General features: G+C 38.2%; 1 protein-coding gene and 2 pseudogenes across 1 annotated transcript; 2 read left to right on the top strand and 1 right to left on the bottom strand.

Moving 5' to 3' along the window:
- Nucleotides 1–21,357: 21,357 nt before the first annotated feature.
- Nucleotides 21,358–21,913, top strand: LOC107525455 (cofilin-1 pseudogene; annotated as a pseudogene).
- Nucleotides 21,914–27,688: 5,775 nt separating this feature from the next.
- LOC107525456 (small ribosomal subunit protein uS15 pseudogene) lies at nucleotides 27,689–28,358 on the bottom strand (annotated as a pseudogene).
- A 478-nt stretch (nucleotides 28,359–28,836) lies between these two features.
- On the top strand, nucleotides 28,837–69,482 carry ATF7IP2 (activating transcription factor 7 interacting protein 2). Its single transcript, XM_016197587.2, has 10 exons — nucleotides 28,837–29,677; nucleotides 30,865–30,989; nucleotides 35,779–35,913; nucleotides 37,027–37,125; nucleotides 43,694–43,854; nucleotides 56,244–56,314; nucleotides 57,622–57,683; nucleotides 58,035–58,104; nucleotides 68,099–68,184; nucleotides 68,803–69,482. Exons 1-10 carry the CDS (start codon nucleotides 28,837–28,839, stop codon nucleotides 69,214–69,216), a joined length of 2,064 nt encoding a protein of 687 aa, XP_016053073.2. The 3' UTR covers nucleotides 69,217–69,482.
- Nucleotides 69,483–72,089: the final 2,607 nt, after the last annotated feature.

The raw sequence follows: 72,089 nt of genomic DNA, 5'->3' as shown, positions 1-72,089 counted from the left end.
ATCATGAAAGTAGAAACCACTCCAGATATTTCGAGCATTAATGGTATTTAGTACAGAGAATTAGGTGCTTAAAAGTCTTTGGCAGGACTGGAGGAGCCACTGTCACATTAGTTCTCATTTGTGCCACTGCTCCTGTGCTCCAGAGAATAGGGAAGTTGCTGTTGCTGCTGCTACTACTGCCACTCAGAGGCCAGAAAAGTTCAGAAAGCCACTGTCGATGGTCTTCTATCACAGCTGCCTTCTATCAGAGAGGCAGGGACTAGCAGGGAAGAGAACCAAAGCCCAATCCAAAAAAACCACACAGGACAATAATTTGTGTCATTCTTCCACTTTCCAAATCTCAGGAAGTGCATCCCACTCAACAAAATATAAACAAATCCAGAGCAGGGGCCATAAGGGCCCCCGAGGAATGTAGTCCCCTGGATTCCACCACTGCCTTAGGGAGAGCTGAGAAGGGTATGAGAACTAACATTAGTGTTAGTTTTCTGTTGTTGCTGTAACCAATTAACAACAAAGTGGCTTAAAACAACACCCACTTATTATCTCACAGTTCTATCAACCAGAAGCCCAGCGGACTCAGCTGTGGACTTTGTTTAGGGTCTCACAAGCTGGGGAAGAATCGGCTTCCAGGCTTGCTCTGTAGGCAGAATTCATTTCTTTACACATCGTTTGCGGGTAGTTTTTATCGAGCGCTCTACTACCAGTCAACGTAAAACGTATAAATACGTTTCCCGCATACAATGTGTTTAGTGTGGTTTATATGCGGGTACTTTTATTCTCAAGCCAGCACGCACAGGTGGATTCCTTCTCATGCTTCAGATCTCTAGGAAATTCCTTTCTGCTGCATCTCTATGGGTTACTATTTTGCCTTTAGTGAGTGGTTCATGTGATTACATTGGGCTCACCTGGAAAATCCAGACTAATTCCTCTGTCTTGAAGTCAGCTAATGAGTGACCTTCGTCACATCTACAAAGCCCCTTTTGCCATGTAATGCAATATGACCCTAAGACTAATGCCAGGGAACAAAGTTCACGGGAGTCAAAATTCTGCCTAGCACAGTCCTCACTGGAAGGAAACAACCAACAGGAAGCATTCCAACGGGAAAGGCTAGGGGATTTGCTCAAGACCGCTCATGTTACTTGGCTTTATCAATTTTACTAATAATACCAAGTGTCTAAGTCTCTGTTACCCATGTATTTCTTAAAAAAAAAAAAAAAAAAAATCAAATAGCAAATTGAGAGACTTCATAGTACTTCATGTGGTGTGTTATGGAATTCATTTAAATAAACTGGACAAGTGCTTAGTTCAGCGCCAAGAACTCAATAAATCACATATTGTTGTTACTCCCATTTCAAAGGTAAGTCATTGTGGTTCTGAAAGGTGACCTAATTTGCCCAGGTCATGGCTAAGTGACCTAGCATGGCTTCCGGTGGCGATTGCCCAACTTCAAATGTGGACATACATTTAACACACTGCATGCAGTGAGCTTGGTTTACATACTTCCCAGTCAATTCTAATTATTCCTGTTATTTAAACGCCACACAAGATATCCTGTTACCCTAAAGAGACACGAGGTTTCAAGAGGCTGCTTACTATTGACTGAATAAAGTCCAAAGTCCTTATCTGGCTCCAGTTCACTCACAGCTGACCCTTGAACAACTTGGGTTTGAACTGCTGGGTCAACTGGACTCTGGTCAATTGAAAAAAACAAAACAAAAAACCTGCACGTCAGTGGACCCAGGCCCTTCAGACCCGTGGCTCAGGGGTCCAAGGCAGCCGTCCTCCGCTCGCTCTCAACAACCCCCTGTAGGCTTTTCAATTATATCCGACATTATTTTCCGAAAGAAAAAATTGTGCGAAGACTGACACTGTTTGACATTTTTGCCAGTTTCCTTAGCGTTTGACAGACGACACCTAGATTCTCACATTCTGGAAAATTTCTATGGAACCCTCCTGAGACTAGGAGAATGAAAAAGGCAAATATCTTCCTGCAACTAGGGAGGGAGCACTGACCTTGCAGAGCCCCCCGACAGTATTTTGGCACCCCGCCGAGCCACAGTGTGTTAACTCGGTTAACGACCTAGACTCCTCCATTGCGGGGCCTTGTCTCCTTCATCTCCCAGCCGGTAGAGGCCGCGGTGCCCTCCGCCATGAGGGCTTTATCGCAGTAGCTGCCGGTTATAATTCCTGCCCGTAGCACAGAGAGAACTCCGCTACTCCTTAGGGCCCCGGAATCACCAACAGGACGACGGCCTGGCGGCAGGGCGGGTCTCAAGAACTCTGAGGAGCCCTAGGGTGGCAGGGCCCTGGGGCGCCTGAGGAAACTCACGGAAACACAACCGGGCCTGCGCCGCTCCCCTCAGTCGCAAAGTTTAAGGAGCTATCGAAAACTCTGTCATCAATCTAAGTGATATATAAATGCAATACTTAAAATATCTGAATTGGTACGCTGCGGCCTGCCGGCGGTTACTTTTGTAAATAAAGTTTATCAGGGATTTTCGGAAGACGTCCCAACCCTCGCTCGAATCCCTCGAAAGACTTAATTCCCGCGCTCGGTCGCTCCACTTGACCGTTAGGCCCGAAGGGCTGACGGGAAAAAGCGCTCAGGTACCAGAACTCTCCGCGCCCCTCAGACAACTTCCATCTCCACACCGCCCTTCGCCCCACCCACTCCACCCGGTCGTCTCTGATTGGCTGGGCTGTCCGCACGGTCGTGCTGCCATTGGCCCAGACTCCATAGGGGTGGACCCAGGAAGGCTTAACCTCTGCCCAGCCCCCTCGGGAGCGTTACTGTGCGCGGCGGTGGCGGTTGGACGCGGTTGTGAGGAGAGAAACGGTAGGGGCGGCGTGGCGCCGCTGTAGGTACGTTGGGGCCGGACGCGAGCCCCGGGTGAGCGGCGGTTGGCCGCGGTGCCTGTTTTCCGGGGACCGCGAGCATCTCTGAGGGCCCGCCGAGGAGTCCTCGGCGCGCCGCGCGAGCAGAGGGCGGTTGCGGCTGGGCTAGCTGAGAGGCGCCCCCGGACGCGCTGGGGCTCCGAGCTGGCCGGGAAGACGCCGCGGAGGGCGAAAGGATGCGTCTTCACCCGGTTTCCGAGCCGGCCGCGGGTTAAGTGGGAGTTGTGTGTGGCTCCAGGTGTAGCGGTCCGGCGTGGGAGTCGGAACCGCGGAGGGACATCGCCCCGGGGTTTTCTACTTGTCCAGTAAGTAAAGCTTTGGGCTGTACCTGACTACTTTTAGGCGCTAGTGGATGAAATGTAGTCCCCAGCCCGAGTTTTTGTAATTGGTTACCCAGTTTCCTTGAGTTTTAATAATAGTTGAAGGATCTGGTGCCAGGACAGTTAGCTGGATTTCACCAGTCGGCGAGGAAGCGTTGCTTCATACATGTAGTTAGGGACTAGGCAATAGAACATCGGGAATAATATAAAATTCTGAGCAATATGCAAGATGCCTTTGTTAATGAAGGAACCTGGAGCACAACCGTGTAATGTGCACCTGTTGAGCTGCCCAGGCTAGGGATGCTATAATTTAACGTTGAAAGCTGGGTACAAAGATGATCTTTAACAGAGAAGTTCATATTTGTAAATTGGGGGCGTGGGGAGGGAGGATAAAAAAGACCGTTTCCTTATCATCCCTTCCCCATCTCCTTTCCCCAGTTTCCACAAGTTCAAGAATGTGCCCAGTACAGAGGAAGCCATTCTTTTGCTTTGTCTCTCGAAAACCTTGCTATACTTGAAAACTGACTTCTACTTTTCCATGTTGCTCTGTTGAGGATGACGTTTCTAACATAAGCCGGCACAGGTTGCTTGTTTTATGACAAACCAGGTGTTTGCTTGCTTGCTTGCTTGTTTTTGGCTTATACCCAGCAGAGGTTTATTTCTCACCGTTCTGGAGGCTCGAAGTACCAAGATCAAGGCGCCAGCAGATTTGGTGTCTGGTGAGAGCCTGCTTTCTAATACATGACCAGCTAGTTTTCATTGCTCTGAAATCTTAGGAGTGGTTAAGATCTAGAAGAATTACATCATACCCACTTAAACAGACTGATTTTCTAGACTGGGACTTAATACTCTTTTCATTATGAATATATTGTCATATATGCACTTGGAAATGACCTGCAACATAACTATTTGCAGAACAACTGGGGAAGAACATTCAAGATAGATAATTTATATCTCAGGAAAGCTATTTAAAATGTAAAAATTAAGCATATGAATGAAGGACTAATTACACTGAATTAAGCTTTTGTGATTTATGCAGCCTTAGTTTACCCTTCAATTGATTTTTTACAAATGTTGAATCTGACCCTACTCAAATTAGTCTACTTCACTCTCAGTCTTAATCTGCAGATTTATACAGACCACATCCTAAGATTGACTTCTGCCTCAACAGAAATGCATGAACAGTGTCCTTTTGGAAATGCTTTGAGTCTTTTAAAAACTGGTGTACTTAGATACACCAGTATTGACCCTTGTATTTTACCTCATCAATTTCACTGTACTTCCTGCTACTTAATATCTTTAATTCTGGCATGAAAATATTGCACCATCCCTTCATCTTTGCCTGTGCATATCATGTATATCATGTAGTTCTCTTTTAGTGTGTGTATAGATGTATTTCATTTGATGTAATCAAATTTTAAGTAACATTGGGTAGTTGTTAAAAATGAAAATAAACTTTATAACGTTAAATGCACAAGCGTATTAGTTCTCATTAAATTGAGTGAGATTATATTAAATATAAAATACAAAGAGCCATATTCTTCTAATTCTGTCTCATATTCTTACATTATTTAAATACTCTGTTCTCTGAGGCTTTATTAAACTTCAGCCCCTACTTTTAAAGTGCATTACTTACCTCTCTTCAGCTTAACCAGTAAGTAGGACAGAAAGATTGTAGTCAGGCAATAATGAGGAGAAATCACCACCATTCTCTGGGTAGGGCAGATATAATTTGAATTTTTGAACTCCTACTTAAATTGCAGAAGATTAAGGGATCTATATATGAAGGTCTTTCTAAACTTAATCATTAATTATATTGAGATGTTAGAGGTGGTCTCTGTGCCCTGGGCTCTTGTCTTGCTTGTAGGAAAGAGTTCAAACAAGAGATAACAAATAGCGAAAGCAGGCAAGAGTTTTATTTGCAGAAAAGAGTTTTATTTGCAGAAAAGGAGTACACTCAGATGGCCTGAGCGGGCATCTCAGTTGGACAAAACTGAACCAAGTGCCCTGCTCACTTGGGAGTTCAGAGAATTTATACCCCTTAGGTTGATACCCCTAAGCAAGAAATACTAGGCAAAAAATATGTATCTACTTAAGCTTCAAGACTGCCTTACCTGGATACTGTGCTGTGCTATCAGACCACATCCTAGAGGAGGTTTTAAATCTGCCCCTCTGTCGTTCTTGGGTCTGCTGTTTTTGTGGTGGTGGTTTGGGTGGGGGGTTGGTTAGTTCTGGTTTGTCAGGTCTCTCACTATCCCCTCCAGGCCCTAACTACCTCTTCTAGCCCATGTCTATCTGGCTGCCTACTCTAACAGAGACACTGTATGTATCTACTAAATGTGGTACTTTTGAGGCTCTACAGTGTGTAGTGCTGCCGATATGAAATAGCTTATGGGATGGCTATGGCAAAAGTTGGTGATGCTTTTTGTTAAGGAAAGAATAACCTTGGGTGGCTTTGCAGGGGTTTCTTTTTAAGTTGAGTATTCATTTAAGCAGCACTTAATGTGAAATTCAGATAAGTAGTTTTCTTGGAGGAAGGCTTTCTTGAAGAGGCCATCTTTAAACCTGACTTTGAAGGATTGGAGAAAAAGGGAAAAATGTTGATACATGGCAGTTTGATGAACTTGAAAAGTGAAGGCTAGGTTTATAGGAAATTAGATAAAATTTGATGGCTTCAGAAGAAACAAAATATAAGAAAAATAATACAATCATGATAATCCTTCTGGTTATATAGAGAATATTTGCCTATAACAAAAGTATTGATTTAACTACAGATGTGATGGAAAAGGAGTATAAGGTGCAGAAAAGAGCTAAATCCTTGATAATGACTGATTTGTAATTCAAGAAATATGGCTGTGAACATTAGTTTAAAATATTGAGATTTAGCCCTGGCCAGTGGCTTAATTAGTTGGAGTGTTGTCCGTACACCAAAGGTCACTTTGTTGACCATTATATATCCCTTAAGGTAAACCCTGTCTCTTAATACCTTATCAGATTTGTACTTGTATTAATATATTTCTTTGAGTCTTAAGATCATGAGTTCAAATACTGGCTCTGATCTGTTTCCTTGAATAAGTTAATATAACCTACCTTAGATCAAGTTTTCTTTTTTAATCCTCATCTGAGAATATTTTTTCCATTGCTTTTCAGAGAGAGTGGAAGACAGAGAGAAACATAGATGTGAGAGAGAGACATTGATTGGTTGCCTCTCGAATGCCCTCCTGACTGGGGTCAGGGATCAAGCCTGCAACCAAGGTACATGCCCTTGGCTAGAATCAAACCTGGGACCCTTCAGTCCACAGACTGATGCCCTAACCACTGAGCAAAACCGGCTAGGGCTCAAGTTTTCTTAAGTTTTTACTTTTTAGAAAAAGTAACCATAAAAAATTTGGTTCAGTGGATTTTAGAAAAATATAACAAGAATTGCCCTTTATTTCATGTTTATAATGTATTAAATACTATCTGAGCAGGAAGCATTATTAGAGATGGAGATATTTCATTAATGAGGAAAACCCATCCACCACCAGGAATAGAATAGACTCAATCAAACCCAGTGATTGAATCAAAAGAACTAGACATATCTATGGTCATAGTGGGCCAGCCATAACATTGCTGTTTAATAGCTGGAAGACTGTGAACAGCACAGCTAAGAAATTTGAACTTGTCATTGACATACACTGTATCCATATTAGAATACATGTTCTGTTCAAGTATATAGAGCTTTTGGAAAAACTGACCATGAAGCTAGCCTCAAATATTACAGGATTGAAATCATTCAGAGGATATTCTGATTACAGTGGAATTAAGCTAATTTTCAACAACAAAAATATAGGAAATCTACAGTTACTTAGAAATTAATATATTTCTAAATAATCTACAGATGAAAGAAGAAATCACAATGGAAATTAGAAAATATTGGTAATTACAATAGAGTTTATCAAAATATGTGGGGTTCAACTACAGAGGAAAATTTATAGCTTTAAGTGCAAAATTAGAAAAAGGACTGAAAATTAGACATGAGTTTTCATCTCAAGCCCAATGAAAATGGAATTATTATGGAATGATGAAAGGGAACACTACATACAGTATAAAGTAAGCAAAGCCAAAAGTCAGTGCTTTGAAAGTATTTGATTAAATGGGTAAATTTATAGTAGTAATAATCAAGAAAAAGAAAAGCTCATCAAGAATAAAAAAGCATTATGGATCTTGCATATATTACAATAATATTTGAAAATCTTTATAAAGAATATTTGAAAACCTTTATAAATTTGAAATCCTGTTGGAAAATTTGCTATTGTGCTGAAATGTAAAAACAACTAAAATTAACAGAAGAAAACAATATGGAAAATACAAATGGTCCTGTATCTATTTTTTAAAATTTAATCATAATTTGAAGACCTTTATCACTAAGTTAACTCCAAACCCAGATGGCATTATGGTGAATTATTTCTAACACTTAAGGAAGAATTATACCATTTGCAAACACATACTCTTTAGATGATAGAAAAAAGACTTCCCAGTTTGTTTTATGAGGCCAGCATAGCCTTGATACCAAAACTTCGTAAAGGAATTTTACAGACTCGTCTTTCTCGTAACATCAATACAAAAGCCCTAAGCAAAATGTTAGAAAATTGAATGCAGGAACATGGAAAATAAGAAAAGGATTATCATGACTAAGTGATGTTTATTCCAGGAATATGGTAGATTTCATATTTTAAAATAAGAGAAAATATTCCTAGAGATAAAGAGGTACATTTTATAATAAAAGTGTCAAGTTATAACAATTAAATACATATGTACACCTAATAACATCACCAAGATATATGAAGCAAATAGTATTGGCAAGAATTGAAGGGAGAAATAAACATTTTAATAATAGTTGGAGACTTCAATACAGGTTCACTCATTTTCATAATAAATTGGGAACTAGGTAGAAGATCAGTAAGAAAATACTTGAATAACACTATGAACCAATTAGACCACGGAGACATCTTCTGAACACTCAACCAAACGGCGGAATACATTCTTCTCAAATGTATAGAACAATCTGTAATATAGGCCATATGTGAGGTCATAAAAGAAACCAACAAATTTAAAAGGATTTAAATATAACAAAATGCATTCTCTGACCACAGTGGAATGAAATTAGAGTTCAATACCAGCATAAATTGTAAGAAATTTACAACTATGTGGAAATTAAACACAAATAATGAATTATTCAAAGAAGAAACCACAAGGGAAGTTACAAAATACTTCGAGATGAATGAATGAAAATGAAGGCATAGCAAAATTTTGGGATGCAGTTAAAAGTTTTTAGAAGGAAATTTGTAGTTATAAGTCCTATATATTAAAAAAGATCTGCCCTGGCCGGTGTGGCTCAGTTGGGTGGCATCCCATGCACTGAAAGGTTGCCAGTTGGATTGCCAGTCAGGGCACATGCCCAGGTTGTGTGCTCAATCCCTGTAGGAGGCGTGCAGGGCGCAGCCGATTGATGTTTCGCTCACACATTGATGTTTCTTCCTGTTCCTCTCTTCCTCTCTCTCTAAAAGTCAATTAAAAAAACCTTTTTAAAAAGAGATCTCAAATCAATAACCAAACTTTTAACCTAATACAAAGAAGAGCAAACTAAGCCTAACTCAGCAGAATGAGAGAAATAGTAAAGATTAGAGTGGAAATTAATAAAATCAAGAAAGAAAAAAATAACAAAAATCAAGGGAACCAAAATGTTTTTCAAAATGATCAACAAAATTGAGAAACCTTTACTTAGGCTGACCATTAAAAAGACTTATATTAGTGAAATCAGGAATGAAAGAGGGAGCATTATTACTGACTTTCCAAAAGCTAAAAGGATTATAAGAGAATACTATAGAACAATTCACTTGTATATCAATAAATTAAATAGATGATATAGAGATAAAAGAGAAAATCTAAACAGTCCCATAACAAGTAAACAGATTGAATTAGAAAACAAAAGCCCAGTATCAGATGGCTTTATTGTCGAATTCTCCCATACATTTAAAAGCATGAATCCTTTACAGATTCTTTCAGGAAGTTGAAGAAAAGGAAGGAACACTTCTCTAATCATTCTGTGAGGTCAGTATTATCTTGATAAAGTCAGTGACATCACAAGAAAAGGAAACTACAGTATAATATCTCATTCGTATAGATACAAAAAAAAAAAATCAACAAAATATTAGCAAATCCAGTCCAGCAACAGAAAGGATTATACATCATGGCCTAGTGGGATTTATCTGAGGAATGCAAGGTTGGTTTTACATCCAGAAATACGTTATTGTAATGTACCATATCAATAGAATAGAGAGCAAAGAAAGACATATGGTCATGTTACTAGATGCCGAAAAAGCATTTTCTGTTAAAATTCAATATTCCTCCATGAAAAAAACCATTCAACAAAGCAGATATCACTTGGAAATTACTTAAGATGATAAAGGTCATCAGTAAAAATTTCATAGCTAACATCATACATAATAGTTAAAGACTGAAGGTTTTCCCCCTAAATCAAGAACTAGACAAAGTTTGCCCACTCTTCCCACTTATATTCTACATTGAATAGGACAGTTATACAAACATGAAATAGAAGGCACTAACATTGGAAAGGAAGAAATAAGATTTGACAGATGAAATTATTTCATGTCTAGAAAATCATGAATCTACAAAAACTATTTAGAGATTAAAAATAAGGTCAGCAATGTTGCATGACAAAAGATCAATATTCAGAATGCTACTGTATTTTCATATCGTTGTAATGAACAATCCAAAAATGAAATGAAGTTTGATTCACAATAGTATCAAATAGAAGTGCAAAGCTTAAATTCTAAAAACTACAAAATATTATTGAAAGAAATTAAAGATCTAAATAAATGGAAAGACATCCCATGTTCATGGATCAGAATACTTGATTGAATTAAGGTAGCAGTGCTCCCTAAATTGATCTATAGATTCAACACAATCCCTTCAAACTCCCACCTGGCTTCTTTGCAGAAATTGTTAATCTAATCCTAAAATTTAAATAGATGTTCAAGAAAATCAAAATTGCCAGAACAATCTTCAAGATGAAGAACTAGAGGACTCAAACATCCTGAATTCAAAACTTAGCAGAAAGCTACAATAATCAAGAATGTGGTACTGGCATAAGGCTAGACCTTATACATCAGTGGGATGAAATTGAGAATCCAGAAATGAACCTTCACATTTTTAGTCAATTGGCTTTTTACAAGATTTCCAAAACAATTCAGTGGGAGAGGGAATGGCCTTTTCAATTGGTGCTGGAACAATTATATATCTGTGCAAAAGAATACCATCAAGAAATTGAGGCCCTGAAAAAGTAAACAAGTGGAATTACATCAAACTAAAAAGCTGCTGTAGAGCAAAAGAAATCATCCTCAAAATACAATGGGACTCCACGATATGGGAGAACATATTTGCCAAGAATATACATGTTATGTGGGGTTAATTTCCAAAATATACAAAGAACTCATACAACTCAACAAGAGGAAGACAATGCAATTAAAAAATGGGCAAAGGACCTTAGACACTTCTCCAAAGGGGACATACAGAAGGCCAAGAGACATATGAAAAAATGCTCAATGTCACTAATCAGAGAGGCAAATTAAAACCACAATGAGGTATCACTTCACACCTATCAGAATGGCTACCATCAACAAATGACAAGTGCTGGCAAGGGTGTGGAGAAAGGGGAACCCTAATACACTGCTGGTGGGAATGCAGACTGGTGCAGCCACTATGGAAAACTGTGGAGTGTCCTCAAAAATTTAAAAATGAAACTGCCATTTGACCCAGTGATCCCACTTCAAGGAATATATACTAAGAATCCCGAAACACCAATCAGAAAGAATATATGCATCCCTATGTTCATAGCAGCATTATTTACATTAGCTAAGATCTGGAAACAGCCCAAATGTCCATCAGTAGATGAGTGGATAAAAAAGCTGTGGGACATTTACACCATGGAATACTATGTGGCTGTAAAGAAGGATCTCTTACTCTTTGGGACAGCATGGAAGGCCTGAAGATTGTTATGCTAACCGAAATAAGCCAGGCAGAGAAAGACAAGTATCACATGACCTCACTTATATGTGGAATCTAAAGAACAAAATAAATGGATGAACAAGATAGGGCCACATACATGGAAGCATTAAACAGACTGACAGATCTCAGAGGGAAGGCAGGAGGGCAGAAAGAAATTAACCAAAGAATTTATAAGCATGTATGAAATGCCCACGGACAGAGACGATAGGTGAAGGCCTGGGGTGAGGTGGGAGATGGGTGGAGGGGGCCAAAGGGGGGGAAAATGGGAGATAAGTGTAATACAATAAAGTAAATTTAAAACAAGGAAATTGAAACCATGGCCGGGTAGCTCAGTTGGTTAAAGCATCATCCTGATAAGCCAAAGTTGCAGGTTCAATCTCCAGTCATGGTACATACAAGAAGCAACCAATGAATGCATAAGTGGAACAACAAATCAGTGTTTCTCTTTCCCTCTCTCTATCCCTCCTTCCCCTCCCTTCTCCATCTCCCTTCCTCTCTAAAACTGAATTTTTAAAATATAAATTGAAAAGACACCCACCGAATGTGATTAAAAGTGTGCAAATCATATCAGATAAGGGTCTTAAATCTAGAATATGAAAAGATATATAACCTAATTTTAAAGTGGGCAAATGATTTGTATAGATATTTCTCCAAAGAAGATATACAAGTGGCCAATAAGCATAGATACTCAACATCATTAGCCAAGAGGGACCTGCAAATCAAAATGACAATGAGGTGCCATAGCACTCATACCAAGGTGGTTGTACTGAAAAAGATAATGAGTATTGATGAAGAGGTATTAAAATTGGATTCCTTATATACTTCTGATGTGAATATAAATTGGTCTAGACCCTTTAGAAAACAATCTGACTGTTCCTCAAAAGGTTAAATATAGGGTTATTGTATGACTCAGCAATTCGATCCTTAGGAATATACCCAAGGGAAATTAAAGCATATGTTTGCTCAAAAATATGTATGTCAATGTTTATAGCGGCATTATTCATAATAGCTATATTTGTTTTTATAGCAGAATGTTAATCCCAAAGTTATTCTTGAATGTATATATAATGTAAAAGTAAGCTAAAATCTGGGATATAAAATTCTAAATTCAATGAAAAAAGACACAAAAAGGGGTAACAAGAGGAAGGAAAAAATTTTTAGGTATAAAGTATACTCAAATAATATTGTTTCACTCTTGACCTCAATGGTTAATGAAATGTTGGCTGAAGAATACTTTTAGAAAAATCTTTAAATATACTAGAGTCCATGGAATTGTAAAGCATATGTAGACCTTAAAAAATAAAAAGGACATTTTCATATTAAAGTAATATTGAGGCCTGGCCAGTGTTGCTCAGTGGTTGAACATCGACCTATGATACAGAAGATTGCTGGTTCAATTCCTGGTCAGGGCACATGCCCAGGTTGTAGGCTCAATCCCCAGTAGGGGGTGTGCAGGAGGCAGCTGATCAATGACTCTGTTATCATTGATGTTTCTATCTCTTTCCCCCTTCCTTTCTCTGAAGCCAATAAAGACATTTTTAAAAATTTTAAATAATATTGAGCTAACATAAAAAATAAAACAGCAACAAAGTGTAAAAGTCAAAAGGCATAAAAACAAATGTCACACTAGCTGGTTTTGCCCAGTGGATAGAGCTTCAGCCTGTGGCCTAAAGGGTCACGGGTTCAATTCTGGTCAAGGGAACTTTGGTTGCAGGCTCCGATCCCTGCCCTGGTCAGGGCTTGTGCAAGAGGCAGCCAATTGATGTGTCTCTCTGTCCTCCTCCTTTCCACTCTCTGAAAAATCAATGGAAAAAATATCCTCAGGTGAGGATTAATGAAAAAAAAAAGTCAATTAAAGCTTTAATATGCAATTTACAATAAATGTAATTGGATTAAATTTTATTAAAAGATTCATTAGGTTATTTTCCAAAAGTTTTAAGAGAGACATCTAAAACAAATTGCTGGGATGGGCAATACTATATTCAACAGCAGTTATATCATTAAGTAAAATACAATGAAAGTGATAGGTTAGATTTTAGTTTTAAAGTTTAATATTAACAGAATATTATACATCTGAAGGAAAAATGAAACTTGATGCCTTTCCCTATATGTTAAAATCAACTCTAGATGGATTAAGCACTTAAATTATAAAAGACAAATCTTTAAAATTTGAGAAAATATAGATGACTTATCTTACCAGCCTTCTGCTACAGGACAGTACTATGATTCATATGATTTCTGTGAAATGTGTCTTATTTGACAGCAAAGGATTTAAGCTGGTTGAGAAGAGTAGTTCTGGTGATGCCAGGGATCCCCCAATTAGACTAAGTTGTTGCTTTTTTTTTTCCCTCTTAGTATTTAATTAACTTTCAATCTCTCTACAACATGTAGACTGTTCCTTTACCTTTTAGGCAGTTTCTTAACTTCCCAGAGCCTTTTACTGGTAGTTTTACTTTCACTAAATATTTTAATACAGAGGTTTTCCAGGTAAAGTACCTCTACTCAGGCTGCAAACTGTTAGGACCAATTATTTCATGTTGTTTATAAATTTTAAGAGTAATTCACTCTGAGCAGGCATTGCTGTTACAGGCATACCTCGTTTTGTTTTGCTTTGCTTTGCTTTATTGTGAAGGTTTGTGGAAACTCTGCATCAAGGAACTCTGTCAAAATGATTTCCCATCAGCATTTGCACTTTGCATCTCTGTCACATTTTAGTAATTCTCATGATATTTCGAACTTTTTCATTATTGTATATGTTATAGTGATTTGTGATCTTTGATGTTTCTATTGTAATTGTTTTGGGGGCACCATGAACTGCACCCATGTAAGATGGAAAACTTAATCGATAAACGTGCATTCTGGTTGCTCCATTGACCAGCTTTTCTGTCTCTCTCTTATTGGTCCTCCCTATTTTCTGAGACACAGCGATATTGGAATTAGGCCAGTTAACACTGCAGTGGCCTTGAAGTGTTCAAGTGAAAGGAAAAGTTACATGCCTCTCACTTTAAATCAAAACCAAGAAATGATTAAGCTTACTGAAGAAAGCATATCAAAAGCCAAGACAGGCTGAAAGCTAGGCCTCCTGTGCCAAATAGTTACCCAAGTTGTGAATGCAAAGGAAAAAATCTTGAAGGAAATTAAAAGTCCAATTCTAGTGAACACATGAGTGATAAGAAAGCAGTGCAGCATTATTGCTGGTATGGACAAAGTTTTAGTGATCTGGATAGAAGATCAAACCAGCCACAACATTCCCTTAAGATAAAGAGTAATTCAGAGCATTGCCCTAACTCTCTTCAATTCTGTGAAGGCTGAGAAAGGCAAGGAGGCTGCAGAAGAAAAGTTTGAAGCTAGCAGAGGTTGGTTCATGAGATATAAGGAAAGAAGCCAGGTCCATAACATAAAAGTGCAAGGTGAAGCAGCAAGTACTGATGTCAAAGCTGCAGCAATTCATCCAGAAGATATAGCTATGAGAATTAATAAAGGTTACTACACTAAACAACAAATATTCCATGTATATGTAGCAGTCTTATATTGGAAGAAGATGCCATCTAGGACTTTTATAGCTAGAGAGAAGTCAATGCCTGATTTCAAGGCTTCAAAGGACAGGCTTATTCTCTTGTCAGGGGCTAATGCAGCTGGTGGCTTGAAATTGAAGCCAGTGCTTATTTACCATTTTGGAAATGCTACTGACCTTAAGAATTATGCTAAATCTACTCTGCATGTGCTCTATAAGTGGAACAATAACGCCTGGATGACAACACATCTCCTTATGACATAGTTTACTGAATATTTTAAGCCCACTGTTGAGGATTGCTCAAAAAAAGAATTCCTTTCAAAAATATTACTACTAATTGACAATGCACCTGCTTGGTCACCCAAGACCTCTGATGGACATGTACAATGAGATTAATGTTATTTTCATGCCTGCGAATACGGCATCTATTCTTTAGTCCAGGGATTAAGGAGTAATTTCTACTTTCAGGTCTTATTATGTAAGAAATACATTTCATAAGGCTATAGCTGCAATAGATAGACTCCTCTAATGGATCTGGACTTCAATTGAAAATTTTCTGGAAAGGGTTCACCATTTAAAATGCCATTAAGAATATTTATGATTCATGGGAAGAGATCAAAATATAAACATTAACCCTGGCCGGTGTGGCTCAGTTGGAGCATTGTCTCGTGCACCAAAGGGTCATGGGTTTGATTCCCAGTCAGGACAGATACCCAGGTTGTGGGTTCAAACCCTGGTCCGGGTGTTTACGGGAGGCAACCAATTGATGTTTTCTTTCTCACATTGATGTTTCTTACTTTCTCCCTCTCTAAAATCAAAACATTATCAGGTGAGGATTAAAATATATATATATTTTTAATATATTTTATTAACAGAAATTTGGAATAGTTGATTCCAACCCTCATGGATAACTTTCAGGGGTTCAAGACTTCAGTTGAGGGAATAGCAAGGGAACTAGGATTAAAAATGGAACGTGAAGATGTGGCTGGATTGCTTCAATCTCATGATAAAACTTTAATGGATGAGTTGTTTCTTTTGGATTAGCAAAGAAAGTGGTTTCTTGAGATGGAATCTACTCCTGCTGAGTATGCTGTAAAGATGTTGAAATGACAACAAAGGATTTAGAATAGTACATAAAATTAGTTGGTGCTGGGTTTCAGAGGATTTACTCCAATTTTGAAAGAAGTTCTATGGGTAAAATGGTATGAAACAGCATCACATGCTACAGAGAAATCATTGATAAAAGGATAAGTCAATCAATGCAGCAAACCTAATTGTTGTTCTATTTTAAGAAATTGCCACAGTCACATCATCCTTCAGCAGTCACCACCCTGATAAGTCAGCAGCTGTCAATTTTGGGGCAAGACCCTACACCAGCAAAAGGTTTACAACCCACTGAAGGCTCAAGTAATGGTTAGCAATTTTTTGCAACAAGGTATTTCTTAGATATGTACACTTTTTTAACATAATGCTATCATATGCATGCTTACTACACTACATTATAGAGTAAACAGAACTTTTATATGCACTGGGAAAACAAAAAATTCATGTGACTAATTATTGTGATATTTGTTTTATTGTGGTTGTCTGGAACCAAACTTTAAATATGTTCATGATAAGTCTGTATGTATATTCCCTCTGAGATTTTCATTCCTATTATATATTTTTATTATTGTACTGCTGTGGTACAGCTCTAGGCCCTCAGATAGCCTGGACCAGAAGAAGGTTTCTCTACCACCAGTAGACCTCACTATTTCACACTTTACCATGGGGTTGGGAAGGATTTCTCAAAGAAGAGAGATTAAGCTTTAGCCATAAAAGGAAAAAAAAAAATAGGTAAATTTGTTTATATTAAAGTTAGGAGGAACAAGGTCAAGCCACATAACAAAGGAGATACCTGTAACTCAGTATAACAAAGGATTGACTAAGGATTGTTAGATATAATCTAGTAAGTTCTATAAAAAAATTAAATGAGAGAAGACCACCCAATAGAAAAAAATGAGCAACCCATAACCAGGAATTTTTCAGACGAGGAAACATGTATCACCAATAAATATTAAAAGATGGTAGTAATATCCTACCTGATAACTGGCTCAAGAATGTAAGCACAGGACTTATCAGAGGAGAAATAAAAATAGTACTAAAACATGAAAAAGAAACAAAGATGATAGTAATTAGGGGAATGCAAATTATAACAGTGAGATAAACATCTATATCCAAGTACATTGGTAAAAGTTAACTCTGGCAATACCAACGACTCAAGAGGATGTAAATAGGATAGTGGTAACTCTTACACATTGTCCATAGGATTGTAAATTGGTACAACTGTTTTGGAAAATAATTGGCTATCCCCAAAATTTGAATATTTGTATACCTTATTGCTACCCAACAAATCCAATCAAGAAATGCTTACAATCAGGAGCAAGACTGGGATGCCTACTATTGGTACTGTTATTCACAGTAGTATGGACATCCTAGTCAGAGCAATCAGGCAAAAAAGGAAATGAGAGGCATCCATATTGTAAATGAAGTAAAACTATTTGCAGGTGATATGACTATATGTAGAAAACTCAAAAGACTCCACCAAAAGACTTAGAAACAATAAAAAGATACATTAAAGTTTCATGGTACAAAACCAATATACAAAAATCCATCCATTATGTTCCTAACACTAACAATGAGATATCAGAAGTGAAATGAAGAAAACAACCCCATTTACAATTGCAACAAAATGGATAAAATACCTAGAAATAAACTTAAAGTAGGTGAAGGACCTGTACACTGAAAACTATAAGACATGATTGAAAGCAATTGAAGAAGACACAAAGAAATGCAAAGATATTTTATGCTCATGGATTGGAAGAAATCACATTGTGAAGTGGCCATATTACCTAAAATAATATACAGATTTAATGCAGCCTCCATCAAAATCCCAATGACATTTTTATAGAAATAGAACAAAAAAATCCTCAAGTTTGCAGGGAATGACAAGGAATCCAAATAGTCAAAGCAATCCTGACCAAAAAAAGAACAAAGTCAGAAGTATCACATCCCTGACTTCAAACTATGTTACAAAGCTACAATGAAACAGTATGGTATTGGTAGAAAATACACCAATAGAACAGAACTAGAGCCCCCAAATAAATGGGCAGCTATTTTTTGACACAGGAGCCCAAAAAAATGGAGAAAGGAAAGTCTCTTCAATAAATGGCATTGGGAAATCTAGAAAGCCACATGCAAAAGAATGAAACTAGACTGCTATCTGACACCATACAAAAGTATTAACTCAAAATGGATTAAAGACTTGGGTGTAAGACCTGAAACAATAAAATACAGTCAAACCTTGGTTCTCAAATGTCTTCCATCTCAAACAGTTTGGTTCTCAACCAAGTTGTTCATGGAAAAAAATGTCTCAGTTAGTGAACAAAACTTCAGTTCTTGACCTGACAACCCTTTCATGCTGATACCTGTATGATCAGTTACACATCTCTCAGGTGACAAAGGAGCAAATGCAGGAGTATGTGTCAGTTTACTGCTAAACCTCGCATTGTTAACATTTCAGGAAATTGCTGTGAATATTTTCATGTTTTTTAGCTTTTGTTGCTGTTTATTATTAAATACATATACTAAGTCACCGTGGGTCCTAAGAAGGTTGTTGCTAGCAACAAAATGAAAAGTTATGAAAACAACAATAGAGCTTAAAAAAAGAAGTAATTGCAAAGTGTGATAGAGGTGTTCACGTGTCTGATCTGGCCGTGGAGTATGGCTTGGTGAAATTGATGATTAGCATAATTTTAAAATATAAAGAGACCATCAAGAGTGTTGATGTTGCTAAGGGTGTGAAATTGCTCTGGAAATAATGATCACAGGCAACTAAAGAGGTAGAAAAATTGTTGATTTAGATAAACGAAAAACAGCCAGTGATAGCACTTCGGAGACAATGTGTGAAAAAGGAAAGATGCTTCATGCTGACCTACTGAAAGACACCCCTGGAACAGGTGCTGAAAGTGATTCATTAAAGGCAAGTAGGAGTGGTTTGATAAATTTAAGGAAAGAAGTAGCATTCATAGTGTAGTGAGGCATGGGGAGGCTGACAGTTCTAATAGAGTAGGTGCTGATAATTTTGTGACAGAGTTTCAAGAATACTAGGTGCCGGAGATTTTGTTTCCCAACAGGTGTTTAATTGTGATGAGACAGGTCTCTTCTGGAAGAAAATGCCAGAGGACCTACATCACACAGGAGGAGAAGTCATTGCCAGAACACAAGCCAGTGTCAGGCTGACCTTATTGTTGCGTGGTAATGTGAGTGGGGACTTTAAATTGAAGCCTCTACTCATCTACCATTGTGAAAACCTGTGAGTTTTCAAGAAAAATAGTCATGAAAAACAAGTTGAATGTGATGTGGAGGGCTAATAGCAAAATTTGGGTAGCCAGGCAATTTTTAATTGAGTGGATTCATGAAGTGTTTGCCTCAAGTATAAAGAAATACCTCCGGGAAATAGAACTGCCACTCAGAGCACTTCTTGTAATGGACAGTGCTCCTGTTTGGTGACCAAGTGGGTGCAGGAATACAGCTTCATCACTGTTAGGTTCTTGCCACCTAACACAACTCTTCTCATCCAGCCCATGGACCAGCAGGTCATTTCTGATTTTAAGAAACTACGCAGATTTACTATTTCAGAGGTATTTTGAGGTGACCTCAAACTAATTTAATCCTCAGGGAGTTCTGGAAGGAACAGTTTAAGATTTTCACCTGCTTGAGGCTCATAGACAAAGCATGGGGGGCAGTGTCTTCCAAGACCATGCAATCAGCCTGGAAGAAATTGTGACCTGAGTGTTGCTGAAGGAGACTTTGAGGGCTGTGAGAATGAGCCTGTCTCTGCTATGGAGGATATTGCATCTCTGGGCAAGTCCATGGGCTTGGAGGTGGATGATGATGACCTGGGGGAGTTGGGGGAGGACTGCAGCACTGAGCTGACCACCAAGGAGCTCCAGGACCTTGAGAGGGAGCAGCAACAGACGACAGCTGAGGAGCTCTGTTCAGAGGAGTGAGGAGGGAAGGAAGGAGGATATTCCTACTTCACTAATCTAGGAAATGCTTGGGAAATCAGGAGAAATGCAAAGGTTTATTGAGAACTATCACCCTGACAAAAGAAGTAGCAAACCATGTGATATACTTGTTCATGACAGTGCAGTGTTTCATTTCACAGGCAAAAACAAACGCATTTAGATAGGTTTTTAGTGAGACAGAGGCCGAGTGAGCCTGAAGCAAGTTCCAGTGGAGCAAAGAGACAAAGAAAGAATCCAAGAGAAGAGCTACCTGACGTTTTATGGAAGGGGCTCCCAAACAATAAAATCTCCCCATCCTTCCTCTCCATAGTCAGTCATGAATAGCTCTCTACATTAAAGATAAGTTCTAGTAGATGCATAAATTTTCATTGTTTACTATACATTTCATTTCCTTTGTGTTAAATTTTCACATATTTCATGTCCTTTTTGTTTTTTAAGTATTTATAAATTAAACAGTACATTAGACAGGTACTGTACATAAGAAAGGTTAAGTCAGGGAATTATTTGGGGGTACAGAATGAATTACTTCAATCTACATTACTTGTAACGGAGAAAAATGATTCTGTTTTTGAGGAAATGGCTTCTCCAACAGCCTTCCAGAATGAATTAAGTTTGAGAACCGAGGTTCCACTGTACATAGAAGAAAACCTAGGCACTAAACTTACAGACTTTGGTTTCACAGTGACTTTTGTGAACTTGACCCCAAAGGCAAGTGAACTAAAAGAAAAAGTAAATAAATGGGACTGCATCAAAACTAAAAAGCTTCTGCACAGGAAAAGAAACCACCAACAAAACAAAAAGACAACCAACCTAATTGGAGAAGATGTTTTCAAGTGATACCTCTGACAAGGGGTTAATATTTCAAAATATATAAAGAACTCTTACAACTCAACCAAAATACAGAGTCTGATTTAAAAATAGAGGCTCCGAATAGACGCTTTTCCAAAGAAGACATACAGATAGCCAACAGAGATATTAAAGGATGTTTAACATCACTAGTTGTAAGGGAAATGTGCATCAAAACCACAGTGAGATACCTCCTCACATCTGATAGAATGGCTGTTATCAGTAAGACAGGAAATAAGCATTAGAGACTATGTGGAGAAGAGGGAACCCTTGCACACTGCTGGTGAAAATGTGAATTGGGGCAGCCACCATGGAAAATAGTTTGGAGGTTCTTAAAAAAATTAGCACTAGAGCTACCGTATGACCCAGTTATCCCTTTTCTGGGTGTCTACTCGAAAAATTTGAAAACACTTATTCATAAAGATATAAGTAGCCCTATGTTCATTGCAGCATTATTCACAATAGCCAAGATATGGAAAGAAAGAACCTGGATGTCCCTTTATGGATGATTGGATAAATAAGATGTGGTACATACGTACAATGAAATATTACTCAGCCACAGAGAGGATGAACTGTTGCCACTGGCAACGACACAGGCAGGCAGATCCCAGCAGCAGCTGCAGCGGCTCTCATCTTCTCGGGCTCTACTTGTCTCCTTTTTGCATCCAGAAACATGGCCTCTGGTGTGGCTGTCTCTGATGGAGTCATCAAAGTATTCAGTGACATGAAGATGTGTAAGTCCTCCACACCCAAGGAGCTGAAGAAGTACAGGAAGGTGGTGCTCTTCTGCCTGAGTGACGACAAGAAGAACACCATTCTGGAAGAGGGCAAGGAGATCTTGGTAGGTGATGTGGGCCAGACTGTAGGCAGCCCCTATGCCACCTTTGTCAAGATGCTGCTGGACAGACTGCCCCTACACCCTGTATGATGCAATTTATGAGACCAAGGAGAGCAAGGAGGAGGACCTGGTGGTTATCTTCTGCGCCCCTGAGTCTGCATCCCTTAAAAGCAAAATGATCTATGCCAGGTTTAAGGATGCCATCAAGAAGAAGCTGATGGGGATCAAGCGACAAACGAACAAACCATTAAAACCCATAGATACAGACAGCAGAATGGTGGTTACCAGAGGGGAAGAGGGTAAAGGGGGCCCAGTACATGGTGACAAGGAGATGAGGTTTTGGGTGGTGAGCACGCAATAGACTAGATGTGTTATTAGGTTGTACACCTGAAATGTATATAGTATTTGCCGATGTTATCCCAGTAAATTTAATTTAAAAATAGTTATGTGAAATAAAAATGTTCACAGCAGTGATGTTAGTAAGAAAAACAAAAGAGAAGTTGAAAACTGGAAATGACCCAAATATATTTCATAGATAACTGGATAAACAGATTTTGTTATATTGACTCATTGGATTATTATGCCATGAAAATGTATAAATTATTGCTGTATAGTATTATAAAACTGTATACTTTGCTCAAAAACAAGTAAAGTTAAGCTGTGTATAGTTTACATGTGGCATTTATAATTAAACTAGAATTTACAAACAGCAATAGAAATATAAATTCAAAATTTTAAAATACAGATAACCTCAGGATGGGGAGGAAGGGGATGGGGGCATGGAATGGAGAAACACATAAATGGAAATTACTGGTAGTATTTGGTTGAATGGTAGGTGGTTCAAAGACACTGGTATTTTTATTAAGTTATTATACTTTATGATTAATGGATTTTGCCTATTTTTTGTATGCATCAAATGTAAAGGCGTATTTTCTCTAGTGTTTTAGGGATTTTCACTAGTTTGGGTTTTTTCCCAAAGGCTCTGAGAAGAACCAGAGCAGTGTGTTCACATGGTTAGATATTTCTGTAAAATTTATAAAAGTAAGATATTTTAACTGTAGTCATTTAAGATTGCCGTCTCTCTTCATCTTGATTTCTCCTTACTTTATTGTCACCTGGCAGCACAATGACTTCAGGCATTTTGTGATTGGAGATACACTTAATGTAGGTTTAATAGGATGCATTGGTGGCTCAGTCACAGGTGATTATTGTCTATCAACCGGATTGTGATAGGAGTGTAGTTTACAGTGCCCGACACCAGAAATACGTGAGTAGTGAAGAAGGATTGAGGTTTATGAAGCCAGAAAATAAGGGGGGAAATCCAATTATCTGATACTTAAAATTGTAAGTAGAGGATTTAGTTCTCATAGATTACAGTGAAAAGAGAACTTTTGTTAGAAACATACTCGATAACAGCATATTCAATTAAAATTTCACCATGTGTTTTTCTTTTTGTTAGGAACTCTGCCTTCAAACTAAAATAATTTTTATGTTTATAGGGCACAAGGCTGTAGCAGTACCAACAAGAAGTATGTCTTTAGGTGAAACTAATTTTTTAATACATCCAGATTATTAATTTTAAAAAATCATCTAGATCTGGTTGTGGTTCGCAGGCACAGCAGGAATGGGGCGCTTTCCCGCCCTCAGTAGGGATGTGTGACGTCCAGACTGGAAACAGTCTCAGAACTTCTAGTCCACTTGTTTCGAACTCTAGAGATAAGGAAACAGCTTCCCAGAGGGGCAGTGCTTTACCCTAGGTCTCAGGTTATGGAGCTGGGCAGTGAGAGAAGTGCTGTAACTCCCAAGACGGTGCTCTTCCCTCCTCCACCTGGTTAACTTGTCAAACAAAAGCCTGTTCCAGTGCAAATATTTGCACCTTAGAAAGGGAACAAATGGAGAAGATACCACTCTAGAAAGATTTAAAAGGTACTCCAACTGAAAAGAGATTGTGCAAAGTGTTACATCCAGAATCTTGTTGGTCTGATTGGATCTTTTTATCTTCCTAATGTAAAACCCTAACAAGATCCCTAATAGCTAGGCAGTAGTTACTTGAGTGACAGACAACCCGTGACATACTCCGTGACGTTGCCAAGAGCAAGTCAAAGACCATTCTGGTGAGAATGTAAGCCAAGCTGGGACAGGTTTCTCCTTCAACACTTAAAGAAGCCGACTATGGGAGAAACTGACTTTACTGCATTATGACCCAGTTGGTAAGATTCAGAAGAGTTACTCCACGTTAAATTTCAAATGCTTTCAAGGCCTGTTGCTCTTTCCAGACTGATTGATATAGAACATTTGGCACTGTTTTGGCCCTTTTGACACTAGCATTTAATCATCAAGTATGTATTGAATGTTTACTCTGGTGCCAGTCACTATCCCAGGTGCTGGGATATAGTAGGACACATGACAGGCTCAGTTCCTGTACTCTTGTCACTTAACAGTCTGATTTGGAAGGGAGAGAAAGAAAAAAATGTGAATTATTCTAAGTGCTGTGAGAGAAAAGCAGGATGCTGAGATATAGGACGAAGTTGGGGGGAGGTGGATCTCAACTTTAGATCGGCTAGATCAGGGACAGTCTCTCCTGTAGGAGATGGTTGACCAAAGATCTGAGGTGAGAAACCAGCCATGTAAAGAGAATAGGTTCTGTTGTTCTGGAAACAGAAAGAGATGAGTGTCTTGAGAAGGAGAGGGAATGTTCTGGGATCTTGTCTAACAGTGGCAAGTAATTAGGTCCAGATTTGAGTTTAAGAAGTATGGTTTATATTAGTTCGGGAGGGTAGGAAATTTCATTTCTATTTTATACCATCTGCTAAAATATCATAGTGGTAACTTTAAATGGTCTCATTATTTAGAAGTATTTGTTCAAAAGGGACAAGTGTTCCCAAGGCCAGATTGCCTGCTCACAAACACAAGTCAGCACCTGACTGATGTTGGTGGAAGCCTATACCGTTTTGGGGTTTCATAAGCAGATTTATGCAAAATAAACTAGACAAATTACTTATTTGAAAACTTGGGGCTATTCATTTTTCTGGCTTGCTTTTAAATAGCCCCCTTATGATTGCTTCCTAATACGGTCTGTACAGGAGCTTCTGGGTTGGCAAACATGGAGATATTTGGGAGAGTGACAAGCTCCGAGAAGCTATGGAAGCTCTGTGCCCCTTCCCCATACCTTACCCATGCGTCACTTCCACCTGGCTATTCCTGAGTTACTGTCTCCAGGTAGATAGTGTCAGAATTGAGTGGAATTGTAAGACATCCAGTTGGTGATCAGAATTTGAATTGGTATCAGAATCTTATTTCCCAAAATTAATCCATTATATAACGAAAGACAGGCCCTTTACTTCATAATCGACTTTTTCATTAAGAAGAACTCATAGACTCTGGCTTCTGGTCAAGATGGAGTTACAGGAAACGAATTTACCTTCCCACCTGAAACAACTAAAAAGGGACAACATAGGCGACCCAAGACAGTGATCTCTGCGAGAAAGGAAACGGACTAGCGCTTGTGAATACCCAAAGTGGAAAGTTGTGTGTTCTGTGCTTACCCATACAAGTCCTCATGTTTTCAGATGCTATGAATCCATCATAACACAAGCACTGTACTCTCCAGGCAATCCAAATCCCATCTGTAGATAAGGAATCTAATGCCAAGGATCCTATCAAGGACACACAGCTAAACATGACAAAGCAAAGATTTGAACTCAGGACTGTCTGACTTCAAAGGGCGGGCCCTGAACCACTTTATGTAGGGACCTCTTATTGAGAGATTTTACAGGAAGCTAAAGCCTGCTTATCACTGCATGACCTCTGGTCGGACCTTAGTGTGAATGCTGGCTGACAGCTACATTCATAGCTGCCTTCAGTTTGTTAAGAAGGTCTTACAACCACTGTTCATTGTGCTGTATTTGTCAACATATAAGAAAAAGAAAAATAAACTCCTTTAAAAAAAAAAAATCATCTATGCTAGAGGAAAGACTTGGCTTATTCATTGTCTCTGGTAAATATTACAAAAATTGTATTCATGAAGAGGCCATCAAATGTGCAGTGATATAGGAAAAATAGAATTGGATATTGTATCAAGATCTTAATGAAAGTATGCTATTTTTCTGGATTTTGTGATGTTTATGCATACATGAAAGATTTTTAAAATTTGAGTTTGTTGTGATTTCTTGTTCTAAATAAATATTCACCTCAATCTTCAGGTCTCCTGAAACTGTTCCTGATCAAATGATATATTAAATAGAATATAGTAGAAGCTTCAAGTAAGAAAATAGGTAATAATAAATGAAAAAATTAATTAGTTTTGATATTGTTATTTGTGTTTTAAAAGATCCTAGATTCTGCCTTTGACTTTGAGTTAATAAGTGCTGTGTACTTTGTTAAATAACTGATCTCTCATGTTATAATTCTTTTTGTTTTGTTTATATTATTCCTTTGAATGCCTTTTAATTTGGCAGTACTCCTTTGTTTTCTTAAATTTTTTTTTTCAATTACAGTTGACATACACTATGTTTATTTCAGGTACACAACATAGGTATTAGACAGTTATATAACTTACGAAGTGATCACTCCGATAAATCCCAGTACCCATCTGATTTCATACACTGTTAATTACAATATTTTTTTTAAGATTTTTTTTTTCTTTTTTAATATATCTTCATTGATTTCAGAGAGAGGAAAGGAGAGGGAGAGAGAGACAGACAGAAACATGAATGATGAGAGAGTCACTGGGGATCGAGCCCGCAACCCGGGCATGTGCCCTAACCGGGAATTGAATCTCAATCTCCTGGATCCTAAGTCAGTGCTCAACCGCTGAGCCATGCCCGGCCAGGCACAATATTATTGACTATATCCCCTATGCTGTACAGTACATCCTCTTGACTGTTTTTTAACTGGCAATTTGTACTTTTTTATACCTTCATCTTTTTCACCTATCCTCCCAACACCATTTGGCAACCGTCAATTTGTTCTTTGTATCAATGAGTTTGTTTGTTTTGTTTGTTCATGTATTTTGTTTTACAGATTCCACATATAAGTGAAATCATACAGTGTTTGTCGTTGCCTATCTGACTTATTTCACTTAGCATAATACCTTTTAAGTCCATTCACTTTGTCAAAAATGGCAAGACTTCCTTCTTTTTTATGGCTGAGTAATATTCCATTGTATATATGTACCACATCTTCTTTATCCATTTGTCTATTGATGGACGCTTAGGTTACTTCCATATCTTGGTTGTTGTAAACAGTGCTTCAGTGAACATACGGGTGCATATGTCTTTTAGAATTAGTGTTCTTGAATTAAGGAAGTTGAGCATTTTTCATATGTCTATTGACTGTCTATATGTCCTCTTTGGAGAAACCTCTCTTTAGGTGCTTGGCCATTTTTAATTGCAGTGTTTGGTTTTCTTAGTGCTAAGTTATATGAGTTCCTTATATATTTTGGATATCAGCCCCTTATTGAATATATCTTCTATTTAGTAGGTTGTCTTTTAGTTTTGTTGATAGTTTCATTCACTATGCAAAACCTTTTCGGTTTGATGGAGTCCCATTGGTTAATTTTTTCCTTTGTTTCCCTTGCCTTCGGAGACATAGCCAAAAAATATTACTAAGAGCAATGTCAAAGACTTTACTGCCTATGTTTTCTTTCTAGGAGTTTTATGGTTTTGGATCTTACATTTAAGTCTAGTGAGTTCATGCGGTGGGGGCAGGATCACTCAAGAGGAACTCCTGGGACTCGTTATGGGCACTGCTCTTCCCATCACTTTTGCCCTGGGCTGGTGAGCCAGGTGTGGGGCTGGCACCCCTCACTCCTCAGGAGGAACCCCACAGCTGAGATATCCCTCTGATTCTTAATACCTACACCATGAGTGTGGGACCTGCCCATACCACATCCCTGCCCCTTCTGCCAGTCTCATTGTGGCTTCTTTATATTTTTACTTCTAGGACTTCTGTTCAGCTAGCCTTCAGGTGGTCCTCAATGGTTGTTGAATAAGTTAGTTGTAATTTTGATGTGGTAATGGGAGTAGGCAAATACAGCATTTAGCTATTTCGCCATCTTAAGTAGAAGTATTGCAGTATTCATTTTTTTTTTTTCCTAATCAAACAATGATTTTATTGCTTGAGTACATAGACAGATTTATGCAAGTAGGACAGAGTTTGTGGATGTTTCATATGTCCAGTTGCAAGGGAGGCGTTTGGTCTCATAATATCGAGCCAACCAGTGAATATAGGTCTTGATCAAAATTAGATGAAATTTAGCATCCTTTTTCATCTTCCTCTCATGATGCTTTTGAACAGCATTAGCTTTCTTAATTAAATAGTGGAGATACTCAGGAAGATCAGGAGCAAATTCTTTTGACTTAAGAATTCTCAAGATTGTATTGCCTGTTATTTGTACAACACTATTTGAGTCTCTCAGGATTATACTGATTTGTGATGGAGTCAGCCCCTTTTTTGCCAGTTTGTAGATCTGCTATTTCACATTGTCACTGGTCAACTTCAGCCAGGTGGGGATGCTGCAGCGGCAGGGCAAAGCTGACTAGGACAGGCCCTTTCTTGGGAGCTTGCATGGGACCCATGATAGTAGTAGACAAGCAGCAAAAAAAGAGCAATATTCCTTTCTTTTAAACCTACCCACGGTTCAGATCAAAGTTGATGTGGATATACTAAAATATTTCTCTGCTGTGTAGTAGATTTTTCTTAAATTATGAGAAAAAAATCAAGAATTAAGTATTATAAAACCTAAATTGGTTTTCTTATTTTAATTGGCATCATGTTGTGTATCTTAGTGCCCATTTTATATTCATGACTATTGGGAATTATTCCTGTAGTACCATTTATTTTGAAAATTTGAATGTTAGGAAAGCTTTTAAAAAGTGCCACTATGTGTAAAAATGGAGTGTTCTATATAAACCATTGTCTTTTGTTTTTATGCACAAATGCATCTAATCTTAGATTATCTGAAGTATAACCTGCTTAGATTATTTAAACCAGAAATTAATGGTTATAGCAGTAAAGTGGCATCATAAAAAGTGTCCAGATAAATTATCAGGTTTAGTAACAAGTAGAGGCTTACTGGCAATATAAATTTTGAATTTATACAGTTCAGATTTTTAGAAAGAAATTTAAATTATTTGTTCATTTTAGTAACGTGGGTTTTCAATAAAAATAATTATCCAAATGAAGAGAGTCTCAAAATTGCTTTAATATTGTAAATAAATGTTAGCTTTTGTCTGCTGGAGAAATGCATTTAAATATGGTATCTTAAATTCTAGGATATGAAAGATGGCAAGTCCAGACAGAAGTAAACGGAAGATATTAAAAGCCAAAAAAACAATGCCTGCCAGTTGCCGGAAACAAATAGAGATCCTCAGTAAGTCAAAGAATGTTGAAGCACTGAAAACAACAGCAATTGGGAATAACGTGTCAAGTAACAATCAGAATTCAAGTGTTGGTGTCATAAATAACAAATGTAGACAATCTGACTATGATGTTTCCTCATTGGACTCTAACAAAAATTCAGCGTGCTCACAAAAAAGTAAAGTGTTTTCTCAGAATTTAATGAAACCACTAGAAATTGGTTTGGAAACAAGACTGCAGTACACTGAAGAACAAGTTGTATGCCCTTACCAAAAGCCAAGTAAAGGAGTAGAACTTCCCAGGAAACTGTCGACACAAGAGGCGAAAGATTCACAAAACACTTCTGAAAACCGTAACAAGGCAAATGTAACAAGATCCTTTTTTGAACAGCACAAAGAGGATTGTAACCGGAAATCCATTAGTAATCCACGCAGTGTATTGAGTGGTATAGTTCAAATGTCAAATTCTACAGTAATCAATACCTTGGATGATAAGAGAATTGACAAGATGGTTTCCCATTTAGAAACAAACTCCAATTCTGCATCACATGATAAAAGGCAAAATGACATTTTGATTTTAAGTTCAGACACCTATTTCGTTCCTGTTGATAAAATATCTACAGCAGTGAATTCAGTCATTTCTAGTAACTATACTGCTGACAGTTTGAAAGATGAAGAATCCTGTAGAACCTGTCTTTCCAGCATTTCAAATGGTGAAAGTACAGGCTCAACATGGCTGTCATCACTTGACACAGATAGTAATAACAGTAAGTGTATACTTGTACACCTTTTGGGGAAATCAAAATAATCTCTTTTGGGTTTTATAGTCTCAGGTATAGAAACAGTAGAGTACATACAGGGTGGGGCAAAAGTAGGTTTACAGTTAGGGAAACTAATATAGTAATAAATAAATAATTATACAGGAATAAACTGTTTCGTGTACTCACAACTATAAACTTTTGCCCCACCCTGTATAGACAGGAAAAAATGACAATAATTATTTCAGAGTATCTTGTTTCTGAACCATTCTTGGTGGGGAGGGAAATGGTATCCTCTATATCCAAAAGGTAGTAAATTCTGTCAAGAAATCAGTCACTTTTTTTTGAAAGTACAAAACATCAAAAGGTGGTTTATAACATTTGTTTGGTTTATTTCATCTACATGTTTTCTTCTGAAGTTTTATTAGATTAATAGGAGGCTAGTTGAAAGAGAGAGTGGATTTTTAAATTGTTGGTGAACCCTTTTTTTTGTTTTTCATTGACCTGTAAGTCATTTGCTAAGTATGAGCTGATAGATAATAAGAATATATGCACATATACATACATACATGTGTTGAGTGTGTATGTGTGTATGTGTGGAGTGACACAGAAATGCATCAAATAATTAACCAATGAAATTCTAGGGTTATAAAATCATTAAAATAGCTAAAGTATATTTCATTGGAAGTAGGATGTTTTTGTAGATTAATGAAATATAAGAAAAAACTGATTTTATAGAATAAATTTTGTGTTCTTGTCTAGGCTACAGAGGGATCATTTTTAACAAGATGAATTTAAAATTGCTTAAAAATAGGATAATCTATTAAAAATATGTAGGACTGTCTAAGTAACTCGTTATAAAAATATTGTGACCACTTAAGTAACTGTAAATAGAGAATTAAATGCTATAGTTTATTTAAGAAATTTCCCCCCCCCCAGTATTAAGTATATATTAAATGTGTATTAAATAGGGCTGAAGGGCAAGTATATCTGAGACCAGAAACCTACCTAGGATATTCTTTTTATTTTTAATTAGGTTGTTGCAGTTTTTTATAGAATTGCATTTTCTAAAAAATGCTGCCAGTGGTCACATTTTAGTTTTTCCATTTGCTTAGAGGGTCCCTAAATTAGAGAATTGCCCTGTTTCCTTCATTAGAAGGAATATTTTTTATCTCTGATCTTTCCATCTCCCCAAGGCCATAATCAAAAGAAGAGGATGTTTTCAGAAAACAAAGAAAATGTTAAGCGCATGAAAACTTCAGAGCAAATTAATGAAAATATTTGTGTAGCTCTGGAAAAGCAAACAGAATTGCTGGAACAGGTAAAATATTGGGACTTAAATATTTGCTTCAGAAACTTTTACTTCTGATTAGTAAAAAGTAGTGAAAGTTGCCTTGGCCAGTGTGGTTCAGTTGGGTGAGCGTCATCCTGTGCATCAAAAGGTCACTGGTTTGATTGCCGTTCTGGGCACATGCACAGGTTTCAGGTTTGATCCCTAGTAGGGATGCGTACCGGAGGCAGCCAATGTCTCCATCTCTCTCCCCCTCTCCCTCTTTCCCTCCCTTTCTCTCTCTCTCAAATCAATCAAAACATTTTAAAAAAAAAAAGTAAAAGTTGCCCTGGCTTGTGTTGCTCAATGGTTAGAGCATCGGCCCACACACTGAAGGGTTGCAGGTTCGATTCCCTGTCAAGGGCATGTACGTGGGTTGTGGGTTTGATCCTCAACCCCAGTTGCGTTGAGTGCAGGAGGTAACCAATCGATGTGTCTCTCACATCAGTGTTTCTCTGTCTACCCCCTCCCTCCCTCCTTTCCACTCTCACTAAAAAAATCAATGGAAAAAATATCCTCGGTTGAGAATTAACCAAAAAAATGGTAAAATTTCATTGATCTTCACAATGACTTAGTACAGGTGACTTTCATTTGATGCAAAGCTGGTATATGAAAACTGAATTAGCCAATGGAGGTATTAGGAAAAGATAATTATTTACATTACCAAAATATATCTAGTTTTTTGAGAATGATCCTGTGCAGAGTAGAGTGCTCTGGTAGAAAGAGAATGGGCTTTTCAGTTAATACTACATTCAAATCTCTTTGTGAGTTGGATACTGCATGGCCTTGAGCTTTGCTGAAAAATCTATTTTGTACTGGCCATGAGGTTCTTTGGTCTGCATTTATAGCTCTTTGTAGACATCACAATTGATCACTATTTCATAGACTTAGACAACCCAGAAGTTCATTGCAAAGTCCTGTTAACATTCAGGTTTACTTGCTCTAATTTCCAAGTTTACACAAATATGCTGTATTATCTGATATTTTGCTTTATAGTATCATTAAATGCATGTTTTGCTTTCATTTTGCCCCATTTCAACATTGTATTACAGTTTCCATACATGTCTGATCAGCTCTGAGTTTAAGTGTAACGAGCTTCAATTTTAGTAGGTCCTGTTTTGAGCACCATGTTTTGTTATTTTATTGTATTTACCACTAGAATACCACAACTGAAAGTCATTAAGCAGTAAATTAATGCCTGTTAGCTGTAATGAAACAAAAATGTCCCAATTCAAACTATCCTGCTAACTATATCAGAAACAAAATCACTACTGGTTTTTTAAACAGACCATTACAATTATATAGTTACATATTATAAGAATGTGTAGTCACATAATACTTAAAAGTCTTTTTGAAAGATGGATGCAGAACCAGCTTAACAGATGAGTCAACAGCTTTTCCCTTTCTACTTCTAGTTTTGTTCCAGGAAGACCAAGAGAGACACTAATAAAAAATATGTAAATGTTCTATTGTTTGCAGGGAAGGGGTAGCAGAATTATGATAAGCATAGATTTAGTTTTAGTTTTTTAATATATCTGTATTGATTTCAGAGAGAGGAGGGGAGAGGGAGAGAGATGGCAACATCAATGATGAGAGTCATTTATTGGCTGCAGCCCGCAACCCGGGCATGTGCCCTGACCAGGAATCAAACCCCGATCGCCTGGATCCTAGGTCGATGCTCAACCGCTGAGCCACGCCCGGCTGGGCTGGATTTAGTTTTTAAAAAATGGTGGAGATCATAGCTGTTCCTTATTCCCAGTGATTAGTAGCCGAATTCAGAAATAAGGTCTGATAGGGGCATATAAACACAAAGTCTAATCTTTCAAAGTTTTAATTTCACTGGCATGAAAAAATCAGAGTTTTCATTCACTGTTATCTGCCTCATAAAATAGTTGATCTAAGTTGACACAGAAAATAGTCCTTGCCAGGGATGTTTAGGGAATGCAGTTTATTTTCCCACCCACCCTCTCCCTGGAAACTTCTTGCACATTCTCCAGAGACAACTTGGGTTTTAGCTGATTCCTATCTTTTTACCTACTTCTAAATAAGTAGGCTAGCTTAGTCTCACTTTATGTTTTGGTTCCTGTCCAAACAGTAAACTTTCTAAACCACATCTGTTTGTTTTTCCTGTTTGAATCCCAGTGGAATAGGGCCTCCCATTCTGACATTGTTCTTTCCTACTGAGAGAGTCCTGGAGCAGTTGACTCTCCTTTTGCGGTTTCATAAGGATTTTGGCCTAATCGGTTCCAATTGAATTACTGAAATAGAGGGTTTTTTCTTCTAAAGTCCAAGTTAGTCACTCCACCCACCATCTTAGATAATTGAGGTACATTAGGGATATATAACTGCATCTTTCTCCAATCTTTAGACCACTTTGCCACCTGCAGATTGTATCTAGGACTTCCATCTGATTTTGTAATTTGAACACATTACCATTGGCAGATGACATTCATGAGGTATTTGTTGGAGATTATTGTGTCTTCTGAGGAACACCACCACTAAATGAGAACAAATGTCCAGTCTGACCAAGAGGAATCTACCCTTGGTGGGCATTTAGTCCAAAATAACCAAGTTAACAGTCTGTTTCCATCTGAATCACCAGTAGTACTTGTTTAAATTGTGGTTTCTTTAGCTCACTGGTAGTTGAAGTCTGTTGTTTTATTGTTTTATTTTTTCATATATCTTTATTGATTTCAGACACAGGCAAAGAGAGGGAGGGAGGGAGAGAGAGAAACATCAATGACAAAACAGTCATTGATAAGAGCCCGCAACCCAGGCATGTGCCCTGACGGGAATCGAACCCCAATCACCTGGATCCCAGGTTGATGCTCAGCCGCTGAGCCACACCTGACCAGGCAAAGACTGTTATTTTAGGCTACTCTTTTCTCAAACTTAACTGATAAAAATCATTAGTGATGCCTATTAATTATACAACTTTCCAGCCCCCACCCCCCCCATCCAGGAAATTCTATTTGGTGAATCCAGGGGAGGGCCTAGGAATTTGTGATTTATTTTTTTTTAATCCTCGCCCAAGGATATGTTTCTCGTTAATTTTGAGAGAGAGAGAGAAACGTGGACATAAGAGAGAAACATCGATCGATTGCCTCCCATAAGTGCCCCAACCGGGAATCGAACCAGAAACCTTTTTTTGGTGTGCAGGACAGTGCTCCAACCAACTGAGCCAGCCACCTGGCTAGGGCAGGAAGTCGTGACTTTTAATAAGTATCCCATGTAATTCTTCCTCACCAGGGAAGTTTGACAAATAGTGTGTGGCCTTTGCTTGTTAGCAAAACGGTATTCCCATATACAAAACACATAGATATTTCTCTAAGGTTCACCTGGGTATGAACTTCATATACTGACCCCAGCCAGTGAATTTGCAGGTATGCAGTAATCCACACATGGGAGACAGGTAATAGCTGTCAGTAAAAATAGTATGTGTTTCTGAGCATTTTACATAACACATATTTTAAGCACTTATTAATTTAATCAGATATTTAAAAGTTGTGAAAGTAATAATCACAGTCATGTCTAATGTTGAAAAACTATTAAAGAAATGTTAATGAAGCATTACAGAAGAAATCACGTAGAAAGTAGTGTTGAAGAACAAGAACAATTAAAAAGGAAAAGGAAAAACGTTAGGAATAATCATAAAATTACTGAATATGACTAATCATCCAGGTGCTATCAGTATAAAAGAATTTAACATACAAACTTTATGTTCCAATTTTGAGCACCAAGAAGCAAGATATTAGGGTAAAGTTGTAAATATCACTATTGAATACCTAAATGTATTATGACAGGTTTTGTTATTAAGAGAGACTGACTAATTCTTATCAAAGTTGCTTACAAACCATACACATTGAACAAATAACTAAAGTGGGTATTTCTGAATGTATGGCTAATTAAAGCTGTTTATATCAGTGGGCACTGAGATTAATTATGCTTCTTGAAAATAGGCCAGTTTGTTTTCTTTAAAAAAAGTCAGATAATCAAATGCATCAGTGTATTATGCTATAGCTACTATGATCTGTTAGAGTAGCATGCATTATGCCAGATAACATTAGTTACCACATAATTGCCCCTGGCTTTTTTTGATTTTAATAATAAGAAAGTCACCCCCTTAAAAACTATGCAAATAAGGGAGATTGCCTTGTGTATTTATTTCCTTCATATCATTCAGTGTTTTCTATCTTATGGAGCTCTTTCACGTGTTGTCTTTTTATGTTCTTATTAAAATCTTGTGAGAACCACTCATTCAGTATTGTATCATCTACCCATTTGTGGACAAAGAAAATGAAGCTCAGATGTTGTGACTTCCCAAAGGTCATATAGCTGTTAATGGCAGGATCAATGGTCAAACTTTCATAACTTGCTCCATCTCTACTACAGACCAACCAACCATTTTCACTGGGCACTGATTTTCAGATAAGTGGAGTTCCTTTTTATAGAATAGATTTAAGTTACGGTCATTAAAAAATATAAATGGGATGTAGGCTTTTATTGTTCCTTTAATACGTATTATGGAATTCTGCTGAACTATAGGAAACTAAAATTAGCAATAGGAGAATAAATGTATAAGGTGTGTTCTGAATTTGATATTCAACTTTTATAAAACTTACTGGTGTATTAACATAAATATAAACATAAAAATATAAAGTATATTTTATTGGTTACAGAAAATCCAGGAAAGAGCAAAGCTATTTTTAAGAAGTAAAAAAATAAAATTACTTTTTAATTTGAAATATGGAGTGTTTGGGTTTTTATTTTAAAATTCTAGGTCAAACATTTGATTCGACAGGAGATCTGTAGTATAAATTACAAACTATTTGATAACAAACTGAAAGAATTGACCGAACGCATTGGGAAGACACAGTGCAGGAAAAAACATGAAGCAATAGCTGATGAACTCTTCGTAAGTTTCTAATTTCATTTGATTTTGTTTGAATCCTTTTAAAAAGTAGAATTTGGTGATATTTTATATGTTAGGAAAGGCAAACAATAAAGTCAGACCAAAATATGATCCCTGGCCCCAACCCTGATGTACTAGATTTCTGTAGGTAGAGAATTCATTATATCTGGCCCTTCACAAATACTTTTAGAAATATCAGCTATTCTGATATTGACAGGCTTAATACATAGGCAATTTCTGTTCATTCAAAATACAGGTGTCCCAAAAAGATGTGTACACACTATAAAATCAGTGTTTATTAAAATATATTTTATTTTCAAAATGTAATAGAATCTATAGCTTTCAACTGTTAAAATATGTATACATTTTGTTGGGATACCCTATATATTCTGTATTAGAGCTTGTACAACCAGTTTCAACGTTTGGGGGAGACGTGTTTACTCTTCTAGGGTTACTTGCTGATTGGTGTTTCTACCAACATTAATTTTATTGTGGACCAATTAGAAGTTTGGTGTTTTTATCTTCCATTATAGAATGTCATACTAGCATCAAACATGATTTTTTTAATTGAGTTAACATTGGTTTATAACATTATATAAGTTTCAGGTATACAACATTATAATCCAGTATCTGTGTACATTGTAGCTCACCACCAAAAGTTTAGTTTCCATCCATCATTATACATTTGACCCCCTTTACCCATTTCACTCTCTCTAACTCCCCTTCCCCTCTGATAACCCAATCTGTTGTTCATATTTATGAGTTTGTTTTTGTTTTATTTGTTTGAGTGAAATTAATACAATTTTGCCCTTTTCTGTCTGACTTCACTTAGCATAACACCCTGAGTGTTCATCCATGTTGTCACAAATGGCAATATTTCTTCTTTTTTAATGGCTGAGTAGTATTCCATTGTATATATACCACATCTTTATCCATTCATTAGTCAGAGGGTGCGTCAGATGTAATTTAAATCTTTGGCTTATATAAGAATTTCTCACTTATTTGGGTAGATAATTAAGTCTCACAAAAGTACTTTGGCAAATAGTCTTCCCTCCATCTCTATGATATATTATTTAGCACTCTGGTTTCATACTTGTTTTTCTCATTTTCTTCCAGGCAAAAATAGCACAACTTCAAAGACGTATTAAAAAAGTATTATTATCTCAAAGAAATTGTTTGGAACCAAACATGTTATCCAGTAATACAGCCTGTAAGGTTGGTATAAACATATAGGAATTTTAATAACTTATTGATCCACATTATAGTAGTTGGATTATAAGAAAGAAAGAAATTTCCAAACTAAGACAAAAGGATTAAAAGACAATAAATTGATACTTAGAATGTTTCTGTGAGTTTATCTCTGGGGAAGACACCCTTAGGTAGCCAAAAGTAAGTGCTACTTGTATTACTTTCATAAAAGTGAGTAGAGAGGTGATTTGTGATTGCCTGAATTATCCCCCTCCTCACCATTCTATCATGATGAAATATATACAGCAAAGTTGAGATAATTTTACAGTGAACCCATGTATACTCAACACCTAAATTCTACCTTTACTATTTTAATATATTTATTTTTCTTATCTGTCAATCTATTATCCCCTGAACTATCTTTATATTTGGTACATTCATTAGTACAAATGTATTTTGTATGAAAATACACTTTGCCACGTACACAAAATATATATGTATGTGTGTGTGTATATATATGTGTGTGTATATATATAATATAAAATTGATTTTAGAGAGAAACATCAATGTGAGAGACAAACATTGGCTGGTTGCCTCCCGCACTCATCCTGACTGGGAACAGAACCTGCAAGCCTTTGGTGCATGGGACCACACTCCAACCAAGTGAGCCCCACCAGCCAGGGCCACATAAAATATTTAAGTAAGGTTTAGTATCTGTTTATATTTTTATATAAAATTCAAATATAATCTTTAGTATACATTCACTGGATTTTTTTTCTTGTATCTCTATTTACTTTGTTATCATTTTTATGCTAGCCTCAATGAATGAATTGGGAAGTATTTCCTCCCCTGTTTTATGAAAGTGTGTGTAAGATTTTTATTACTTCCTTAAATGTTTGATAGTATCCACCTCTGAAAACTTATCTGGGCAAGGAGCTTTCTTTGTAGGAAGACTTTTTCTTGAAAATTCAGTTAATAGGTATAGGGCAATTCAGATTTTTTTTCTTTCATCTTTTATCAACTTTGTAAGCTGTTCTTTGCAAGGAATTTGTCCATTTTATCTAAGTTGTTGAATTTGTTAACATAAAATTATTGATAAAATTAAATTCCTTTTTTAAATATTTGTAGAGCTGTAATGATATACTCTATTTCATTTCTGATACTGGTAAACTATGTTTTTACCTTAATCAGTCTTGCTAGAGTTTTAAAAACCTTATTAATTCTCTATCACTTGTATCTTTTCTGTTTTTTATTATTCTCTTCCACTTCCTTACTTTGGATATAATTTGTTCTTCTTTTTTCCAGCTTCTTAGGAGAGAAAGAGCATTTATTTTTAACCTTCTTTTCTACTGGAAAATATTTAAAGCTATATATTTCCTTCTAAGCACTGCTTTTCCTTAGCACCTTCTAAGCATCTCAGTGCAGACATTATAATATCATATTTGATATATTGTATTTTTGTTTTCTATCAGTTCAAAAATAATTTCTAATTTCCCTTTTGACTCATAGGTTATTTAGAAGTGTGTGTTTAGTTTCCAAATATTTGGTACATTTCTAGGTATGTTATTTTTACTGATATCTAATTTCACTTGGATCAGAGAACATACTTTGTAAAATTTCAATCTTGACAGTTAATTGACACTTATTTTGTAGCCCAACATATAGTTTCCCTTGGTGCATGTTCCATGTATACTTGAAAAGCATGTTGGGTGTAATGTTCTATGTCACTTTTGTGTTACTTGTGCAGAGGTGATTGATAGTGATAAATAATGGCCCCCAAAAGATGTCCAGGACCTAATCCTCAGAACCTATGAATATCTTACTTTACTTGGTAAAAGGATCTTAGAGATGGAGAGATTATCCTGGGAGTTCAGTAGTCCTAGGGTCCTTATAAAAACGAGTCAAGAAGGTCACATCAGAAAAGAAGATGGAAGCAGAGGTTAGAATGAATGCACTGAAAATGGAGGAAGGGGGTATGAGCCAAGGAATCCTGGCAGCTCCTAGAACCTGGGAAAATGAAAACAGATTCTCTCCTAAAGTCTCCAGAAGGGATGCAGCCCTGCAAACAACTTGATCTTGGCTTAGTGAAACTTCAAATTTCTGGCCTGCAGGACAAATTTCTGTTGATTTAAACTACCCAGTGTGGTAATTTGGTATAGTAGCCTCAGTAAATTAATACAGAATGTGCTACCAGGGTGTGTGGGATGATGCTCTAACAAATAACTAAAAATATGGAAGTGGATTTGGAATGGGATAATGGGTAAAAGCTGGAAGAATATTGAGGAACATGATTTTTTAAAATCCTGGGTTGCTTGAACAGACTCTTTGTTAAAGACTGCAAGTGAGGGCTCAGAAAGGAAATGAGGAACACCTTAGAGGAAACCTGTATGTAGTCTTAGAGAATATTTAAATCTTCATAAAAAGACTTGGTAGAAATATGGACATTTAAAAAGCACAGTTGGCCCCCGGCCAGCGTGCCTCAGCTGTTGAGCATCAACCTGTGATCCATCTAGGAGATCTAGGTTCAATTCCCGGTCAGGGCACATGCCCAGGTTGTGGGCTTGAACCCAAGTAGGGGGCATGCAGGAGGCAACCAGTCAATGACTTGCTCATCATTGATGTTTCTGTCTCTCTCTCCTGCTCCTTTCCTCTCTCTGAAATCAATAAAGATATATTTTTTAAAAAAATGATAGCCACAGTTGGTGAGAACTCAAAAGGAAATGAGGAAAGGGATTCTTGCTACGTAGTAGCAGGAAGCTTAGCTGAATTGTATCCTACAGTGATAAGGAAAACAGAACTTGTAAGTGATGAACTTGGATTTTTATTAGGCTAGCAAGATTTTTTAGCAAAGTGTGGCAAGTTTGGCTTGATTTTTTACTTTTTATAGTAAAATGTGAAAGGGAAGAGACAAATTGAAGGTGGAACTGTTTAGCAAAACAAAACTAGGAGGACTTGATTTGAAAAATTCTGAGCCTATCCACATTGCAAAAGACTCTAAAATTAGGAGATTCTCTGTCAGAAAAGCATGGTCTGGAGAGAAAGCCAATGGTGTGTCAGGACAAGCTTTTGCAAGTGCTTTGGAAAGATCAAAAAGGTCAGACAGAGTATTTAGTCACGCAGAGAGTTCTTTGAAGAGATTAGGCATTTGACTCTCAGCAGGCAGGTGCCCTGTTTAGATTTAGTGTTTAGGTCCTGGACTCTGTGTGAGCTATAGTTCAATGACAATTTACTTTTCTTTTTTTTAAATTTATCTTTATTGTTGAAAGTATTACAAATGTCCCCTTTTTTCACCCATTGATCCTCTCCACTCTGCACCCCTCCTCCCAGGCCTTTACCACACTATTGTCTATATCCATGGGTTATGCATATATGCATGTAAGTTCTTAGGTTAATCTCTCCCCACCCACCTCTGCCTTCCCTCTGAGATTCATCAGTCTGTTCCATGCTTTTATGTCTCTGGCTCTGTTTTGTTCAGTTTATTTTGTTCATTAGATTCCACATATGAGTAAGATCATGTGACACTTGTCTTTCTCTGACTAGCTTATTTCACTTAGCATAATGCTCTCCAGATCCCACCATGCTGTCTCATAGGGTAAGGGATCCTTCTTTTTTGTAGCTGCACAGTATTCCATGGTGTAAATGTCCGAGGAGATACTTGATGTGATTTCAGTCTCCTTCAACTTGTAGACATTTGTTTTGTGTCCTAACATGTGGTCTGTCTTTGAGAATGTCCCATGTGCACTTGAGAATGCATAGTCTGCAGCTTTGGTGTTAAATGTTCTGTAAATGTCAATTAAATCCATCTGACCTAGTGTGTCATTTAGAATCACCGTTTCCTTGTTGATTTTTTTGTCTGGAAGATCTATCCAGTAAAGTCAGTGGAGTGTTAAATTCCCCTACTATGACTGTATTGCTATCGATCTCTCCTTTAAAGTCCTCCAGAAGTGTGTGTTTTTTTCAGCCTATGTGTGTCTTTTGTTCTGAGGTGGGTTTCTTGTAGAGAGCATATGTTTGGGTCTTGTTTTCTTGTCCATTCAGATACCCTGTGTCCTGAAATTGGAGCATTTAATCCATTGATATTTAAGGTTATTATTGATAGGTACTTATCTATTGCCATTTTCTTTCTATTTCAACTTATTACATCAGTCCCTTTAACATTTCTTGCAATGTTGGTTTGGTGGTGATAAATCCTTTAGCCTTTTTTTGTCTGGAGAGCTCTTTATTTCACTATCTATTTTAAATGATAGCCTTGCTGGATAGAGTAGTCTTGGTTTCAGATCCTTGTTTTGCATTACCTTGAATACTTCATGCCATTCCCTTCTTGCCTGTAGAGTTTCTGATGAGAAATCAGCTGACAGCCTTATGGGAGCTCCTTTGTAGGTAACAGATTGATTTTCTTTTGCTTCCTTTAATATTCTCTCTTTGTCTTGAATTTTTGGCATTTTAATTATGATGTGCCTGGGCATGGGCTTCTTTGGGTTCTTCTTGCTTGGGACTCTCTCTTCCTCCTGAACTTGTGTGACTTATTCCTTGACCAGGTTAGGGAAGTTTTCTGCCATTATTTCTTCAAACAGTTTCTCTAACCTTTGCTTACTTTCTAGATCTTCTGGCAGTCCTATGATGTGAATATGGTTACATTTCATGTTGTCCCACAGCTCTCTTAAACTGTCCTCTTTTTCAATTGTTTTTTTCTTTTTGGATCTCTGATTGAGTGATCTTTTCTATCCTGTCTTTTAATTTGCTGATCTGATCCTCAGCTTCCTCTAATCTGTGGTTTATTCCTTCCAATGTTTTTTATTTCTGCTATGTCAGTCTTAATTCCTTCATAGTTTCCATTTCTTTTCTCATGCTGCTGAGCATCCTTATGATCAGTATTCTGAACTCTATATCTAATAGATTGCTTATCTCCATTTCATTTAGCTTATCTTCTGGAGAATTCTTTTGTTCTTTCTTTTGGGGCTTGTTTTTTGTCTCCCCATTTTGGCTGCTTGTATGGATTTGTGTCTATGTATTAGTTAGATCTGTTAGGACTCTCAGTCTTTCTGGATGGTCTCTAGTGCAGGCCAATGTCAGACGCTGTTTGTGACTGGCCTTGAGTTCCCTGTTTGAAATTTTCTGCACTCCACAGCTTATGGTTCCCTCTGCTGGGGCTGGGTGTGCTTGGACAGGACCAAGATGCGCACCAATGTTTGCTTTTCTAAGGCCTGGGTCCAAAAACAAATCCGACAATTTACTTTTCAAAATCCTTGTAGTGCTGTTCCGTTTGGCTTTATTATTCTGGCTCCACTGGATCCTCCTGTTCAATCCCTGCAGGTGCTGTCTGGACTTCCCAGTGATGTTGGGTGGGAAATTCAGGAAATGTTGGCCTATGGTCACTGCCACTGCAGTAGATTGGGCCTGCAGCTAACCCAGATGTGGAGCAGCGACACTGCTGATGCTTCAGTAATATACACCCACTGCTGTACCAAGTATGGGATGATGGCTCCACTGACACTACAGTGGATTTGGCCCACTGCTCTTCCAGGTGTGGAGTCTGGGGATTGGTTCCTGGCTGGCTTTTGTTAACATTGCTACTGCAGCTACTTAGGGTCACTACTGCCCCAGGTGTCAGGTAGGGGACCCATCTGACACTGTTGCTGCAGTCGTTTTGGCTGCTGATTCTGCAGGTATGGGGTGGGGGACTAGCCAACCCTGCTTTAGGTTTTGGGAGAAGACAGGTCCCTGGCCTTTCTGGCACCCAGTGCAGGATATATAGATAAAATGAAAACTCAGGGAACTCACTCTGGTGGTGGTCCTCAATCTTGAGGTCCCCAGGGATCTACCTTCCTTTCCACCTTTCAGAGGCATTTTTGATTATCTGTTGAATTACTTCCAAGGCATTTAGTTGTGCCTAGAAGAGGGGAGAAGGGAAAAGTGAGCCTGTGCCACCTTGTCCTGGAATTAAAAGAATACCAATATTTTTTGCTTTTGTTTTCCAATGTTTGAACTTGTTTCTACATATAAAATCTGTACATGTAATATAACATTTCAGAATTCTTCCTTTGTGTACCTGCATTTTTGTTCATGTTATCCATCAGAAAAGCCCATGAGTTGGGAAATCAATTGATCCTTTTGTATTGATTAATATACACAGATATTTTAAATACTGAAAGTTCTCAACTAAAGCATGGACTAAATGTTACAGCTCCAAGTTTTAAACAAAACCCATTGACTAGAAGAGCAAGTTGAAATTTTATCAGTGCTCCTGACTAAATAGTGAGGTATACTGAATGTCTTAAAAATTCTTCTGGCACACCGATTGAAAATCACTGACTTAGGTGTTTGCTTTTCCTTCCTTCCATTCAAGCTAGGAAATTCATTTGTACCATCATTATTTTAATGTCTTTGAAGTATTTTTTTTAATTCATTTTGACAGAAACAGCTGTCATCGTCATCATCTATTGAAATACATATAATTTAATATATGTTTTGCCATCTGTATGTGAGACTATTTTGAGAACAGTTTCTAAGTTAAATTTTCCCTATTGTCTGTTTTGTGTAGAAGAACACAATTGGTAACCCTCCCCTCAACTGCTTTTCCTTACCCACTTAACAGGTTGCAGATTCAGAGATTCTGAATTTGAATAAGAACCCAGAGTCAAATAATAGTCCAGATGAAAGAAAGACTTCTGTGAACTCTGAACCTTCTAACCCTTCAGAAAAAACAAGTTTAAAGATTGATTTGTCACAGGATCTTGATGAGGCTGTTTCTGAAAGGTAGGGATTTCCACAAAAATACATAAACTTATTTATCTAAATATATGCTTGTAAACATATACCCTTTTGTGAATTAAGCATAAAATAGCTTAAAGCTTCATATTTATAAGAACACTTTTATTATTATTATTATTATTATGAAATGGAAGATGCTTTCCATCTTCAGTATGGTGGATGACTGAAGTGATCAACTGGAGCACTCCAGTAGTTTCCAATTCTATACATGGGAAAATTAAGGCCCTATAAAACAGTGGTTTAAAAAAATTACACAGAGAAGTAAATAAGAATAGAGAAAAGGTGCCTAAAATTACACATGTTGAAAGTAGTATCATGATAACTTCAAATTAGAGTGAACAGGTTAAATTATTGGCATAATTGGGTCACAAAGGAACAGAGACACCTTATCTCCAATCTAGTCTAAAAGATTTGGGGTTTGTAAGGAAGAAGTACTTTAGTTTAACAAAGAAATGTGATTGGTGATTCTGGCCTGGATTAATTTTCAAGGAGGTGAGGGTGCATTTTAATGAATTATTTTCTCTTTATTAGTAATTCTCAACTGTTTGGAGCTTTATAATGTTATTTATTTATACTTAACATTTACTCCTTAAATGTGCTATGGTTTTGTGCTTTATATGTCAAATTACATCTCAGCTTTTAAAAAGAGGGAAATACATAACCAAATAAGTGAATTAAATGATGGCCATTGTTTAAAGAACCCACCCTTTCTTCCAAATAACTCTGCATACTCAAGTATACTATAAAACAAAGGCGAAGATCTACACCGTTTGCAGTAGATGCTTGATGTTTCGAGATACATGTGCAGTTTTGACTCTTCGGGGGGAAAAACTAATATTCCATGATATTGAGGCCCACATTTTAGTTTTAAGTCAGGAAGCTGCTATGAAGAAGGCATTTATTTAGTTGGTGAAGGCAAGAGTCACATTTCATTGAGCCTTTCTTGTTTCCACTTGTTAATGCATGTGCTAAAACTCATAAAGTGGCAAAAAAGAAAAATACTGATTACAAGTGAAAAAGTGAAGACAAGACACCATTAAAAAATACCATTTATTGACTGATACGTCAAATTTAGCAATGGCTTCTATCTATGATAGGAACAATCCACCTTAACCCCACCATAACGAATAAAGAACCTACAGTTTTGAAACTGTTTCAGGCAGCACACACAGCCCATGGTGAGTGTGCGAATAGGTGACACAAATGTACAACTTGACCCTGATGGATGAGTTCAGTGGTGAGTTTTATAAAATATTTAAGGAAGAAACACCACCAGTTTTAAACAAACTACAGCAGGTTCTCAAATAACACCATTTCATTTAACCTTGTTTTCTTATGTTGATGAAATGCTGTTAGAATTTAATTGTTTATACTCTGTTGTAAAATTGGTTTCGTTATAGTTTTTTGTTGTTTTTTTTTGCTTAAAGTCACAGAACCTATTGACAATGTTTCGAGGACTTAGTGTATTCCAAAGAATAAAAAAAGAGGGAATATTCTTCAGTTCATTTTGAAACTAGATAGTAAAATCTAGTATAACTGTGATACTCCAATATGAAAATTTAAAAATACAAAATTTAAAAATTTTACAGAAATGGAAAATTACAGTCCACTTTTGTCCATAAAATAAATTCAAATATGCTTAACAAGATACTAGTAAACCAAGATTAGCAATTTGTAAAAGTTGAGTTTGTCCCAGGAATGCTGTAAGTTTGGTCCAACAACAAAAAATTAATGTAATTTGCCAGGAGAAGAGTCATCAGCTTACAATAAATGTAGGAAGAAGAGCTTCTACAAAAACACTAAAACAAATTTGATGGTGAAATATTGTAAATATTCCACTTGGGATACAAAATAAAAGGATGCCTGCTATCACCAATTTAACATTATACCAGGTATCTTGCCTAATGCAAAAAAAATAAAAATAAATAGAGAAAACTAAATATATATAAAGAATTCAAAAAGAAGGAACAATAAATATTACTATTCTGGGATGATTCAGAGCATGTATGTAGGAAATCCAAAGGAATATACAGACAAATTATTAGGATTAATACGATTTTAGCATCCTAGCCGGTTTGGCTCAGTGGTTAGAATGTCAGCCCATGGACTGAAGGGTCTCAGGTTTGATTCCAGTCAAGGGCACGTACCTTGGTTGCAGGCTCCGTCCTGGTTGTTGGGGCACATTCATTCTCTCTCTCTCTCTCTCTCTCCCTCCTTCCTTCCCTCCCTCCCTCTCTCCTTCCCCCCCTCCCCTCCACTCTCTATGAAAGGCAATGAAAAAAATATCCTCGGATGAGGATTAAAAAAAAATAAGATTTTAGCAAGATTGCCAAACTCAAATATATAAGAAATCTATTGTGTTCCTATATATCATATATAAACAATTAAGAAATGAAATTTTTAAGAATTCCAGTAGCACCAAACATATAAGGTACCTGGGAATACATTTAACAAGACATGTAGTAACAGGAAAATTAGAAAACTTTGAAAGATATTAAAGAAGAAAATGGAGAAATTTAGTGTGTTTATGGTTTGGACAATGAAGTATAAAATGTTTTTACTTTTGTTTAATTTATAGAGTACCATTTCAATCAGTTTTTCAGTGTATAATTTTATGGAACTTGACAAGCTGATTTGATTCTAAAATGTATATGTAAATGCAATAGGTTGAGGCCAAGATGTTTAAGTAGAGAAACAAAATGAAGGGGGTTGTTGTGAGATGTCAAAACGTTACAAAACTGCAGTAATTAATGTTATATTGGTAAGTATAGGATAATGTGATACTGCCAAGTAGAGCAGTATAGCAGAGTCCAGAAACCTATACATCTATATATACATAGACATATATGTGTGTGATATGTGATGGAGATTGTTTGGCAGATCATTTGGGAAGTGACTGACTTTCAGTAAATGGTGGTTTTAATTTGCTATTTATGTTGGGTGAAATATGAAAAAAAATGGATCCCTTTGTCAGGCTATACGTAAAAATCAATCTCATGGATTAAAGAACTATCTAAGGAAAATTATGAAGCTTTTAGATGGTAATATAGAACGTCTTCATGAACTTCAGATAAGAAAAGATTTCTTAAGACACAAATACCCTTGCTGTATAAAAGAAAAGATCAATTTTACCACATTAAAATTAGAAACTTCTTTTCTCCAAAAGCACAATAAGGATAGTGAGAAGACAGGAAGTCTATCTGGTACAGTAATCATTCATTTAGCATTACTCAAATATTTACTCTTTCTTTTGCTCTTCATTTCTTCCTGTATTTTTATCTTTGCATCTGGGATAATTTTGCTTCTGCCTGAAGAACTCCATTTATTTATTTACTTATTTTTTATTTCTTCTCAGGATAAGTTCTCTCAATTATTTATCTGGAAATACCTTCATTTTGTCTTTATTTTTTCAGGATATTTTAACATAGGTATTGAATTGTAGGTTGACAGTTATTTTCTTTCATCACTTTAAAGATGTCAGTATGTTGACTTCTATAATTTCTGTTGAAAAGTTAGGCAGCAGTCTTATAGTTGCTTCTTTGAAGGTCATGTCTGTATTTCTCTAGCTGCTTTTAAGATATTGTACTTATCTTTGATTTTTATCAGTGTGATGATAGTTGTGGGATATTTTGTTTTGCTTTTTAATTTATCCTGATTTGGGCTCATAATCCTTGATTTTGTGGCTTGATATCTTTCATCATCCTTGGAAAATTCTTAGCCATTATCTCTTCAGATATTGCTTCTTCACCATTCTATTTTTTCTCCCCTTGTGATAGTCGAATTACATACTTCTCTGTATACTCCACCTTTTCTGTTCTCCATGCTGGTGTCTGGATATTTTGTACTAACCTCTTTTCTAGTTTATTAATCCTCTCTTCAGCTAGATCCAAGTGGCTCTTAAGTCTATGTAATGAGTTCTAATTTCAGTTTGTTTAATTTCCCGTTCTCCCCTTTCCTTTGGATTCTTTTTTTAAAATTAATTTGAGAGAAAGAAACATCAATCAACATCCATCGGTTGCCTTCCACACACACCCCAACTGGGAATCGAACCTGCCACCTTTTAGTGTATGGGGTGACTCTCTAACCAACTGAGCCACACCGGCCAAAGCCATTGGATTCTTTTTTATAGGTTCAAGTTCTCTAGTGAAATTCTTCATTTTGTCATCCATATGTTAAACATTTTATCATTACTATTTTCTGATGCATTTCTCAGGACTCTTGTATCTGGGTTACTTTGAATTCTATTCCTATTTGCCATTTTTTACCTTTGTCCTGTTTCTTATTACACCTGCCAATTTTTTATTTGAATCTTGGACATTATGTATTGAAAATTGTAAAGGCTCTAAGTGATGTTATCTTTCATCAGAGTGGATTCACCCTATACTCCTGCTCTCAGCAGAGAGAGGGACACAGCCTCTATCGATGCTTTTAAAATATGCCTACACACCCAGTCGGGCATGGCTCAGTGGTTGAGCATCGACCTAGGATCCAGGAGATCAGGGTTCAATTCCGGGTCAGGGCACATGCCCAGGTTGCGGGCTGCAGCCAATCAGTGACTCTCCCATCATTGATGTTTCTACCTCTCTCTCTCCCTCTCCCTTCCTCTCTCTGAAATCAATACAGATATATTTAAAAAATAATAATAAAATGAAATGAAATTGCTGTTCTTTTAAAAAATATATATATGCCTACATATTCTTTGATACTCGTCCCTTTAAAAAGGTGGAGCCTAATTCCACATCTTGGATTATACTTAGAGACAGCAGATAGAATATAACAAAAGTGACAGTGTGTAATTAGATCATAAAAGACATAGCTTTCTTGATTTTTCTTGGATCAGTTACTCCCGGGCAAGGTAATTGCCATGATAGCATGGCAATAAGCATAGGTTACTTGAGGAAATCAAGCACCCTATGCAGAGTCCCACATGGTGAGGCACCCTGCCAACAGCCATGTGAGTAAGCCATTTTGGAAGCAGAACCTCCAGCCCCAGTCATGCCTTCACATGACTACAGCCCCTGCCAAGTCAACACCCTGACCGCAACCCATGAGATTCTAAGCCAACACCTCCCAACTATACTGCTCCCTACTTCTTTACCCACAGAAACCATGAGGCAATAAATGTCTATTTCTTTAAGCCATATGTTTTGGCATAAATTGTTATTAAGCAATAGATAAATCATACATCATTTCAGCCTAGTAGGAAATGGAGCAGAACTGAGGCTGATTTGCAGTCTTTATAAGATAGTCTATTCTGATTTTCCCCCATTCCTATGGTATAACCCTTCAAGAGTTCCACTGAGAAGCCTGGGGTGTTTCCTGTGGCTTCCCCTCTGTTGCTGGTCTTGTATTCCTGTTTTTTCCCCCAGGATAGTTCACTGTGATCTCAACCACTTCCTGGTTGGCTTCTTAGCATCCCTTCACAAGTGCCTGAAGAGGAACACCAGTGGCAAGTTTCTAGTTTACTTCTCTATACCCTCCTCCTCTCTGGGATCTTAGTTCCTCAGGTCCTGGCTTCCACCACAGCTTTCTGATCTCTTCAAACAGATATTTAAGTTTCCTTTTTCCTAAAGAAAAATTTTAATATAGCTTCTCAAATTGTTTGTGTCGGGGACAGGGAGGCTACACTACATAGCACTGTATGTACTTTTCTATACATAAAATTTATTTTAAAATTTTAGAAAATATTTAAGAAATAGAGGAACTTATAAAAAAGAAAAATTTTGTTCCCCTCATTATAAATCTAGAGAAAGCCAAGTTTAATTGTTTTGTCTGATGGCTCAAGTATTGAAGGAATTAGTGCCATTATTAACTATGTATGTATTATAATGGTTGCATTTAGAAGTTTAAGGATTTTTCTTTTTAAAATGTGAAAAGCAGTAACAGCTGAGCTGAAGAAGCTCACAGAAGAGAAAGCTTATGGACCAGAACACATATTTGATAAAGAAGGAACTTGCTTAAATGGGAAGAAAATATCTTTATGTACAGTCATTTCCAAAGACAAAAAGTAAACGTCAGGGTCTAAGACACCCAAGAACAGACCACTTCACCAATGTTGATTTAATGAAACATTAGTATTGTCTAAAAAAATAAGTCTTGCATTGAATTTCTCATGAAGAAATGTTTACAAAGATACAAAGGAGAAAAAAGTTACCAGCTATCATATTTTAAGAAATTTCCTACTGTTTTACATATGTTTTTCCTCTTTATTCTTTAATAACATTTATTTAACCTTAATAATAAACTTGTCCCTCTTTTATAGATGAGCAAACTGAGGCAGATTTCTAGCCCCCAAACAGTCAGCTAGTAAAAGGAAGAGTTAGGATTTAAACCTAGTCAATTCTGTCTCCAAAACCCATAGTCTTAAACTACTAAATTATAATTTTACCTGGAGAATTTTAATTACTAATTTTAGACAAAATTTTTTCTCCAAGGCAAAATGCAAGTAGAAAACATGTTAAGTGCATCCAGAGGACCATGAAAATCATCAGTATCCTTAGCTTTCCTCCCAGATGTGGTTCATTTAAAAAAGAGCCATCATCATTGACAGTAGTCAGTGGTATAGTTTCATGAAAGTTACATATCTTTAACTGCACATGGAATTCTAATTAGATTCCAGATTTATAGACGGATTCCTCCAGATAAAGATTAACACACACATACACACACAAACACACACACACACACACAGAGTTATTAACAGAGTTAATGTAGGATACCTACTGACTACACAATAAGTGTATAGCTTGATGAATTTTGACAAAGCCAAATACATTGTGAACTATCCACCCAGATCAAAAACATTACCAATGGCATCCAGTCTGGTTTATGCCACATTCCCAGTCACCAATCCCACCCTTACTTAAACCAAACTAAGCAACCGCCGCTAACACCATAAGTTGTTTATGTTTGCTTTTCACCTTAATATAAAAGGAATCACACTCAGTGAACCCTTTCTTGCCTCTTTAGCCCAGTATGTGTTGTGAGATTCATCCAGGCTGTTGCTTAGCAGCAATAATTTATTGCTATATAATGTCTATCATCATTGCTATATAATGTCCATCATATGAATACAACACAATTTACCCATTCACAACTCTTGATAGGCATCTGGATTTGCAGATGGAATAAATGATGACCACTAATTTTACTACAAACATTGTTTTACATGTCTTTTGGTGAATGTACTTACTTACATTTCTGTTGGGCATTTGCCTATAAATGGAATTGGTAGGCCATAGGGTATGTGTATTTTCAGGTTTAATAGATACTACCAAACACTTTACCAAAGTAGTTGTACCATGTTTGTTACCCTCCCACTGAAAGTACATAAGATTTTTACTCCATATTTTTGCCGATACTTGGTATTATCTGTCTGCCTATTTATTTTAGCCACACTGGTGCGTTTATAGCATCACATATTAGTTTTAATTTGTATTTCCTTCTAATAAAGAAGTTAAGCACATTTTTATGTTTGTTGGCCATTTGGACATCTTCTGCATGTTTTTCTTTTGAGTTGCCTTTCTTTTTCCATTCTTTTGTCAGATATGTTTACTATAAGTATCTTTTCCCACCCCAGATCTTCCCGCTTTCACAAGAGTGTCTTAATATAAATTGACTCTTCTTAATTTCATTGTAGTCATTTTCATAGATTCTACTTTTCTGATGTTCTTTTTGTTTTAACTATATTCTCTATCTTTCCTCAGTATTCTTAAAACTGTTAATCGTAGTTTAATGCCATTGTTTTATAACTCCAGTATCTGGATCATCTATATATGTTTCTATTGGTGTTCTGTCAGTTTCTGATCATTGGTTTCTGTCTGTTGGCATACTTGGCGATTTCTAAAAAATTGGTGAGGTTCTGAATATAGCATCTTCTTATAGACAAGATTTTTCTCTCCTCTGGCAGATAGAGCAAGGCCTGATACCTAATCTACTCAGGGAACTGTAAATTGAGACTTGTTTTCATTTTGGTGATGCTCCTCCTACTCTTGTTCATTCTGGTTCTTAAGACATAGCCCTCTGTGGATTCTAGCAAAGTATGAAACTACAAGAGGCTAGAGAAAACCATTGAAAAGGATGCCAAACATGTCTTGGCAGTTTTACACGGGTCAGACATTTTGCTCTCCAACTGACTATAATGAAGAGACTTACAATATCATGGAAAAACAGGTAGAGTCCGTATTAGATGGGTGTAGCTATAGGGGAGCTAAATTAGTCTTGGACTAAAGACTGCAGTGGACCTACCAAAAAAAAAAAAACTAAAATGTCTCAAGGAATCAAATGAATTCTGAACAATTCATCAGCAGAAAACAAAAGTCCAACACTCTTTGAAGGGATGAAACATCATCCAACTGTAAATTTTACAGTGTCTGACATCTAATCAAAAATTACTTTATAGTCATGCAAAGTAACAAATAAACTGTAACAAGGAGAAAACTGAAATGATGAAAACAGACATAGAAATAATATGGTTGATGGACATAGCAGACAGCATGAAACTGCTATTATCAATGTAGTGGAAAGTGTGAACATGATGAGAGAGAGATTTTTTTTAAAAGACCCAAATACCCAAATTGAACTTCCAGAGATGAAAAAGTCCATAAAGTGAAAAGTACATTGGATAAGACTAACAACAGAACAGATAATTATTGATTTTTTAAATCAGTGAAATAGCAATAGAAACTTTAAACAAAAGCATGAGAAGAAAAAGACTAATAAAAAAATGAACATAGCATTAGAGACCTATGAAACACTGTCAAGCAGTCTAATATGTGTATCATTGGAGTATCTCTAGGCAGGGGGTGAGGGAATCGGAAAGATTGTTCCTAATTTGGTGAAAACTCTAAACCCATAAATGTAAAAAAATAAATTAATTAACAAACTTAAGCAGAAGAAGAGTAAAGATAAAACATACCATAATCAGATTGCTGAGAGTCAGTGGTAACAAGAAAATCTTAAAAGGAGCCATAAGATCAGGAGACTTCTCACTGTAACTATATGCAAACTAGAAGACATCTCTAAAGTATTGAAATGGAGAGACATCTCTAAAACATTGAAAGAAAAACTGTTCATTCAAATTTCTACACTCGGTGAAAATATATTTCAGATGTGTAGAGGAAAAAAGGATTTTTCACACTAAAAAGTGAAAAGAATACATGAGCAGCAGACCTGCACTACAAGAAATGTTAAAGGAAGTTCTTCAGGCAGAAGAAAAATAATACCAGATGGAAATTTAGATCTATGCAAAGGTAAAGTAATGAAAAGTGCTGGAAATTAAATATATAGGATAAATACAAAATTTTCTGTGTCTATATAGGATATATATGTGTGTGTGTATATTATACTACCTCTATAATATGTGGTGTTTATATATATATATATATATATATATATATATATATATAAACATATATATATATGTTTTTATATATATATGTAAAAATATGTCATACTATTTCTCTATTTTTATGTACAAGCAATAAGCAGTTGGAATTTGATATTTAAAATCAGTACCATTTACAATAATATCAAAGAATGGTACACACAGGGATAAAATTCCTAAAATATCTGTAAGACATAACTTTAAAACAACAAAGTAGGCTTCAGATTTCCGGTCCAGCATGTAAGGAGTCATCCCTTTATTCTAACAACAATTGAAAAGCTGAACAAACTAAAAATATCAACAACTCTTCTTAGATCCATCAGAGAACTAGAGTCACAGAGCAAACTTCTGCCCCCCAAATTGGAAAGACAAACAGGCAGAAACTGAGAATCACAACCTACTGGAATTGGAACAGAAACCCATAAGCAGAAAGCTCCACAAGAACTAGTGGAGGTTTCTGCTTGTATGAAAATCTAAAACCCTGGGAGTAGGAGGACAGTTATAGGGGGACCCCACAGTTTTGTGAGTTTTACCTCCAGAAGCTCCTCACAGTGAATATTGGAGAAAAAAATCCCCTCATGTTTCCAGCAGGTGGAAGGTAAAAGGAACCTTTTGAAATACCCCAGCCAGAGCTCTCTCTTAACACAGCCTGCCTTCAGGAGAATCTATTATCAGAGCTTGACTTACCTAGGGGAAAGGAAATACCCAACTCCTGCTCCTGTGGCCTTCCACATGGAAGAAGGAAAATACCCAATTCTGAGCCCCTCTAGCCAAACTGTCTCATCTAAGGAGGGGAGGGGAGGACAGGGAGGGTACTGAAGTTCACGTTCCAGGGGCACAGACTCCCTAAGAGACTGAAACCTAATTATGGACTAGTAGAATGCTTCCCCTCTTCCACATCTTACCACTACATTACTAAAGGCCTGTTTCTGAAGCAGTATAATGTTATATATGAAAGTGGACTCGAATTAGTTGTAAATGTGTTTTGCAAACTCTAGGGCAGCCACTAAAAAAAGAAGTATGATTGATAATGCTAAGAAAAAGCAAATGGATCATACAAAATGCAGTTTTATTTATAATTCCCAAAACTTGGTGGCAACCAAGATGTCCTCCAGTAGGTGACTGGATAAATAACTGGTTCCTTCAGACAGTGGAATATTAACAGTGCTAAAGAAGCAGCAGCAGCTATCAAGCTGTGAAAAGACATGGAGGAAACTTAGATGCATATGACTAAGTGAAAGAAGCCAAGCTGAGAAGGCTACGCACTATATGATTCCAACATATGGCATTCTAGAAAAGACAAAACTGGAGACAATAAAAAGATCAAATGTTGCCAGGGTTACGGGAGAGATGAATAGGCAGAGCATGGGATTTTTAGGTCAGAGAAACTACTCTGTATGGTACTTTAATGGTGGATTCATGTCATTGGGATGATGCTCTAACCCGTTGAGCTACCCAGCCAGGGCTGGTGGTTTATCTATTAAGTTTATCTTTTACAGTTTCTATACATTTGTCAAAACCCGTAGAATGTACATTAAGAGTGAACCTTATTGTAAACTATGGACTTTGGGTGATAATGATGTGTGAGTGTAGGTGCATCAGTTGTAACAAGCGTACCACTTTGGTACAGGATTTTGATAGGGAGGGTGGGGAGCCGGGGCATAAGGAGAACTTTCTGTACTTTCCACTCAGTTTTGCTATAAACCTAAAACTGCTTTTAAAAAGTTTATTAATTTTTTTAAAGTACAAAATATTGCTGAGAGACATTAAAGGAGACCTAAAACTATATAGTGAGATATGCCATATTTACAAATCAGAGAATTATTTATGTAACTTCACCAAAATTGTTCTGTAAATTTAATGCAATCTCAATCAAAATCCTGGCAGCATTTTTTGTAGAAAGTAACAATCTGGTTGAAAACTTACGTGAAATGAAGACCTAGAAGATGAAAACAATGTTGTAAAAGAAAAACAAGTTAGAAGACATAAACTACATGAGTTCAAGACTTACTTTCAAGCTATAGTAATGAAGACAGTGGTGTTAGCATAAGTATAGACACATAAATCAATGGACAGATTAGAAAATATACTTATAGCCCATTGGTTTTCAACAAAGATGCCAAAGTAATTTAATGGTGAAAAGAGAGTCTTTTCAACAAATATTGAAATAACCAGAGGAGTAAAGTGAACCTCAACTCTTATCTCACACCATATGTAAAAATAGCTTGAAATGGATTATAGATCTAAATACAAAACCTAAAAATTAAAAACATCTATAAGAAAATGGTATAGAAAATTTATCTAGCAATTTTATGGGCTTAATGAAGTTTGTGTCAAGATTTTCTTAACAAAAATTTTGATTTAAATGTCAACTCATAAAAGTGGTATCAGGGTCAAATGGGAGCAGAAGACAGTCTTCTAACTCAGGGTATTTCATAACCATAATCAGTATCATTTACCATCAATGCCTCAGTTTAGTAAATGTCTGGTAAATATTGCTACTATAGTGATATAATGTAGTTGCAGAATTAATTTTTAATAGCTTTGTTCTAGTTCTGTATAAGAGTCAAAGTATCTTAATGGGTTTCTTTGATTTATATGTTGTTTCGTTTTCATGAAGGCAAGTATATGTGCTAGAGTGACTTTTTATATTTCACACACTTATGTATATTGTATACTTAGATATAATGTGTTTGGATTCATTGTAAGTAGATCTCTACTGAGTGTTAAGGGCCTATCATTATTGTATGTCCTTGACTTTTGGTCATATACTTGGTAATACATGGAGTTTCTTGGGTATTTGGTTTTATTATTTCCATTCCTTCTTCCCCCCCCCACCCCCACAGCCTCCACCCCCCACAAATTATTAGATTAAAATATGTCATGTGTGAAATGTTAAGTTAGAAGAATTCTAACCATTGATTGTATGTTTAAGCCTAATAATGCATGCTTAGTTCATTTTTGTTTTTAATTTCTTTTATCATTTTAGTAACGATGATGTTATGCTGATTTCTGTGGAAAGCCCTAGTTTGATAACACCAATTACATCAAATCTAACAGGTATCTTAAGTTGATAAAAATGTGATCTATCAAATCAGAAAGCTTCAAATCAGTACTTGTTTAGAGAATTGAATATTATCTTTTAATAAGATAAAATTCTACTCTCAAAAATGTTTTATTTTTTATTTATATTACCTAAATAAATAAATGACTTCTCAATATAATTGAAGTTTCTTTTTAACCCTGTTTATCAATTTATGGCCTTTTGTTTCTTTACTGTTTGTTTAATGGCTTTATAAGTTATAAAACTACTTCCCTTTCATATACATTATTTTCACTTGTTTGTTCTGGCCTGTGTTGGTGCTTTTGTTTTTTAATTTTTATTTTATTGATTTTCAAGAGAGAGAGACATTGATTTGTTGTTTCACTTATTTATGCATCCATTGTTGCTTCCTATATGTGCCCTGACCAGAGATCCAACCCACAATATTGGAGTATTGGGATGATGCTCTAACCAGCTGAGCTACCCGGCCAGGGCTGGTGGTTTGTTTATCTATTAAGTTATCTTTTACAGTCTACTTAAAATTTAGAGTTTGGCTATTCTTTTTTTTTTTTTTTTTTTTTTTTAATTGATTTAGAGAGAGAGACAGGGGAAGAAGAAACATCGATTTGTTGTTCCACTTACTTATGCATTGATTGGTTGATTCTTGTATGTGCCCTGACCCGGGATGGAACCTGCAACCTTAGCGTATCGGGACAATGTTCATACTTATGTATACTTATTACACTTTAACCTTAAATTTCCAATAAATTTCCTTCAAAATAGCTCTCTTGTTGGCCCATAATTTCCCATTCAGAATTCTCCATTTCCTTTTCATTTTTTATGATATATTAGAGTATTTGCATCTTAATTTCAGAAAGTTTTGCCTCCACTTATACAGCTACTTAATTGCCCTTCTGGTGTTAAGATTGTGAATAAAATAGTTTAAGTTATTTCTGAGGCTTTCTTACTGGTTCTATGAAGAATGCTCAGCCATCTCAGGTAGTGAAAATATACTGACTAAAAAATGTGTACATTTCCAAGTTTATTTCCTCAAATGCTATTACAGATAGATTTTCAAGAATTACTAATATAGTTGTAAAGTTACAGAAGGACAAAATCTTTTGAACCAAAATTAGATTTATTTTTAACTTGCTCCTCAGTCATTGGAATAGGTAAAACCGATTGAGTTACTCCATGATTGTATAAGAAACGGCTAATTAACATTCCGTTATTACTGTGTTCAGCAGTCATATATTAAAGTTCATAAATATTTAATAGTTTAATAAACTTGTCAAGTGTTCATATTTTAATAATTTTCTTTCAGATACTGGAAAAATTACATCAGGAAATTCTAACAATTCACCTAATGCTGATACTGAAGTTATGGTAGGTAATAAATATTGCCTTTAAATGTTGTTTATTTGAATATGTTAGTTCTAGTAGTTAGCATAATCAGGTTCTAGTCTAGCTTACATTAAAACCAAACAGCTAATGATAAGCATATTTTACAGTCGTACTTACCAAATTAACTTATTTGGACTCTGCCTAGTCATATTCTCAGAAACTGTACAGTATTTTATGAGGTTCTTTTTCACAGGATAGTTAAACCATAAAGACTTATAGAATGTTCAGTCTCTAGCTTCTATATGGTAATTTAAAATGATGAACTTTATTTTTTTAAAAACGTTTTTCTGCTATTGAGGCAAAAATTTTTACTTTTTTAACCTAACTTTTTAGACTATATTAAAAAAGAACCTTGATTCTGTGATTGACCTGACGAAAGAAGGCCTATCAAACTGCAGCACAGGTAAAGGATTTGTCTTTCTTTTTTAAAAAAGAAGGAAGGGTGACAAAAAATGCATTTGACCTGTTTATGAAGTTTGTTTTAGTGTGTGTGCTTATAGCTCGACACAATTTTTTCACATGTATAGATTCATGTCACTGCTACCACAAATTACACAACTGTTCTATCACTACAAGATTCCCTCATGCTTAACCCTTTTATAGGCACCCACTTCCTGCCCCCAGTGCCTAAACCCAGACAGCCATGAATCTGTTTCTACCTTTATGATTAGGTTATTTCATGGATGTTATATAAATGTGAAGATGCAATGTGTATCCTTATGAGATTGGCTTCTTTCATGTAGCATGATTCCCCATGAAGGTTATCTAAGTTGTTGGGTGTTCTAGTGGTATTAAATTTTAAAATATATATATATATATATCTTTTTTGATTTCAAAGAAAGAAAAGGAGAGGGAAAGAGAAACATCAGTGATGAGAGAGTCATTAATTGGCTGCCTCCTGCACACCCCTAACTGGGGGTGCAGCCCACAACCCGGGCATGTGCCCTGACAGGGAATCAAAACTCAGTCTCCTGGATCCTAGGTCGGTGCTCAACTGCTGAGTCAGGCCCAGCCGGGCAGTGGTATTACTTTTTATTGCTGAGTAGTATTCCATGTTACGGATGTATAGTAGTTTATGTATAATAGTTTATCCATTCACTCAGTGAAAGATATCTGGGTTGTTTAGTGCTTTTATGAATTTTTTTTTACCTATGGCACACACGTTCGTTTCCTTAACTATAACAATAGCAGTTGTGAGAGGATGCTAGGGCATAAACAAATCCAACAAAAGGCAGTGGGGCAAAAAAGGAGAGACTTTATTCAAATAACAGTTTGCAAACCTTTGAAGACAAGGCCTCAGGTAGAAGAAACCAAAAGTGCTCTCCCAAAACAAAGGAGAGGCCATTTTTTATGGAAAATTTCCCACCCGTGGTTCCCTTTTTAGCCTGCCTCATGTAAGTGAAGTTTCCAAATTGTACAGTTTGGATTGGTCAGTATAAATTCAAATACGGGTACATTTTGTACAGTTCTGATTGATCAGGGGCAGGTCATAGTCTATTGGTTGGATAACATGGCAATAACAGAATAAAGAACTTCTCTGCAGTAATTAACTCAGGCAACAGCGTAAACACACAGGTCATAGTGTGGGGAAGCAGAATTCAGCTTGTGGTTCTTCCTCTACTTCAGAGGCCCCTGTCAGTAAACAACTAGATTCTTAATTTTGACTTTAGGCCCAGTAAACCATGGAGAGTCCAAGTCCATCTGAGTAGATGAATTCCTTCTTGGGGTTCACAGGTATAACATGAAAATGTAGAGGAAGAGTGACAGCAGTGCCCTGTTTCTCAGATTTAAACACAGAGAAATAAAATATAATCCCCTGGGGCTGGAAATCAATTATAAGGTATCATCTCTTTATAACTGTACTTGAATGACTCTTTTTAATGTTTTTATTGATTTTAGAGAGAGAGAAAGGGAGAGGGAGAGGGAGAGAGAGAAACATCAATGTGAGAGAAACATTGATCAGCTGCCTTCTGCATGCCCCCTACTGGGAATTAAACAGCAACCTGGGCATGTGCCCTGACTGGGAATCGTACCAGCAACCTTTTGATGCGCCGGACAACGCTCTACCAACTGAGCCATGCCTGCCAGGGCTGTGGTACTTTTTTGATGAAATATTTGAATTCCACTCATTAGCATTAGTAAATTATGTAATATTTTTAAATGGAGATTAGTATAGGAAGCATATAATCCAGTTCCTTCTCCTTTTTCAACTGTGGATCCAACAAAAGTTGGAACCATTGGAATCTCCAGGTACCTCATAATAGAATTTTAAAACCCTTCAATTTCCAGTTTCAAGATGAAGATTTGAAAAATAAATTGGAGTAGTCAGTTACTTTTTAATGATTACTATTACTAAGTTGTTTCTAAACAACATAATATAGGATTTTGAGATACAGTAAAATAAAAAGTAAGAATGCAGATTAATTCAGTGCCTAACGAAGTATATCATACTTCTAATTTGGGTACTTCAGTTTGAAATCTAGCAATTAGAAAGAGAAATCATGCTAATTCATGATGCCAACTCATGGTAATGTCAGTTTATCTTTTAGAATGTCCAATTCTGACTAAGAGTCAGGTCAAACTTAGACCATATCCTGTTTTGTCTGAGAATCAGATCCCCTATGCGGCGGAAGAACAATCACTCCAGAGCTGATAATGTAACAGCAAAAGGGACTTTTATTCCAGCTAGCTGGGGTTCAGTCGTATCCAACACAGTGGAATTCTGACTCGAACCCCGATCTAAATTTACCACAAGCTTATATAGGGCTACAGTGAGCAAGCAATCATTGTCAGTTACAAAGTTACATGGGTTATAAATTCTTTAGGAAGGGTGGGCTCAGGATGTTTCTCAACCACAGGTGCCTGAAGCTGGAGTGCACCTGGTATTCGTCAAACCCACCGATTTAAATTAATTCCTGGAACTGCCTCCACCCTCTGCAGTTTACTGAGTCACTCATGTATGCCTTTTGTCCTGCCCTGGGGCCTAGGGGCCTGCCTCTGTCTTGGTGGGTCCTCACATTCCCCCCTTTTCTTTTTCCTCATAATGAGGAATCGTCCTCATTCGTATGAGAGGGTAGGGAGTGGTACTGTTGCTGCAGTACCATTAACTGGATGGTATTAACCCTGTCTTTGACAAAAGATATGAGTTTGTTAAAAATGCAAGGACCGACAGTAAGTAATAGGAGCAGGATTATTAATGGTCCTGCTAAGGTTGAGATAAGGATGGTTAGCCAGGGAGATTTATTGAACCAAGACTCAAACCAGCTCTCCTGGGCTTCCCATTCCCGTTTTCTCTTTTCAAGCCCCTCTCTCACCTTGGCCATTGACTCTTTCACTGCGCCGGTGTGGTCGGCGTAGAAGCAGCATTCTTCTCCTAATGCCGCACATAGGCCCCCTTGTTGGAGAAATACTAAGTCGAGGGCCCACTGATTCTGTAAAACCACCTCGGATAGGGAGTTCAGAGACGCGGTAAGGTGGGAGATGGTTTTCCCTATTCTGTCTATATCTTCATCTACGGCGGCCCTTAGGGAGCTTAGTCCCTGATGGTGAGTGGCTAGAGAAGCAATGCCCGTTCCTGCTCCCGCTAGCCCTAACCCAAATAGGGTGGCTATGGTGATGGCAGTAATTGGTTCGTGGCGCCTCCTTGGAGAGGCAGGGGGTTGGGGCCCCCAGTAAGAGAACATTTCTTCTGGGTGATACAGTACTTTGGGGAGTACCGCAACCATTACGCAATACTCACTACTGGCATCAAAAACATTCTTGCTTAAACATGGGGTCAGCCCTGTTTTAGAACAAATCCACCATCCCCCAGTCGCTGGTATGGTCCACTTAGCTGTTAGAGTGGCATTGATTGAGCTACATAACTTGCTTAGCTGAGGGTACGGTTCCTACACACATTCCTCGTCAGGACACCTCCTGGAGGGTTAATCCAACCCTCCTGTCCCCCCAGTTACACTCGGTAGGAGATGCGTCCTCCAAGGTGTTAAATGTAGAATTTAGACCAACAGCTTCATAGAAAGGGGGCCGGATATCATAGCAAAGCCAGCAGGAGGTAGTTACATTTGGGTTGGAGGTATTCAGAGCGGCATAAGCAGTTGTTAGGAGCTCCCAAAGGGGCTCGTTTCTTTCCCCCGGGGTGGTGGTGGGGGTGGAAGTAAACTTATACATTCTTTCTGCTTATCTTAAGCTTCAGTGGGTCCTCTTGATGGGGCTCAACTCTCCAGCTGGTTCGGGCGGTCTCCTGTTCCCTGGCGCTGGCCTTCCTGATGTGGGAGTGGTGGATCCAGGAACCTATACTGTCAACCTTGAGGGCAGTGGGGGTCACAAGAAGCACAACATAAGGCCCTTTCCAGTGAGGTTCTAGGGTTTTTGTCTGATGTCTCTGCACCCATACCCAGTCTCCGGGCTCAATCCCATGTTTTGGGTCGGAAGTCGGCTCCAAATCCCTATGTGCTGCCGCGACGGCAGGCCAGATCTCCTTCTGGATAGCTTGTAGTGCCTTGATGGCCTTTGTAAGTTCAGCCAGTTCTGACAGAACCTCCCCCTTGGGTTCTGGTCCGGTGGGGTACACCGGGGCGGGGGGGGCCCTACCGTAAAGGATTTCAAATGGCGTGAGGTTAAGCACATATGGGGTATTTCTAACCCGGAACAGGGCATAAGGTAGGAGCGTGACCCAGTCCCCGCCAGTTTCTATTGCCAATTTAGATAAAGTCTCCTTGATTGATCTATTCATCCTTTCTACTTGCCCGGAACTTTGGGGATTATATTCACAATGTAGTTTCCAATCAGTCCCCAAGATCCGGGACAGACCCTGTATGATTTTGCTGACAAAAGCAGGGCCGTTGTCTGAAGCTATTTTCTCAGGCACCCCGTATCGTGGGACGATATCTTCTAAAATTTTCTTTGCTACTATGGAGGCAGTTTCTCTCTTTGTGGGGAATGCCTCAGCCCACCCAGAAAAGGTGTCAACTAATAGATATTTATATCCGTACCTTCCTGGCCTTACCTCTGTAAAGTCTATCTCCCAGCTTACCCCCAGCTTCCACCCTCTCCCCCTCCTACCTGAATGTTGATGGGTTACTTTTCTAGACTTCATGACCTGGCAGGCACGACACTGGTCGATCGTTTCTCTGAGAGTCCTTCTTTGATGGTGAAACCGGAGCTTGGCGGTCTCTAAGAGGTAGCCCATTTTCTTTTCTCCTAGATGTGTAGTCTGGTGCAGATGTAGGATTAGATGTTTTCCCAGGTCCTCTGGCAGCAGCAGTTTCCCTTCAGGGTCTTGATACCAGAGGTCCAACCCAGCCTCGGTGCCTGCCTTCTGAGTGACCCACTGGATATTGTCCTTGGAATACAATGGGGTGGGGGGTGGCTTACCCATGCCTGGTGGTGGGAGCTGCAGACTCAGAATGGTAGTTGTACCGCTTTTCGCCACCTCACACACCGCAGTATCGGCCGCCTGGTTTCCTGCTGCCTCCGGAGCTCCTCCCTTCTGATGGCCGGGGACACGTACGATGGCAATGGCTTTCAGTTTCTGTACCGCCGATAGCAGCCGTAAAATGTCCTCCTTGTTTTTAATCTCCTTTCCTTCAGCAGTGAGGAAACCTCGCTCCCGATAGATTGCCCCGTGGAGATGTGCAGTCCCAAAGGTGTATCGGCTGTCTGTGTGAACAGTGAGTCTCCGTCCCTCTGCCCGCTCGAGGGCTTCGGCAAGGGCTATCAGTTCTGCTCGCTGGGCCGATGTGCCTCTCGGTAGCGCCTGGGCCCAGACTATTTCCCCTTTCTGATCTACCACTGCCTCTCCCACGTATCGCTTCCCTCGCTCTACGTAGCTGCTCCCGTCTGTATACCAAGTCAGGTCAGAATTGTTTAACGGCCGGTCCCGTAAGTCTCTTGGAACCGCCGTCACCTCGGCTAGGATTTCTGAGCAGTCATGTAGCGGGGCTTCCAGATCAGGGAGTAGGGGGCGGGGTTCAGGGCAGCCAGGGCTTCAAACGTGACCCGGGGCGGATCTAATAGGAGGCCTTGGTAGTGAGTCAGCCGGCATTGGATAGTCACTTACCGGGGGGGTTGCCTTAATATTCCCTCTATTGCATGGGGGGTGGTGATCGACAGTTGCTGTCCGAAAGTCAGTTTGTCAGCGTCATGTACTAGTGTCGCAGTGGCAGCTATGATCCATAAGCATGGAGGCCATCTTGCTGTGACGGGGTCCAATTTCTTTGACAAGTAAGCAACCGGCTTTCTCCAGGGTCCCAGAATCTGGAGCAATACCCCCTTAGCTACCCCCTTTCTTTCATCTACAAATAGCTGGAAAGCCTTGGTCGGATCAGGTAGCGTTAAGGCCGGTGCTTCCAGTAGGGCCCTAGTCACTGTCTTCCCCGGCCACAAGTACCCGAGCAGCCTCTCTGGGCTTAAACTCTGTGCCCCCTTTGCCTGGCCCTCCGCGGGATGGGCACTCTGACTTCCAATGTCCTTTTTTCTTGCAGAGGGCGCATTGATCTCTCCCTAGTCTGGACTGTCGTGGGCCTCGGCCAGCCTGCCAGGGTTTCTCCTGCCTAATCTTTTCCAGTCCCTCCCTGGCGCCTGCAAAAAATATCTTGGCTAGTTCTTTCTGGTGTCTTCAATTTTCCTTAACTTGAAATTCCCTATCTTCTTGTCTAATTTTCTCCATTCTCTCCTGATCTTCCCTCCTGAGCCTGTCTGCTCGTTCTTCTGGTGTCTCCCGGTTGTTATACACTTTCTCTGCTACTTTTAGTAAGTCCTGCACTGACTGTTCCCCGAGCCCCTCTATCTTTTGTAATTTCTTCCTAATGTCAGGGGCTGCTTGGTTCACAAAAGCTAAGACTACCGCGGCCTTGGATTCTGCGGCTAAGGGGTACATAGGAGTATATTGCCTGAAGGCCTCATAGAGTCTCTCAAGAAAAGCTCCCTGAGTCTCATTGGCTTCCTGCCTGACTGCATTTACCTTTGCCAAATTAGTGGACTTTCAAGCCGCAGCACGGAGACCGGCCATTAGAACCTGGCGGTACACTCGAAGACGCTCCCTACCTTGATCTTGGTCGAAATCTCAAGTGGGACGGTCCAGGGGAAAGCCTTCATTAATGAGGTTAGGTTGAGTGGTGGGCCGCCCATCAATGCCCGGGACTAGCTTCCGAGCCTCCGCCAGGATCCTTTCTCTCTCTTCGGTTGTGAAAAGAACCTTTAAAAGCTGTTGACAGTCATCCCAAGTGGGATTATGAGTAAAAATGACAGCAATTAATTCCTTGGGGTTCTCAGAGAAAGGCGCATTCTGAGATTTCCAATTGTAGAGGTCACTGGAGGAGAAAGGCCAGTATTGGTAGGCTCGCTGGCCGTTAGCCCCTACAGGACCAATGGCTCGGAGAGGAGAGCAACTGTGGAGGAAGGGCCCTCTCCCTCTCCTGGCGCCGTGGTCTCCGCAGTTGTTTGGCAATGCTGTCCCCCCGGGGCCCTGAACTGGAGACTACAGCTTCTGGTCCTGCCGGTGGAGGAGCATAAGGGGGGGAACCTCCTCTACATCTAGATCTACGAGGGAAGGATAAATGCCGTCATCGGAGAGAGTAGGTTTAGGAGGAGCTGATGGCGCTGGCACCGGGCCATGGGAGTCCGTAGGCTGAGTCTTCACGGTCACTGCCAGCACCTGGGCTCCTGTTGGTTCGGGAGGCAAAAAAGGTTTTAACCAGGAAGGGGGGCTTTCAACCATCACCTGCCATATGAGAATATATGGGAATTGGTCAGGATATCCGTGGGGTCCACCTCGGTTTACAATTTCCCGGACCTTCTTAATTGTGGGGAGATACAGTGTCCCCTCGGGTGGCCACCCTACCCCAAACGTCGGCCATTCTACCGAACAGAAGGTCTGCAGTTTTCTCTTATGGACTTTCACGCCATAATTTCGTCCTCGGGACCTAAACTCGGAAAAATGGTCAACAAAGACAGAGAGTGGGGTGGGCTGGGTCTGTCCCATAGCCAGGTCCCAGATGAAGGGTCCAAAGATACCTAAACAGAGCAAACTTGTAACAAAGGCTACAACAAAAATTCGACACGACGTAGACGACAGTGAACAGAAAACAAAATGCCAGCGCATTCCCGTAATTTCTCTCTCTGACCCACTCTTACCGAACGGCGCCCACCGTTCTCTAGCGGGTTCTGGAGCCTCGGGGACGTCTCCCCGGCTCCCCCGGCGGCCTTCCGCGCGTCCGCACAGGCACACTGCCAGGATTTACGGGACCTTCCTAGGCTCCCTTGCCTAGGGTCACACGGATCGCTCTATCGATCCACTCGGGCCTCTCGACCCCTAAGAGTCGCCCCCAAGTAACCGTGGCTCCCTACAGAGTATGTCCCTATATCAGCAGTGGAGGGTTGCCTAATCCTCCGCCTGGGGATCCCAGGCGAGCCCCCAAATGTTATGTCTGAGAATCAGATCCCCTATGCGGCGGAAGAACAATCACTCCAGAGCTGATAATGTAACAGCAAAAGGGACTTTTATTCCAGCTAGCTGGGGTTCGGTCGTATCCAATGCAGTGGAATTCTGACTCGAACCCCGATCTAAATTTACCACCAGCTTATATAGGGCTACAGTGAGCAAGCAGTCATTGTCAGTTACAAAGTTACATGGGTTATAAATTCTTTAGGAAGGGTGGGCTCAGGATGTTTCTCAACCACAGGTGCCTGAAGCTGGAGTGCACCTGGTATTCGTCAAACCCACCGATTTAAGTTAATTCCTGGAACTGCCTCCACCCTCTGCAGTTTACTGAGTCACTCATGTATGCCTTTTGTCCTGCCCCGGGGCCTAGGGGCCTGCCTCTGTCTTGGTGGGTCCTCACAATCCCACATTCCCAAGCTTGGTTAATATTATCACCAGCTCACCCAGTTTCCCAAGCCAGAAGTAAAAGTCACTTTTGACTTTTTTTTTTTAACAGATCTAAGAAGATCTGCTTCATTCCACTATCTAGTCAGTTTTCAAGCCCATCAGTACTGCCTCCTGAAAAGCGAACAGATCTGGTTTATATATTTACTTATTTCAGAATTCTATCACCTTTAGCCTGGTGTATTGCCATAACTTAGTAACTAATATTTTCACCCTACTTATTGCTTTTAATGAGACTTCCAAGCAACAAACTAAATATTGTTTCTTATATACAAATCTAGTTGTGTTTTTATCTTTAGGATAAAATCTGAACTTAAGATATATAAATCCTTAATGACTTAGACCATGAAAACTTTCTAGCTTTATTTCTACAAACTGTTGAAAGAAGGAATGTTAGTTATGGACAGCCATATTTGTTTAAAAAATTTTTTGTATGAAACTGTACACTTGAAAATTTAAAGGTTATTTGTGTCAGCGCTTGTGTGATGATTAACATACAGATTATGATTTTACAAATCTAGTTCTAATTAATTAAACAGCTTAAAAAGGTTGTACAGACTCCTATAATTATAATCATAAAGTCATTTCCTCTTCCAAAAAGGTTTTTTAGCACCAGTAAATAAAGTGACTAATTAAATTTGAAACACAATGCAGACTTTTAATTATCCTTGTCCATCAAAATTAAAATACAAATAAAATATTTCACTTGGGGAAATTCAAAAAGTATACTAAACAGTTATATCATTGCATACATAATGGATCTAAAATGGTTTTACTGCTTATTAGATATGTTCGGAAGTTATTTCTGAAATGTTTGAAAGTTAGCTTTTGCCCAGCCCTACAACTTTCCCACATGAAGCCCCTTTCGTACCATCGCCATATATATATACTCTCCCTAGTTGTTTTCAAACCATTCTCAAGCCCACTAAACCCTCTTTCTCTCCCTCACACCCACATTTTTCCTATTTTCCCCCTTTTCTTTCTTCCTCTCACCATCCCCCGTCCACTCTCCCTTCTGTCCCTCCTCCTTCCCCTTCCCCTTCCCTTTCCACAGTCCACAATTCCTATCGAGCTAATTCCCTCCAGGCTAACACAGACCTCAGCAATAGATTCCTCCAGCCTGCATGATTTTTTCCAGGACTGTGTGTTGCACATATTCAAACAAGATTGTAAATAGCTTTGTGTTTGCAGACATCCTTATTGACCTAACAGAACAGAATCCACCTCTAGGACCACTGAGCCGGGAGCCCTTTCCTATGTGTAATTTTTTCCTGGTTCTCAGTTATACGATAACTGAACTGTTTACCTTAAGTGGAGAATTCCTGTCACATTAAAGGAAAACTCTCTGTATTTGGTAACTTTGGATCTTGAACGTTTATCAAAAGTTACCTTCAGTTTTATAATTTTAGTTCACATTTAATTCCACCCACAATGTAAACTATTCTTTCCTTAAAGGCTAAGGGATTGATTGTTGCAGATAAATTTAACTTCTTAAACCTTGTGTTGTTCACAGAAAATTCAGTATCCTTGCTGGAATCATCTATGAAATCTTTTTCAATCTCAAGAGAGACAATCCCAGTGGTGCAAAATGCAACCGAGGTACTGATATGAAATGCTCTGTAAGGGATAGTCATTCCAAATTGAGTGGACATGGAATTGCCCATTTTACTCATGAAGAAATATTTGGGTCACGTTTTAGCTTAGAAAGCATTTTAATGTGCTTTTAAAAAATGTGTTATTTTAACTCTACTTACACAATTAAAATAACTTAATTGAATTTTCCAGAAGGTACAGAAATTAAAACAAATACATTATTTTACTCAACAAATTAGAAAAGATTTTTAAGAGTAGCAGCCATTGTTGATGAGAGTGGAGGAAAATGGGTGTTCTTGTACACACACTTTTCATGTAAATTAGCACAGTGTTTGGGAACACAATTTGGAAATGAAATGGAATATTACCCAGAATGTCTGGGACGTAACCCATTCTGGATTAGTGTGATATTCCAGAGTGTAGAAATCTTAACTCCAAAAGAAGCTTAAGCCTAAATAGACTGGATCCAGCCTTACATATTCTTGAAGCATCCTTTTGTTCTTATGATTCTGATAAATGGATTGAAGAATGGGAAATAATATATTGTAGAACTGCAGTTGACCACTTTAAAATAATTAGAACCCACCAATTCAGCTTGCTGAACTTTTTATAAATGTGTTTCAGGTTCTTGAGTCCTTTGAGCATCTGCCACCTCTCCCAGCACCGCCACCACCATTGCCTGAACTGGTAGACAAAGTCCGAGATACACTTCCTCCCCAGAAGACTGAGCTCAAAGTGAAACGGGTGCTGAGACCCAGGGGCATTGCCCTAACTTGGAACATCACCAAAATCAATCCCAAGTGTGCTCCTGTGGAAAGCTACCATCTCTTCCTGTGCCATGAGAACCCTGGTATAAAGTTAATTTGGAAGAAAATTGGAGAAATTAAAGCCTTACCACTCCCAATGGCATGCACTTTATCACAATTTTTAGCTTCCAACAAATATTATTTTGCTCTCCAATCAAAAGACATTTTTGGGCGATATGGACCATTTTGTGATATAAAATCTATCCCTGGGTTTTCTGAAATTCGTAAGTAAAAGAAAAGACTTCAATAATTATATATTGTACTACATTTTTTGTTTTTTTCATATTTAAGTTGTTTGTTTACAATGTTCTTCTAACACTATTTGCCGGTTAAGATTGTGAGCCCTTTGTATAGGGACAGTCCTCTTCCCTATGTTGTAATGGCCTCTAGTTTCATGAATTTCTGATTCAATAAGTACTTCTAATGGATATGTTCCAAAACATACACTATCATGGATCCTCATCACTAAGCTGTGCTGTGTACAGTACTTTCAGTGACTACAGAGCTGCTGCTGCTATCAGAAGCCTTAGGATACAAGCAGCCACCATTTCCTCTGTTAACCAGCTTTTGGTGACCTGCTTGTGGTCAGTATAGGTACAGGGAAAATCAGCTCTTTACTGAGGACAGATCATCCCTGGGGTGCATCTCCACCACGATTTTATGAAAATAAAAGTCTGTCCATTCTTTTGAAATTCTAAGGGCTATTAATTTGTGCCCCTCCTTCTCTTTTGTTATATCAATCATTTGGGGAAGTAGTCTGGAGATTTTCCCTAAATCTGTTTGTATACTTATACATGTAATAAAATTAGATAAGCATTGTGTGCTGTGTACACAAGACATAGAGTATCTTTTATAAAAGCATTATCCAACCCACTGTTTCAGTTGAGGAAATGGAATTGTCAGCCTTAGAGTTAAGGCTTTAATTTGCTGATTCCCTATTGCTACCCGTATTTGCTCATTTCCTAGCTGCCATTATTACTTGAAGAAAGGACATAACACTAAGGGGCTCCAATATATGTGTCCGTGCATACCTCTACCTGAGGGAGCACTGAGGTGAAGCTGAGGCCAGCATAAGTAGTCCAGTGAACTCACCAAGTGAACAGGATAAGTGTAAGTAAGGGCCCAATGGACAAACCCTGGGATGCTGAGGAAACCGAACTGTTAGTGCAAAAGGTGATCTGTTCAGGAGGCACTCCTGCCTGGTACATAAAGTTCAGGCCTCAGAGGTGCTGAGATTTTTAAAAATGAACAGGAACTAGTTTTCCTTGGCATTCTGTGAATGCCTTTACATCTTCAGTCATAAATAAAGTTGTTACTTTAAAGTCTCCTGTGTCTTTCCCTTCTAAAACATTACAATTGACAGGAGCCAGGTCCTGAACTGAGTTTGATGAGATGAGCTGCCCCCCGTGAGGTCCCATTTCGGGCTCAGAGCAATGGAGGGCATCCTGCAGCACAGGGCAACAGCTTCACTTTGAAGAGGATTGTCCCCTTGGGTTGACGAAGACTAATGTTCACTCGCTGAGAATAACAATGTCTTGGTGTGCATCACCGAAGTGAAGCTGTTTCCAACCAGCGAATCTGCATGTTAGGCACAGTCTTAAGCAAAAGAACTTTCACAGTAATAGGTCGAAGGAGGAAAGCTGACTGCAAGCATCTTAGAGCTGGTAGCTCAAAAGACAATGTTTCTTGCCTTTTGGAGGAGCAAGATTCTGCACTTACATATTAGTGACACCAGAAGAGAGCCAGCCTAAGGACAAGAAAGATCCAGTGCATAGTAGAGAGAGCAAACACCTCGCCCCACCCTGTGAAACGCTTTATGTACTTTTGGTGGGAAAATGTTATGCCCCCTTTAAGCAACAGGATCAAACTGATTAAATTGAGAAAGTTGAGAAAAGTCTGTGGGGTAGTTTATGGAATCACCAGGGAGCTGAGAGACTCGGGCTTGGGAAATAGGAAAAAAATAGTTTGCAACAAATGAAGTTTCAAACCTGAGAGTTTATGCAATTTATATTCTACCACATAATATGTTAAGACATTTGTCCATTTTAAAGATGGGGAAATAGGCCCAAGGAGCTTAGATGGCTTGCCCAAGTCACAGACCCAGCCCGTTCAAACCCAGGACCATGGTCCTGGATTCCCACTGTATCCACCACACTGCATTGCCTCATGGAGACTGCACAGGTGCAACAAGAAGAATTCATGACTGTCCTTGCTGCCATGTGGCCGCAGAATCAAAACCGGACGCAAGGCAGGTGTGGAAGCTGCAAGGTGAACAGGAAAGCAAACCTCTGGCATTTTTGGTCAATGAGGGGTGCATTCTGCTGCCCCTGACACACACAAGGCAGGTGTAGCTTTGCATTGTGTCCATGTCGCTAGGCTGAAACTGCCTTTCACAAGAGATCCTTCCTAGCCTAGTTCAAGATTAGCATTGGTCAAGAGACACTGCATGTGATTCAGAAGCCGAAGTGGAACAGCAGTCATGCTTTATGTTCTGACGGTGGATACAGGGCGTCAGAACCCAGCGGCTTGTGCGCCCTTGAACTGCTAGCTCATGGACCTGTAGCTCCTACAGCTTCGCCCAGAGCTGCCTTCTGCCTGTCCAAGTACAGGGCACTTACATGTGTTGCTCTGTGCTTTTCCAGGCCCATGATTCCTGCAGCTTTCAGGGTGGATATCATGACACACAGGTTCACTTCCAGTTCTTGCTCTTATCCACAACCATTCTTCCTTCACCACTGCCACCTAGCTGACCTCTAAGTGATTCCAGGCTCAATACTAGGCTCAGAGAGTACAGTCCGCCTAGGCTTCCCCACCAGTTGTGCCACATTGGGTCAAGTATAGCCCTATAATAAATTCCTTGTTCTATAGCTTCAATGGCTCCCTCACTGAGACTGCGGGGTGTCCTCAGGCACAGGAAGAGCATCTTCACTCTGGATATTTGAGTAGGGCCCTAGCTGTTCAACTGTCTACAAAGTGACATGTTTCATACATTGTTCCTATTGGGAATGGGCACAAGAACTAAATAAATAGACCAACGTAAAGCCACACTAGAGCCTGCTGTGTGCCACCAGATATGAAACTTGGTTAATTGGTCATGAGATCAAG

This window comes from Miniopterus natalensis, chromosome 3 (assembly GCF_054644295.1).
Source record: "Miniopterus natalensis isolate mMinNat1 chromosome 3, mMinNat1.hap1, whole genome shotgun sequence".
NCBI classification, from domain to species: domain Eukaryota; kingdom Metazoa; phylum Chordata; class Mammalia; order Chiroptera; family Miniopteridae; genus Miniopterus; species Miniopterus natalensis.
The sequence above is the reverse complement of the archived record's forward strand: the minus strand, read 5'-3'. Positions and strand labels throughout refer to the sequence as shown.

Coding starts and splice junctions, on each gene's coding strand:
- ATF7IP2 (XM_016197587.2), top strand. CDS start 28,837: ATGGCAAGTCCAGACAGAAGTAAACGGAAGATATTAAAAGCCAAAAAA. Junction 29,678..30,864: donor TGACACAGATAGTAATAACA/GTAAGTGTATAC, acceptor CATCTCCCCAAG/GCCATAATCAAAAGAAGAGG. Junction 43,855..56,243: donor GATGAGGCTGTTTCTGAAAG/GTAGGGATTTCC, acceptor TTATCATTTTAG/TAACGATGATGTTATGCTGA.